The 72,089-nt window shown below is 43.1% G+C and overlaps 2 protein-coding genes and 1 pseudogene across 2 annotated transcripts; 1 reads left to right on the plus strand and 2 right to left on the minus strand.

Annotated features, from left to right (window-relative positions):
• Nucleotides 1-7,439: 7,439 nt before the first annotated feature.
• LOC121534786 lies at nt 7,440-43,785 on the minus strand. The gene is made up of 42 exons (XM_045214387.1): nt 43,659-43,785; nt 43,320-43,370; nt 41,225-41,391; nt 40,907-40,977; nt 40,301-40,466; nt 39,801-39,938; nt 39,150-39,327; nt 38,516-38,658; nt 34,223-34,326; nt 33,356-33,521; nt 32,856-33,029; nt 32,460-32,612; nt 31,665-31,809; nt 28,959-29,117; nt 26,657-26,775; nt 26,171-26,452; nt 25,776-25,931; nt 25,185-25,369; nt 24,770-24,952; nt 24,489-24,580; nt 24,026-24,195; nt 23,448-23,601; nt 22,878-22,957; nt 22,469-22,649; nt 22,179-22,334; nt 21,942-22,075; nt 21,485-21,643; nt 20,853-21,033; nt 20,491-20,702; nt 20,100-20,288; nt 19,418-19,560; nt 19,104-19,263; nt 15,381-15,464; nt 14,932-15,069; nt 12,026-12,142; nt 11,831-11,923; nt 11,447-11,670; nt 11,054-11,256; nt 9,820-10,068; nt 9,295-9,524; nt 8,824-8,988; nt 7,440-8,447 (listed from the first exon to the last, which is right to left on the minus strand). The coding sequence occupies exons 1-42, from the start codon at nt 43,720-43,722 to the stop codon at nt 7,440-7,442; spliced, it is 7,326 nt and encodes a 2,441-aa protein (XP_045070322.1). The 5' UTR covers nt 43,723-43,785.
• Nucleotides 43,786-46,492: 2,707 nt separating this feature from the next.
• LOC121534987 (Krueppel-like factor 9) lies at nt 46,493-54,856 on the plus strand. Its single transcript, XM_041841636.2, has 2 exons — nt 46,493-47,330; nt 51,571-54,856. Exons 1-2 carry the CDS (start codon nt 46,835-46,837, stop codon nt 51,822-51,824), a joined length of 750 nt encoding a protein of 249 aa, XP_041697570.1. The 5' UTR covers nt 46,493-46,834; the 3' UTR covers nt 51,825-54,856.
• Nucleotides 54,857-57,850: 2,994 nt separating this feature from the next.
• Nucleotides 57,851-64,610, minus strand: LOC121534787 (annotated as a pseudogene).
• Nucleotides 64,611-72,089: the final 7,479 nt, after the last annotated feature.

Raw genomic sequence — 72,089 nt, forward strand, 5'->3', positions numbered from 1 at the left:
AGAGGAATGAATAAAAAATTTAATAATAAATGAGGAAGAGGCCGTTTGGAACACTGAAATACTGAAATGTTTGTAAATTTGAAATGTACAGAAACAACAGTAGCCTACCTTTGTTGTTTTCAGTGCCATCAAAGCCTGTAGGTTATTTTCATCCATCGCCATGGAGACATGGGTATCTAGAAATGTCTGGGTGATGACCAATGACCAAGAACCTTCCATCTTAACTGGACTACCCCATTCCTATAAAATATTGGGTATATAACATTATAGACCGACAAATCAAACTTGATGGAAAATGGATGACGAGATAGTAGTTATTAACATAGCAGTGTAGGATTAAGTTGCCCCTAAGAGCTGATCTAAGTTTAGTTTCGCACTTTTCACCCAAGTAGTTCAGGTTACGACATAGGGAACGGAAGCTGATCCTACAACTGTGCTTAGGGGCAACCTGTACCCAGTACGAGACAGTGGCAAAGCTGTTGGTAGTGGAATATAATTTAATACTTTAATCAGAACGTGCTGGTACCTGTAATGCAGTGCAGTTGTTGTGGTACACCACTGCCCCCTTCAGGCGGTCCCCTGTCATCACCGTCGCCGAGCCTCTCACGGCACATTCACCCAGCTGTAGCTCCGCCTCTGTATCGTAGCCCTGTGAGTCTGCCCTACCACTACCGGTCACCACTATCCTACTCTGGCCCGGTATCCCCCCAAGGGCTGTGAGGTTGTGGTTGAGGTGTCCCTCTAGCCTCAACCCAGGCTTGGCCCTTGCAGTCAGCCTCAGGAAACCCCTCTGTTGCCCCTCCACACTGGCATCCAAAATGGCCATCCAGACATTGTGGTCATCTGTTCCCACGGAGCCGTTCAGGTGGACCTGGGAGGGAAGGCCGAGGCCCTGGGGAAAAGGTGGATGGGAGTGTGATTTTGTGACTTGACTGCATGGCTTTCTTCGGCCTTGGATATTCAGTAAGAGTGACTTACTTGCTGTCCCTGATCTGTATGTAGGAGTTGGCTGTGCAGCACAAACAGATCTGGGACCAAGCTAACTAGATTAAGCTACATACAGTAAGTTGGATATGAAGACCACAAACTTTCCACATTACGGTTTCACTGTTGAAATCATAGGCATGCAATGAGGATAAACTCTGTATAACGTAGTTGTATTTCAATGAAACAGAGGATAGCCTACCTGTAGCAACGGACAATCTGACTCCGCAGAGCCCACAACCACTGTGTCCTTCCATTAAGCCCCATGTCTCCATTAGCTCTGATATAACACAAGCCAGCTTTTAATAAACAGGGCCCCAGTCTGTCCAGGGCCCTCAGGGGCCGGGCCTCTATGCTGGTCTTCAGGGGGAGGCCCCTGGTCCGGAGCCCAGGGAAGGAGTGTGTCAGGGATCCAGAGAAGCGTGCTGCCGGACTGCAGGACTGGCCTAGCTCCAGGGTAAGATCATGGTTGTCCATCTTTAGAGTACAGTGAAGGGCCAGCTGGCAAGGGACCAATGAGAGGAGGCCCTGGAAGGCCAGGGATGCAGGGAGTCCTGTGCTCTGTGGAGATATGTACATAAATGGGCACGCGTGGCTCAAAAAATGAAGAAAAAAACGACAGCTATTCTTCAATCTCAAACCCTTCTAATTTAGTACAACTTTCAATTATTCTAACAAACGTAAGTTTTACAACACCAAACCTTTCTTCTATCCATCCTCTCAACTCAAACCCTCTCCCTTCACTTTCACTCCCCCTTTCCCCTCTCTCTCTATTCTCTCCTCCTCTCCCTCTCTCTCTGTCCCTCGACGGTCAACAAAGCGGAGGCCTCTGTCCAGCTGCATCCACAAAGCTCTGCCAATCACACACACACACACACACACACACACACACACACACACACACACACACACACACACACACACACACACACACACACACACACACACACACACACACACACACACACACACACACACACACACACACAGCTCTCAATTAGAGACAAGTAGCTCCCGCTGCTAGTACAAACACCACGGGGCACTGATCCAGACAGAATACATATGGTCTCACAAACCATCCTATGGGCTACGTCCCAAATTACACCCTATTCCCTATTTAGTACACTATTTTTAAAAACCAGTATTCCCTATATAGTGCAAAACGTTTGACCAGAGCCCATGAATAGGGTGCCATTTGGGACGCTTGCCATTTGGGACGCACTCTTGGTGTTCTATCACAGCAACACCCAGTTAAAAGTTAAAAATGAGCCCCCAGGTTTGCCTTTGATGAAGACTCCTTCTGAAGTTCTTCAAAGGACATGGGTGTGTTGATAATATATGTGCACCCCCCTATTATCATCAAAGCCATCTCTTTTTAAAATATTTTTATTTATTCATTTTTATTTTTTGGGGGGTAGATCAGCTTTAATATTGCAGATAGATTGTAACTTCCATCAATGTTTTTTTCTCTGGCAAATATATATATATATACAGTGGGGGAAAAAAGTATTTAGTCAGCCACCAATTGTGCAAGTTCTCCCACTTAAAAAGATGAGAGAGGCCTGTAATTTTCATCATAGGTACACGTCAACTATGACAGACAAAATGAGATTTTTTTTCTCCAGAAAATCACATTGTAGGATTTTTAATGAATTTATTTGCAAATTATGGTGGAAAATAAGTATTTGGTCAATAACAAAAGTTTCTCAATACTTTGTTATATACCCTTTGTTGGCAATGACACAGGTCAAACGTTTTCTGTAAGTCTTCACAAGGTTTTCACACACTGTTGCTGGTATTTTGGCCCATTCCTCCATGCAGATCTCCTCTAGAGCAGTGATGTTTTGGGGCTGTCGCTGGGCAACACGGACTTTCAACTCCCTCCAAAGATTTTCTATGGGGTTGAGATCTGGAGACTGGCTAGGCCACTCCAGGACCTTGAAATGCTTCTTACGAAGCCACTCCTTCGTTGCCCGGGCGGTGTGTTTGGGATCATTGTCATGCTGAAAGACCCAGCCACGTTTCATCTTCAATGCCCTTGCTGATGGAAGGAGGTTTTCACTCAAAATCTCACGATACATGGCCCCATTCATTCTTTCCTTTACACGGATCAGTCGTCCTGGTCCCTTTGCAGAAAAACAGCCCCAAAGCATGATGTTTCCACCCCCATGCTTCATAGTAGGTATGGTGTTCTTTGGATGCAACTCATCATTCTTTGTCCTCCAAACACGACGAGTTGAGTTTTTACCAAAAAAGTTATATTTTGGTTTCATCTGACCATATGACATTCTCCCAATCCTCTTCTGGATCATCCAAATGCACTCTAGCAAACTTCAGACGGGCCTGGACATGTACTGGCTTAAGCAGGGGGACATGTCTGGCACTGCAGGATTTGAGTCCCTGGCGGCGTAGTGTGTTACTGATGGTAGGCTTTGTTACTTTGGTCCCAGCTCTCTGCAGGTCATTCACTAGGTCCCCCCCGTGTGGTTCTGGGATTTTTGCTCACCGTTCTTGTGATCATTTTGACCCCACGGGGTGAGATCTTGCGTGGAGCCCCAGATCGAGGGAGATTATCAGTGGTCTTGTATGTCTTCCATTTCCTAATAATTGCTCCCACAGTTGATTTTTTAAACCAAGCTGCTTACCTATTGCAGATTCAGTCTTCCTAGCCTGGTGCAGGTCTACAATTTTGTTTCTGGTGTCCTTTGACAGCTCTTTGGTCTTGGCCATAGTGGAGTTTGGAGTGTGACTGTTTGAGGTTTTGGACAGGTGTCTTTTATACTGATAACAAGTTCAAACAGGTGCCATTAATACAGGTAACGAGTGGAGGACAGAGGAGCCTCTTAAAGAAGAAGTTACAGGTCTGTGAGAGCCAGAAATCTTGCTTGTTTGTAGGTGACCAAATACTTATTTTCCACCATAATTTGCAAATAAATTCATAAAAAATCCTACAATGTGATTTTCTGGATTTTTTTTTCTCAATTTGTCTGTCATAGTTGACGTGTACCTATGATGAAAATTACAGGCCTCTCTCATATTTTTAAGTTGGAGAACTTGCACAATTGGTGGCTGACTAAATACTATTTTTCCCCACTGTATACACACACGTATACATACATATACACATACATACATATAAATACATATACATACATATCCTTTAAAAATATATATTTCCCTTTATTACTTTCCAACCTCACCACCCCTTCCCTAATTGGAGTAAACTAGTGAACAACAACGCTAGGCCTCTACTTCCAGCTTATACATACTATATACATTTTATGGACACAGTCAATTTTACAAAATTATATTTTGTTTGTTTTTACTCCTGAACTTCCCTCTACCCTCAACCTCTCCGATCATTTTCATGATGTCCATCCAGTTTGCTTCTATATGCCATATCTTTCTAACTGTGCTCTTTCACAAAAGCTCTCAACCTATAACCTATATACTTATTATGGACACAGTATGCTTTACATTAGTTATCTTGTTGTTATTAGTTGTTGTTAGTTGTTATTAGTCCCATCCTTCAGCTCCATTCAACACCTCCCATATATCGCTTAACACCATCCATATTGGATTTCTATTTGCCATATATTTTTCAACTGTACTGTGATGTTTCACAAAAGTTCCGAACCCTTCTATTCTCATTGTTTCTACAGATTGTAAATTGAAAATAAATTTTTTTGCTATAAGTATTATTATATTATTGATCGACTGACTATGACTTTTCAGATCACCCAGTAGTGCTATCTGCAGGGTTAGCTCCAGGTAAATATTGCAATCCTTCAGCCATTCCTGGACCTGTGTCCAAAAACAAGCTACAAATGGACAGTACCAAAACAAATGATCTAATGATTCTGTATCTTCGCAGCAAAATCTGCAGAGCTGGGAAGATTGTATCCCCCATATAAATAACATTCTATTGGTAGCAAGAATTTTGTATAATAATGTAAATTGAAAAATTCTACATTTTGAATCCGGCGTCATTTTGCGTATCAGTTCATAAACACTATGCCATGGAATTGGTACGTCAAAATATCTTCCCAACTATTTTGCAATCTATATGGCACAGCTGGCAATCCTTTGGTCCTTAAATTAAACTGGTATACTTTTTTATTTATCACTATTTTCTTTAACCAATTATGTTCTTTAATGCAGGGCTGACAGACAAGTTCCTTACTTTATCCCCCTTCCACTTTCCTCTTCCATTTTTGCGGTAATGCTGCAATTATTTGTTTTTTTGGGTAGAGCAGACATTTACATATGTTTTTATTGGCTGCATGTGCGACATAACTCCACCAGTCCTACCGATGATATCATTTATAAAGATTATTCATTTTATAAACGTTTTTTTCAATTAGTATATTTGAGTTTAACCACAATATTTGTTGCATTATTTGTTCTGTCGTTTCTGGAGGATTAAATTGAAATTGCAACCAACTTTCTATGGCTTGTTTTAGAAATAGTGATATTTGGGAGATTATTTCCTTTTCAAATAACTGAAAGTGAGGGGTTGTAATCTGAATAAAGGGAAAAAGGCCATTCTTGAACATGGGGTGAGACAATCTTACTAATTTGCTAGAGAACCAGTTCGGATTTAAGTATAACCTTTGTATGACTGAAGCTTTTAGTGATAGGTCTAATGCTTTAATATTTAATCATTTCTGTCCTCCGAATTCATATTCATTATATAAATAGGCCCATTTAATTTTGTCTGGCTGGCTTGCCGTTCCAAATAAAATTGATTTTTCAATTAATTAAAAAAACTGTTCGCTAGGGGTAGGCATGACCATAAGCAAATAGGTAAACTGGGACAAAACCATCTCTTAGCTGGTGTTCCAGCTAGCAAAATCAAAGTGGTCATAACTCAGATGTGAGGCTGTACCGTAATGGTGATTAATAGCCTAGTCAATGTTATTGTAGGTGGTGGTTATAACCGTAATATTTGTAGTAGACAGAAAGAAAGACTTTGTTGATGCAGCAGGGTTGGGTTCAATTCCAGTCTATTCCAGAAGTGCACTGAAATTCCAATTCCAATTCTCTTCAATGCTTTTCAATTGGGAAAATGTGGAATTGGAATTTAGTTTACTTTCTGAATTGACTGGAATTTAAATGGAATTTAACCCAACTCTGCGGCAGGTAGCCTAGTGGTTAAGAACGTTGGGCCAGTAACCGAATGGTCGCTGGTTCAAATTCCAGAGCCGGCAAAGTGGAAGAAATCTGCTGTTCTGTCCTTGAGCAATGCAGTTAACACCCAATATCAACTGCTTCCCGGCAGGCGCTGATGATGTCGAATGAAGCCCCCTGCACCTCTCTGATTTAGAGGGTTTGGGTTTAATGCGGAAGACACATTTTGGTTGAATGCATTCAGTTGTGCAACTGACTAGGTATCCCCTTTCCCCAAAAGCTGGCCAAAGCAGAAACATACAGGCACTCACACTGGAACGTAGCCCAGCACTAACACATCAGATTCCACTGATTGGTAATCAGAATCATATTTGTTCGTACTCTCCCGGTCAGCGTGTTCTTTACCTGTAGTTCTGGGCAATAGTGGGTCACATTGACGGCCCAGTTAGCCTTATTCTCCCCAGAATCGGCCCTGATCCGGCACTGCCCCAGCTCCAGCTCCACCCCTACCCCAGGGCGTTCCCCAGTCGAGACACCCAGGACTAGGGCACTGCGAGGGGGGATGCCCAGGGCACGGAGCCCCGTCAGGGAGTGACGGATGGAGCTCCTGAAGCTGAGCTGGGGGAGGCAGGAGGATAAGGCCAGGCTGGCAGCCCCCTTCTCCTCTCCCCCGGTGTGGAGGTTTGTGTCCAGACGCGTGGTGCAGCCGGAGCGGACCAAGGAGCCATTCACTGAGAAGTACGGAGGGAGGAGAGTCTGTGGAGGAGAAACTAATAGTCAGCAAAAAATGTAGCCGATAGTCAAATTTGCAATAGGCTGTCTTATTTTGTGTGTTTTTGTGCTGAAATCAAATATTTATAAAAGATACAGATGAACTGACACAACATAAACAACATCACACACCTATTGACGTGGGATCTAAATGTGAGACAGCATTACCGTATGTGTCAGCGATATGCCATGCTGTAAAGGAAAGTGGAGGCTCATCTTTCTGGTGAAGATGACTCACTTCCTGCTTTCTGTCACTGGGAAACATGGTTGAGGTCACTTAAAAATGGCTTTATAAAATCAATTTGATTGATTTCCTGTTCCCGCCATGTTTCCACTGCTCTACTCATAGAAATATAATTACGTTGACTAGAATGGGCATGCCCATTCTAGTAATTATATTTCTGTCTCTACCTTAAGTAGGTTACAGCATTGACGGACAACCAGGGTCCATGTCCTTCTGTGTTCCCCTCTATGTAGACTAGTCCCGTGGGTCAACATGGAACACGTGTCACTCTCCAGCTCCACCTGTGCCTGAGTGGGCCCCGCAAACACGCTCAGGGTGGCGTCCCCTCTGGTATCCCAGCATGCTTTAGGGTGGCAAGGTCATGTTGGAAAATGGCCCTGAGGGCAGCGTTTGGGGCGTGGCCGAGGGGCTCCCAGGTCGCCGTGACGTCCAGGTTGGCCGAGTGGGCGTCCAAGGAGACGCGGGCGTTCCCGGAGAGGGAGGCACGTCGGACCTGGGCTGACCCGTGCAGGTCAACCCTTTCTGGGATGGAGGAGGTGGAGAGAGAGGCCCATTGGTGGTGGAGGGTCCAGCCCAGCTCAGCTCGGCTTTCCCTCAGTAGCAAGGATAACAGGCAGTGGAGAGAATCCTGGTTGTTTTCAAGACCCACAGTGCCCCTGAGGCCATCTTTCACAGCGCTTCCTATTATGGTCAGAGAGGTCCTGCTTGGTGCTAGTGCCCCTTCCCCTTCAGTGATCCGCACCCAGGCCACCCGCACCCCTCCCCCACACCGCGTCGACACCACCAGGCTGGATCTGACTGAGTCCCACACCCCGCTCACTTCCACCCAGAGGTGACACCACCGCTCTGCCCTAACGCGACCTCTAACCTCGGCCTTGTGTGTGACATGAGGAGTCCCATACTCAACCAGGCCATGCCATGCATAGAGCCCTGCCGCCTCCTGCCTCAGCCCCCCACTAACCTGCACCTTCCAGGGGCCAACCGCCAACCCGAACCCCAGGCCCCATCGCTTAGGCCCAGGCCGGAGCAGAAGCCTGAGGCTAGAGCGTGAGGGCAGCCCCAGGGAGAGCTGCAGTAGCCGGGAGGAGTGGGTGAGGTTAGCCATGAGCTCAGCCTGGCCCGTGGGGCTGTAGCAGCCTTTGGCCTGTGCGGTGATGCTAGGGTAGGCTAACGCTAGGCCGTAGCAGAGCCTGCTGCTGTGTGGTCTCTTGGAGCGAAAGGCGCTGCACTCCACGGGTCGACCGCGCGATGCTTCGGAGCAATGGGCAGAGAGGCGGTCATTAGCGGCACCATTGGTGGCGTACCCCGTGCAGCTCATCTGTGAAAACAGAGACCCCCGTCGACACAGTTTGTTTATTAAAGGGAGAGCAGTGGGAGAAGATGGAGGAATTTAACACAGACAGTATGGCACATGAGTTGGAGCGCACGGTTCCTATACTTCTTTGGAGTGAAAACAACTATAATATCAGAGACTCTTCACTATATAACTAGTATCAATTGAGCAAATGCATTTGCCTATTTAAAATCAAATTTGCATGGCTTATAAAAGTGCCTACTTCACTGCTGTAGAAACGCTGTTGGTATGGTACTGAGAGATTATAGAAATGGAATACAAGTATTGTGATATTTGAATCTGTTGCACTGTTGTAAATGTGTTTTTGAGTGAGTTTTCAATGTACAAATGTGTTGGTCACCTGTAATGATGTAGGTATCACTCCTTTGAGTTGCCTCAGGTTGTGCAATAGAGACACGTTCAGGTTGGCAGTGTTGTTCCCCTTGCCAGCTTCCACTACGATGTCCACCTTCTTCTGTTCTTCAACTTGAATGGCCAACCCTGCACTCACACCCTCTGTCTCCTCCTACAGTCAGAAGTAATACAAATACTTTTGGACATTAAATATTAAACTGAAAATACTGTAATACATAGAAGTAAATACTGAATTATGAATGTGATGTCTTTCATGGCTTGAAACCTGAAAATCAAATGAATTTATCTTAAAATTATAAAAGCCTTGGCTTGAAGATTCTTTGATGCATCTTCTTCGATAGCTTGATAAATTATCTCCAGGAATATGTCCAAAGTCAAATTCAATGCAGCATTCTTAACAACAATAGAGTAGAGAGAAAGAAGAGGAAGGATGAGGAAGAAGAGGATGAAGCTGCACCTGATAGTGCCCTGTAGCCTGGATGGAGCTGGGCATGCCTCTTTGGACCAGGGCCTTGCTTTGGTGCTGTACCCTGGTTTGGAGCTCCCATCGTGGGGAGGCCCGGCCAGTCCTGGCACTCTCAAACTCAGCCTTCAGGCCCTGAGCCCCGGCCTGTAGTTCTGCCAGCACTGAGAGCCTGCCCTCCTCCTGGGTCCAGCTCACCTGGGCACTGCTGTTACCTGGTATACCTAAAACATTGGTGACAGACAATGGTGCACAATTTATGTGAGCGGATTTTTGTCATTTACCAAGACTTGAAAGGGCATGTAAGACTTGATAAACAGGGTACGTGATACATTCATTGTGTATGGCTATGTCTTTTTACAACAGATTACGGTTTCATATTATCATATTAATTGAGGATATCTAAGGAGACAGAAAGTGTGGAAGTGAAAGGACCATAGAAGGAGGACATCTGAGGAGAGGGACTGGGGGAGTAGAGATTCAAAGTAACAACAATATGTGACAGATGGAGGGGGTCACCTGCAGTATGGAGCCAGGGGGAGGAGTGAGAGAGCTGGGCATTGACTCCACCCCTCCCCTGAATGCCCAATCGGCGGCTCACATTCACACACAGAGACTCCTCCCCTGCCCGAGCGCACAACCAATCACGGGCCCCGTCAGGCTCTTTTCCCAGCATGCCATCCTCTTCGTCCCAGGTGTCTCCTTGGTCCTGTTGATGACTCAGCTCCACACTGTACACAGCCTTACTCACTGTCACTCTCAGCTGCCCTGCAACACACACATACACTTCATAGCACTGAATAATACATTTGTGTGTGTGTCTGTGTGTGTGACATACAGTGCATTCGGAAAGTATTCAGACCCCTTGACTTTTTCCACATTTTGTTACATTACAGCCTTATTCTAAAAGATATTAAATAGTTTGGCAAATGTATAAAAAACTGAAATATCAGATTTACATAAGTATTCAGACTTTGTTGAAGCACCTTTGGAGTTTCTCCCATTCTTCTCTGCAGATCCTCTCAAGCTCTGTCAGGTTGGATGGGGAGCGTCGCTGCACAGCTATTTTCAGGTCTCTCCAGAGATGTTTAGGAAGAGTCTTGGTGGTTCCAAACTTCTTCCATTACAGAATGATGGAGGCCACTGTGTTCTTAGGAAACTTCAATGCTGCAGAGGTTTTTTGGTACCCTTCCCCAGATATGTGCCTCTTGGAGCTCGGATAATTCCTTCGATCTCATGGCTTGGTTTTTGCTCTGACATGCACTGTCAACTGTGGGACCTTATATAGACAGGTGTGTGCCTTTCCAAATCATGTCCAATCAATTGAATTTACCACAGGTGGACTTCAATCAAGTTGTAGAAACATCTCAAGGATGATCAATGGAAACAGGATGCACCTGAGCTCAATTTCGAGTCTCATAGCAAAGGGTCTGAATACTTATGTAAATAAGGTATTTCTGTTTTTTATTTCTAATACATTAGCAAACATTTCTAAAAACCTGTTTTGGCTTTGTCATTATGGGGTATAGTGTTTCAATTGATGAGGAAAAAAATGAATTTAATCAATTTTAGAATAAGGCTGTAATGTAACAAAATGTGGAAAAGGTAATGGGGTCTGAATACTTTCCGAATGCACTGTACACATGTTTCACCATTTATACAGCACTAACATGGAAAATACACTAACCTGGGTTCGCCTTGGCACTTCGAGACAAGACCAATCAATCACTTCTTATGTCTAATAGAGCCATACCTTCAGTGAGCCAGTCTGACTGACCCAGGGCTCCTTCCAGACTCAGGGAAGGAGGCAGAGCAGTGAGGCTGGGTAAGGAGTGCCTCAGGTCCCCTGTGACAGCCATCCGTAGCCCCGGGGAACCAGGGGAGTGCTCCAGTGAGCCAGCCACCTGGCCCTGCAGGACCTCTCCTCCCTGGTCATAGGAACCATGCATGGAGAGTCTGGAAGGAGACAGACAGGGAGAGATGAGAAGGTATGGAGGTACTTTGAACAGTTACAATTAGGATACAGAGTGAGAACGCATGTGGAGGGACACAGAGCAAAACTGTGGCTAAGACAGACAGACAGACAGACCTGTCCTAAGTCCACACTGTATGTAGCTACTTGATAGACTAGTGAGAATGCACTCACCTATCCGAGGAGATGTTGGCAGACATGTTGAGGTGCAGCGCAGTGGCTGTAGTAGGTAGTAGACTCTGGAGCAGGTCCATACGTAGACCCAGGGCTCTGGTGTCTCTCTGTAGGGAGTGGGAGAGCTGGGCCTCCAGCAGGGCTCTGTCCTTCCCATCAGCCCTCACACACAGAGAGCTGCTCACGCTGCCATCCACCATAGACGTGTCTGCAGTGAGCTGAGCCTGGAGAATACAAACATAAAGGGACAAATACCCATTTAAAAGAAACCAAAAGACACGCTGACCAAAAACAGAAAAGCTATATCTTTTATATTTATACTGTATACTTAATCAATTAAGAGATTCAATTGTCAACCTTTGAAAAAGCACATTAGCGACCCACCTCCAATGTTTTAAGGATCTTGGATTTGAAGGGATGACTGAGAGAGGAAAACAGACCAACTTTGTCTGATGAGCCATTCAGATGAACAGAAAACTGATGGAGAAAAAACACACATTATGTTACTGATTGATAAGTGATGTAATCATAAATAAGCAATATTTTTTATTTAAGTAGTGAATGAATAGTTACTCTTACCTGACACTCCTGCCGGTTGATCCCTACTTTCCCTCTCACTAGGTAATCAAACACACTGTTATTTTTAGGATTCCAGGACACGTCTCCTTCCAGTATGGCCGACGAAGGGAGCTTCAACTGAAACAGCAGAAAGTCATGGGTCCATCACAATAGTCTAAAGTGGCTTCCTCTCCTCGTCTCCCTTCCTTGGACAGGTGAAAGCCAATTCCCAGTGGACATCCATCATCTTACTATACTACTTGAGTAAAAGTCTAAAAGTATTTGGTTTTAAATATACGTAAATATCAAAAGTAAATGGAATTGCTAAAATGTACTTAAGTATCAAAAGTAAAAGTACAAGTATAAACCATTTCAAATTCCTAATATTAAGCAAACCAGACGGCACAATTTTTTTTTTTTTTATTGGCGGATAGCCAGGGGCACACTCCAACAGTCAGACATAATTTACAAACGAAGCATGTGTGTTTAGTGAGTCTGCCAGATCAGAGGCAGTAGGGATGACCAGGGATGTTCTCTTGATAAGTGTGTGAATTGGACCATTTTCCTATGGGAAACGTAGGAAAATGGTATGTATTTATGGTATTTTACGTATGGGTGGTCCCAGGGATCGAACCCACTACCCTGGCATTACAAGTGCCATGCTCTAACAATTGAGCTACAGAGGACCACTTTAAAATATTTTTAAATATTTATACTTAAGTACTTTACACCACTGCATTTTTATCATATCACTGCACAAGTGACGAGATGAAGAAGTATTTTCACACTATTGGGATGAAACACCACACTTCCTTTAAGGTAATGTCAACACAAACAGTGCCTTCGGAAAGTATTCAGACCCCTTCCCTTTTTCCACATTTTGTTACGTTACAGCCTTATTCTAAAATTGATTAAAATATTTTTTCCCTCATCAATCTACACATAATACCCCGTAATGACAAAGCGAAAATAAAATACAGAAATACCTTAAGTATTCAGACCCTTTGCTATTTGACTCGAAATTGAGCTCAGGTGCATCCTGTTTCCATTGATCATCCTTGAGATGTTTCTACAACTTAATTGGAGTCCACCTGTGGTAAATTCAATTGATTGGACATGATTTGGAAAGGCACACACCTGTCTATATAAGGTCCCACAGTTGACAGTGCATGTCAGAGCAAAAACCAAGCTATGAGGTCGAAGGAATTGTCCGTAGAGCTCCGAGACAGGATTGTGTCGAGGCACAGATCTGGGGAATCACTAAAAAAAATGTCTGCAGCATTGAAGGTCCCCAAGAACACAGTGGCCTCCATCATTCTTAAATGGAAGAAGTTTGGAACAACCAAGACTCTTCCTAGAGCTGGCCGACCGCCCAAACTGAGCAACCGGGGGAGAATGGCCTTGGTCAGGGAGGTCACCAAGAACCCGATGGTCACTCTGACAGAGCTCCAGAGTTCCTCTGTTGAGATGGGAGAACCTTCCAGAAGGACAACGATCTCTGCAGCACTCCACCAATCAGGCCTTTATGGTAGAGTGGCTAGACGGAAGCCCCTCCTCAGTAAAAGGCACATGACAGCCCGCTTGGAGTTTGCCAAAAGGCACCTAAAGGACTCTCAGACCATGAGAAACAAGATTCTCTGGTCTGATGAAACCAAGATTGAACTCTTTGGCCTAAATGCCAAGCGTCACGTCTGGAGGAAACCTGGCACCTTCCCTGCAGTGAAGCATGGTGGTAGCAGAATCATGCTGTTGGGATGTTTTTCAGCGGCAGGGACTGAGAGACTAGTCAGGATCGAGGGAAAGATTAATGGAGCAAAGTACAGAGAGATCCTTGATGAAAACCTGCTCCAGAGCGCTCAGGACCTCAGACTGGGGTGAAGGTTCTCCTTCCAACAGGACAACGACCCTAAGCACACAGCCAAGAAACGTCTGACCTCTGTGATTGCCAACAAGGGTTTTGCCACCAAGTATTAAGTCATGTTTTGCAGAGGGGTCAAATACTTATTTCCTTCATTAAAATGAAAATCAATTTATAACATTTTTGACATGCATTTTTCTGCATTTTTTTGTTGTTATTCTGTCTCTCACTGTTCAAATAAACCTACCATTAAAATTATAGACTGATCATTTCTTTGTCAGTGGGCAAACGTACAAAATCAGCAGGGGATCAAATACTTTTTTCCCACACTGTATGTATAAGCTGGAAGTAAAAGCCTAAGTATTGTTGTCCATTAGTTTACTCCAATTAGGGGAGGGTTGGTAGGGTTATATTTTTTTATATTTTCTTTACAAAAAAATATATGGGGGATTGGAAATGATGCAGACAATTACATTGATAGAAAACACAATCTATCTGGAATATTAAAGCTGATCTACCCCCTACAAAAAAAAGGGTGTGACATAGCCTATTGAAATCAAGTTGTTGTTTTGTTTTGTTTATAATTTGATTCAAATTATTAATTCTCTTTTTAGGGCTTATCAATAATTACTTTAATCTTGTTTATTGCCCATGTTTGGCATGTCCATGCTCAGCCATAATGCAATTTATAGTAGGCCTAGCCCCTATATCAGTGTGAATGCTATTGAAGCCATGCAATTACTTAGAACAATATGAACCGCAAATGGGTTCAAGTTAACTTATTATGAAATATAGGTCTACATTTTGTTATTTCGTTTCTGTAAGCCATTTAACAAACTATAACAGACTAATATTGGAATTGATTCCAAGGCAATACATAAAAGACCATAAATATACAACTTGAAGCAACTACATATTTCACAATGGAGCACGTTCTGATTGGCCAGTGAGGGGCCAAGCCTGGACACACCACACAACTTCTTTATTCATCAAAACCTAGCACCTTCGCGTCACGCCAGCATTATACTGTTTATATTATATAATGTCCCTCTTATAGAATCTGCCTTACCTGGAGTAGGTGGGTGAGGTTGGCTCGAACTTTGACCCTATGTTGCGGTGAATCTGAGGGGTTCAGCTGAATTTGTCCAAGGAACGTCAGTCTGTCCTTCATCCCGACCCGAACCCTCCCTCGCACCTCTCTCTGCGTCTGTAGAGAAATATGGCGGCCATAGGATTTTATAGAGAACTTCTTCACCCACAGGATCTCTATGGGTATGGTAGGCATACAATTGGACTCAAATACAGTGCTACCAACTCATTCTCCACATGTGCTCTGCTACAAGCCTGTTTTTTTTTTTTTCATTTTGTGGATTCATTTATTTAAGAAAAAAGTCTGCACACTTACATCAGACGGAAATTCAATTTAGTCATTTAATGTCCCATTGTTTTCATCAAAACAGACTGTATCAGAGCATTTGTGTTGATGTCTTGAAATGTGATGGGTATCAATCACCCTACCTGGTTGCTGAACATTGTGACACACATTTCAGAGTCTGGAGGGATGACATCATAGCTGAACGGGTGGGTCAGGGAGGAACACACCTGCAGAAGATTCAAATAGAAGACAACATCACTGAGAAAGATTGACTAATGACTGTTGTTACAACCGTTCCTATAGCAAATCAGGGCTTGTATTCAAAGAGTGTCTCAGAGTAGGAGTGCTGATCCAGGATCTGTTTTGCTTTTTAGATCATAATGAATAAGGGTCGTTCTTGAATTACGGTGGCATTTTGCGTCCCTTGCCTTTGCAACCATGAAAGACACTTTAAAATAACAAATAGTTACACATCATACATGTTTTTGTTTGTATTGATCTGTTTATCAATGACAATAATTAAAGTTGGTTATACTGCAACACTTTATATTTATGCATTGTTTAAAGTAGTTAGGGTAAGCAAATTGGCTTGTCCCAGTAGTGATGTGTAGAGTTATAGTGACATGTTTTGCAGATTTAGAGATATCTACAGACAGTCAGTCAATTATTGGCACCCTTGATAAAGATGAGCAAGAAAGTATAAATAATACAAATACTGAGCTACATTGCTACATTGTAGGGGTCAAGATTATTGGCACCCCTGTTTTCAATACCTTTCAATATTTTGCATCCACTGGTCCTGGGGCCCTTGTTAAGGTCAACGGCATTATGAACTTTACCCAGTACAAGGACATGTTAGCCCAAGACCTGGTTGCCACTGTCAGGAGGCTGAAACTAAGACGCAATTTAACTGACCACATAATCAACCTTTTGCAATGGCCATCTCAGTCTCCGGACTTGACCCCCATTGAAAACTTGTGGTTTGAATTAAAGACGGCAGACCTTAAACACAGACGAAGGATATCAAGGATCTGGAAAAATTCTGTGTGGAGGAATGGTCTAAGATCCCTCCCAATGTGTTCTCTCTCATAAAACATCTTAGAAAATGGCTCAGTGCCATTATCCTCTCAAGTTCAGGTATTGAAAGATGTTGAAAACAGGGGTGCCAATCATTTTGACCCCTATCTTTAAAAATATATATATTACTTGGTAAGCAAAATCTCTTTGTCTGAGCAATTGTATTAGTATAAAATAATGTATCTATATATATTTTTTTTGGCATACAATATAGCTCAGTATTTGTATTATTTATTTTATACAGTCTTTTCTTCTCATCTTTATCATGGGTACCAATCATTTCGTACCTGATTGTATTTATTATTTTGAATGCTAGAACGTATTGTATAAATCAGTAAAAACAAAGAAGGCTAAAATACCTATTTTTTTACTAGTATAATGTCTGTCCCTCAGTTTTATGTCATCGGTGTTACCGCCTTGAAAATCACTCATTACAATGATATACTGTACAAGGACCTTAAGCGTGGTCCTCTGTAGCTCAACTGGTAGAGCACGGCGCTTGTAACGCCAAGGTAGTGGGTTCGATCCCCGGGACCACCCATACACAAAAATGTATGCACGCATGACTGTAAGTCGCTTTGGATAAAAGCGTCTGCTAAATGGCATATTATTTTATTATTATTAAGCATTCCCTCCAGTGGAAAACTGTTATCGGAAGAGGGGTCTATGTTAAATAAAATTATTAGCTAATCACACCCTTATAGTATGTCTTCAATTTGAGGATTACATTGATAATTTGGTGTGTCTAAATCCAAAGTGACACTTTCGTGCTACTCAATTTAAATGAAGGGAAATAACATTGTGAGCAAAATTATTAATCACATCACTTTAGTAAATCATTTTTAAAGGGTTAACGACCCTAGATTTGACCCATCTGTAGCCTCCGTTTAAGAAAATTCTCAATAACCTAACATTTCTCATTGGTGTTACCATCGTTGGTGTTACTACTCCTACTGAAGGCACAATGTTATCATAATGGTCAAAATTATTAAAAGTAATTAAGCTGCCATATTAATTAATTTAGAATGGGAAGATGTACAGTGGGGGAAAAAAAGTATTTGGTCAGCCACAAATTGTGCAAGTTCTCCCACTTAAAAAGATGAGAGAGAGGCCTGTAATTTTCATCATAGGTACAAGTCAACTATGGCAGACAAAATGAGAAAAAAAAATCCAGAAAATCACATTGTAGGATTTTTTAATAATTTATTTGCAAATTATGGTGGAAAATAAGTATTTGGTCATCTACAAACAAGCAAGATTTCTGGCTCTCACAGACCTGTAACTTCTTCTTTAAGAGACTCCTCTGTCCTCCACTCGTTACCTGTATTAATGGCACCTGTTTGAACTTGTTATCAGTATAAAAGACACCTGTCCACAACCTCAAACAGTCACACTCCAAACTCCACTATGGCCAAGACCAAAGAGCTGTCAAAGGACACCAGAAACATAATTGTAGACCTGCACCAGGCTGGGAAGACTGAATCTGCAATAGGTAAGCAGCTTGGTTTGAAGAAATCAACTGTGGGAGCAATTATTAGGAAATGGAAGACATACATGACCACTGATAATCTCCCTCGATCTGGGGCTCCACACAAGATCTCACCCTGTGGGGTCAAAATGATCACAAGAACGGTGAGCAAAAATCCCAGAACCACACGGGGGGACCTAGTGAATGACCTGCAGAGAGCTGGGACCAAAGTAACAAAGCCTACCATCAGTAACACACTATGCCGCCAGGGACTCAAATCCTGCAGTACCAGACGTGTCCCCCTGCTTAAGCCAGTACATGTCCAGGCCCGTCTGAAGTTTGCTAGAGTACATTTGGATGATCCAGAAGAGGATTGGGAGAATGCCATATGGTCAGATGAAACCAAAATATAACTTTTTGGTAAAAACTCAACTCGTCGTGTTTGGAGGACAAAGAATGCTGAGTTGCATCCAAAGAACACCATACCTACTGTGAAGCATGGGGGTGGAAACATCATGCTTTGGGGCTGTTTTTCTGCAAAGGGACCAGGACGACTGATCCGTGTAAAGGAAAGAATGAATGGGGCCATGTATCGTGAGATTTTGAGTGAAAACCTCCTTCCATCAGCAAGGGCATTGAAGATGAAACGTGGCTGGGTCTTTCAGCATGACAATGATCCCAAACACACCGCCCGGGCAACGAAGGAGTGGCTTCATAAGAAGCATTTCAAGGTCCTGGAGTGGCCTCGCCAGTCTCCAGATCTCAACCCCATTGAAAATCTTTGGAGGGAGTTGAAAGTCCGTGTTGCCCAGCGACAGCCCCAAAACATCACTGCTCTAGAGGAGATGTGCATGGAGGAATGGGCCAAAATACCAGCAACAGTGTGTGAAAACCTTGTGAAGACTTACAGAAAACGTTTGACCTGTGTCATTGCCAACAAAGGGTATATAACAAAGTATTGAGAAACTTTTGTTATTGACCAAATACTTATTTTCCACCATAATTTGCAAATAAATTCATTAAAAATCCTACAATGTGATTTTCTGGAAAAAAAATTCTCATTTTGTCTGTCATAGTTGACGTGTACCTATGATGAAAATTACAGGCCTCTCTCATCTTTTTAAGTGGGAGAACTTGCACAATTGGTGGCTGACTAAATACTTTTTTTCCCCACTGTACCTAAATACATTTAAATAAATACAAATTCAAGAACGACCCATATGATTATATTGACATGAGTAGGACCTGATCCTAGATCAGCACTCCTACTATGAGACCTTTGTGAATATGGGCCCAGAAACAAGAGTGGTCCTGGGCTCACAAAAGGGCTGGGTTGCTGGTATCCCAGGGTGAGAGTATGAATGATGTCTCTGTTGCTATAGAGATGGGCTTTCGACTCCAGGATGTAAAGGCCCTTGTGGAGGTCGACAGTGAAAGTCTCCTGGAGAAGGAAGCTCTGGAGGAAGTTCTGGAACGGCTGTCTGTAGGTGGGATGGGAGGGGGCATTATAACTTTAGTTCTGTCAGGATTACAATTAAATGAACCATCATTCTTCATCCTCATCACCATTCTCATCATCATCATCAAGTTATATTCAATCACACTCAAAAAGAGCACCAGTAAGTGGATACATACCGAAGGAGTAGCAATGCTCTCTTCTGATAAATCTGTTTGTCCTTCCTGAGCTCCTCCACTCCTCCCTCTAACTCCAACTCCATAGATGGGCTTTTGGGCTCTGATAAGATCATCTTCATCCTCACCATCCTCTTACTCAAATTCTGCAATGAGTCATACACCATGGTGATATGCTATGTTAGATATGCAAAAAACTGTAGCTTAAAAAAAGATCACCAAAAAATATGAATGGTTGATAACTGTCAATTCTTGTATGATGCTAGCTAGCGTACTCCCTGTGATATGGTGTTCATTTTAGAACACCCTCAGCCTCAAGCCTCAACCCTCCTTCAGTGGAGGCTGGTGGGAGGAGCTATAGGAGGACGGGCTCATTGTAATGGCTGGAATGGAATTAATGGAACGGAGTCAAACATGTGGTTTCCATATGTTTGATGTGTTACATAACTTTCTTTTGATTCCATTCTAGCCATTACAATGAGCCTGTCCTCCTATAACTCCGCCCACCAGCCTCCTCTGCCCTCCTTAATCATCAACCATAAATCGTCTAACAAATCGTTACCAAAAATATGAATGGTTGATGACTGTCAACTCTTGCATGATGCTAGCTAGCTTACTCGCTTACTGTCTGTACGGTGTACATTTTAGGACATCCTCATCCTCACACTTCATCCTTTCCACCTACCTTGTCCAGGGTAGTGAGTCCTGCGGTGAGGCTGAGGTTGTGTTTGCCGTAGCTGGAGGCCAGCTGCAGGGTCCTGCCCTGCTTGGTGTTCTCCAGGGAGAGGTCTCCCCTCAGGGCAGGGCTCCACACAGAGCTGAGGGTGCAGGAGGCCTTCAGACCCTGTTTAGCCACCATACCCCAGCCAACTGCCTGGAACACAACAGAACCAGCACATAATCGCTCTTAGGGTATGGGTTCTACATGGAACCTTTTTCAACAAAAACGGGTAAATACAGGTATGGTCCAAACTTGATGACTGTGTCTAGAGATGTAGCCAGTCCAGTAAGGTATCCCTTGCATAGAAAGAAATGCCATTGTTGAATATGTCAAAGACTAGCAGGAAGCTTTGTACTTTGAGGTATGTGACAGCGGGTGTGTAGAGGTGCAGGCGGGCCTCTCTGTCCTTGCTTCTGTCTCTGTAATAACCCTCCAGCACGAGGTCACGGACGGTCAGCCACTTGCGGGCAGTGAGTTCAGAGGTCAACTGGTAGGTGTGGCGCTGGGGCTGACTCAGCTTGTGGGTCGTGTACACGTAGAGCCAGGGAGTGTCCATGTTGAACATACCTGGAGACAGCACACTCACAGTTACACGCACGTACGGCCACGCATAGACACACACAGGACATTCCGAAAATAAAAAATACTCCCCCCAAAGAATTTGTGGATTTCTGCATGGTATAGTACAGTAAATAAAGCCCTTCAATCTTTCATTACCTTCCCATTTTCTGAGCATGGCTTTGGAGGTGTCCTTCCAGTTTAGTCCAGCTACCAGGGGCATCTGGTCGTTGTAGTTCACTTTGAGGTGAGTGCTGCTCTCGGCCCCCCTCTGCCTCAGGTGAGAGTGCATGAGCTGGGTCTTGTAGTTCAGCCGCTTGTCTGGGACCTGCAGGCTGAACTGGAGGAAAGGTTGGGTGGCGTATTGTATAGTGGTGAATTCGATTTTTGTTTTGTTTTTGTTATTGCTGAATGTACATAAGAGACCTGCCCATGCCCAAGGATAAACCGCTCATAATCTCAATGTACAGACTACACACCAAAAACATGAGGCACTTATCACTCGACTACTCTAGTTGACAGAAACTCTCAATTGTCATTAATTGCGTTAAATTGTCCCTTGATGATTAATATTGGAGGTAAACAAATAGAGATAATAGATACGATAGAGATAGAAATAGAGATAACAGAAGCTGTGCTCTGATCTCCAGGGCGCAAACAATGCAGTATGTTACTTGCTGTATTCATTATGGTAAACCTGATGATTTTCCATGTCACAAGATGATATACCACAGTCATAGAAATATACGTACTAGATAGTAGATCAACAGAGATAAAGCTGTGGTGTGTACCTCCAAGGCATAGCTGGTGAGGTTGTGTCTGGACTGGTTCCTGAAGGACTGGCTGAGGAGGAGGCGGTGCTTGTTGTTGATCTCATCCCAGTGTTTCCCATAGCTCACATCCACACTGGACTTGGTGTGGCTGGGGCTCTCTTCGTGTCTCAGCTGGACCTGGAAGAATGGAGAGGGATAGGATGAGTGGTGAGAGGAAATGATTCTATTCTATTCCTAACCTTTGACAACTTCAGTAACTAGTGAGTACATGGAGCATGGAGATACACTTGCAATTGGCTCCAATGGCTTGGTCGGAGCATGATGTTTGCAATGCCAATAACAACAGATAGTGAATGAAAGAGCCTAAACATTGAGTCCTGCCCAACCAGGTACTGTAGGCCTATGTGGTGACAATTCAAACAAACCGTAAACATGGTATGATATTAAACATGTCCTTGTGGTTACCAATGGTTACCTTGTGGTTAATGGGGGCTGTGGTAGAGCAGTAGAACTCGTGTTCAGCCCTCATGCGGTACGTCTGGTTGGGCTCCCTCTCACTCCTCAGGCTCTGGGACGTGTGGCACTCCTGACGCAGGTGGCGGGCATCCTCTGTGGAAGGTCAAAGTTCAGCACACCCCAAAGTGACAGATAGTGGCTTCAGAGCGGAGCTCCACCGTGTGCCTTAGAGAGGCTGCATGGCAGTGTCACTCACCACGCAGGCCATATTTGAGCCTCAGTGCAGAGCTCCACAGTGGGCCCTTCTGCTCCATCAGCCCTAGGATCCTGCTGCCCACCACTCCAGGCAGTAGGAGCTCCGCCTCCACTGAGTACTGTCTCCGCCCATCATCCAGCCTCCTCTCCAAAACCACTGTGGATAACCAACCAATAATGATGGCATTACTATGCCTTTACAGTAACAAGCTTATAAAACACTCAATAGACAGTATTGGAGCACTGCAATGTATAGTTAGTTATTGGATCAATTATTCAATCATCTATAACCTGAGAAGGAGGCAGCTTCTCTGAACACATTCTTCAGAGTGGCAGACAGGCTGGTCTTTCTGCCCAGCCCGCGGGTGACGTTAGCAGAGAGGATCATGGGACGGCTTTCCGCACCCACTTTGGCCTCTAGATGATAACGCAGCCTCTGCTCTGAGAGGAGGGTCTGGGAGTCAATCAGTCCCTGTGGAAAGCAAATGCACCATGGGAAATTATGTTCAAGACTTCACGGATAAAACATTGATAGTGATAACTGCATTGTTTACATTGATATTGATAACTTGTTGGGTTTAGAGCTTGCAAGAAAGGCATTTCACTGTACTTGTGCACGTGAAATTAAAACTTGAACAAATTTAAATGGTTGATTCAGGACGCTCCACAAGACAACAAAATCTCCAAACCTCCTCCTTACCATGATGTAATACTGATGAACGTTGTCTATCAGAAGCTCAAGTTTACCGGTCCATATGTTCCTCACTTGGTCAAGTTGCCCTGACAAAACAACACCATTGGTGTCAAGTTTTGCAATAGCAAGTCAAATCAGTTTAATATCATTGTATCAAGTTCAGAACTGGGTTCAAATAGAATTGGAAATGTTTTGCATACTTTAATAGTTTGCTTGAGCCTACCAGATGCTGGTCGCTCAGCTGGTAGAGCACGGCGCTTGTAACGCCAAGGTAGTGAGTTCGATCCCCGGGACCACCCATAAACAAAAATGTATGCACGCATGACTGTAAGTCGCTTTGGATAAAAGCGTCTGCTAAATGGCATATTATATTATTATATTATAGATGGGCAGAGTTTGCACTTTTGGGACCATTCCATGGGTTCGACTGTGCCAAACAAGCACAGCTGAAGTATTTGAAATATTTCAAATACTACTTGAACCCAGGTCTGATCTAGTTCCCTATGGTCGACCTTGGAAGAGGACGAAATAGCAGCAAGTCAAGTCAGTTTAAATACGCTGAATCTAGTTCTCTACCCTGGATGGTGATGGTCTTAAGTGGGTGGGTCATCTTGAGGAGCAGCCTGTGGGGGCTGAGGGCCAGGTCCAGAGACATGTCCCTGGGGATGGAGGACTGGGGGGTGGCCAGGAGGAGGTGGAGGGAGGCCTCTCTGGGGAGCCAGGAGCCACTCTGAAACATAGAGGAACAACATGATCATTCATCACTTATATTAATTGCCATTCGGTTACAGATGCTATGTGTAGTAATAATGTGTTGTAATAATGTGTAGTAATAATGTGTAGTAATAATGTGTTGTAATAATGTGTTGTAATAATGTGTTAGAATAATGGGTAGTAATTGCAGTTCAAATAATGTTTTTCATTTGAGTATGCCAGATAGGCAGGGTTTCTACTTTTGGGACTACTCAATTTGTTCCATTGTGCCAGGCAAGCTCAATCAATAACAGATTGAAATCTCAAATTCTATTTGAACACAGGTCTGTGTAATTTTCATGGCACCAGTGCCAAAGGTTAACAAAAGTGTTATTAGATAACCTCTTGTAACAAAGCAATTAGCAGGACACTCAGCAGGAAATAGGTTGGATTGACAGTACCTGTGTCAATAGAGAGTATGCTGCCTCTAGCAGGTACTGGTGAAGGCCTCTGTCTAGCTTCAGCAGCCTGAGGCACAGGTGCACAGGGCCGGGAGGGGGGAAGGTAAGCCCCGTGGAGGATAAAGGGTAGGAGACATTGGAGCACAGCTGCCACCCCACCATCTTAGACCCTGGGAGAGAAATACGAAATGGCTGCTCATCCTCTTACTTCAATATACAAAATACTGGACAGCTTTTAGATATAATCTAGGCTAGCTTTGGAGATAAATACTGGTCTCAGATCAACTAATATAATTTAGTTATTTAATCAGAAAGGAACTTACTTTACATCTGCATACAGCATGACACTAGAATCTTCGCACAAATTGCCTACCAATTACACACAACTATTTCCAGTAAGGACTTGGACCTTTCCAGGCTTGACCTTAGATACAGCCCTTTAACTTTGCTGGGATGAACTCACAGGTCTTTGGAGTGCAGGTGGTCCTCTCCACACGACTCTTGGAGCCTCTCATCTCCTCTCGGTGGTCTCCGTTTACTTGGTACATTCTGGAGCTGTGGCAAGCAGGGAGACATTGAAAATAAATCAATCAATCATTGAATTGGAATTTCAATTGGCTGAATTAAATGTGCTTTTGGCCCCAACATAGTTAGTTAACCAACTAATACAACTAGAAAAGGTTAAATGAAAATGTGAAATAACAGTAGTGTTCTTTCAGCAAGAACACTAATGACAGCTCTCACCTGAGAGAGACTATATCCATGAGTTCTTCAGGTGTGTTGAGGGCCACTCTCAGGTCATGGCCCTCCTGAAGATGCACACTCCCATCCAGACTGCCGGAGGTCCTGAGCTCTGTGGCCCACTCCACCCCAGCCCGACCCAGACCCCCATCCACACCCATCCGGGCTGACAGGCCCACATAGGCACTGTGGGAAGAGAAAAAGACCATAGAGATATAACACTTTCTTTTGTTTTATTATATGGGAAAGAAACATGGGACATTCCCACAGTGTGCAAAAGTACAGCGATCTTAACAAAAATTACAGTATTATTTCAAATACTTAGTATGCCACTAAGTGGTGGCCGCTGATAGGTGAAACACTAACCATGGATAAGAAAATGAAGAGGCCGTCAGATCCAAAATGGATGCCGACTTACCTGGGCTTGATGTGACCTGCCAGGGAAAAGTGTGACCAGTCTCTGTAGTTGGCACTGCCCTTGAGGCGCAGGGAGAGGAGGGAGGTCATGTTGATGCCCAGTCTAATGGGTAAGCCTGACAGAGAGGGCAGGACCAACTCCTCTGTCATCAACACTGCCCTGTGGTGGAGCTGCACCTCCTGACCCTGATGGAGGTGGAGGTGGAGGTGGAGGTGGAGGTGGAGGTGGAGGTGGAGGTGGAGGTGGAGGAGGTGGAGGTGGAGGTGGAGGTGGAGGTGGAGGTGGAGGTGGAGGAGGTGGAGGTGGAGGTAGAGGAGGTGGAGAGAGAGCGAGAGAGAGAGAGAGAGAGAGAGAGAGAGAGAGAGAGAGAGAGAGAGACCCACATTAGCCCATACATTCTTTCTTGATACAATATTATGCTAAGATGAGCAAAACATGAAACGAATGTGTATGAGCATTGCTTAAAGGTAACAGACTTGAAAGATATTACACAGGATTTCATCAAACTACATTCCTCTGAGATGATCATATGCAGTTATATCCTGTATGAGTCACACAGCACCACTATCTCAGAGGTCAGAGGTCACATACCTTCAGCAGTCTGACAGCAACCCCAGCCATGCTGAGTGACAGCTCCTTTATCTGAGAGTAGAGGTCATCACAGGTCACCACGCTCAACTCGTTCCCAAACACTTTGACACCAAGCCAACAACGTGGTCTGGCCTCCTCCAGTCTCCCTCCTGAGAACTACAATAAAAACATCAATCATCATCCATGATCATTGAAAATATATTTACATCTACAATCGGAGTGAAGTGACCCATTATTTAGGCTAAACTATGAAACCATCAGATGTTGGCTATCTCCTAATGTAATTCTCTAAAGTATAACTCAAACATGCAAAAATAGAATTGGCACATAGGCTAGCTAGGCTTAGATAGGCTAATGAATGTAGCAATGGTAAAATATTGCTGTGAAAGTCTCACCATAGTCCTGGCCTGGTTGAGGTAACTGTAGATACTAGGTGAACAACCCTCCTTTCCACTCTGGCTTTCAGAGCTGTCTCTTTCCCCAGCTTTTCTCCTTCTCCTCTCCTTCATCTGTCCTTTATTTCCTTCCCCTGCTTTTCTTCTTCTTCTCTCCATCATCTGAGACTCCTTTCCATCCTCCTCTCCATCCTGAGTTGTAGGCTCCTCATCAGGAGAAGTTGATTGGTAGCCAAAAATGCGTTTCAGAAGAGGTTCAATGTTTTCCACACGTAGATTGACCTGTGGAGGAGAGCAGCCAATTAGATTTCCAGTTTTCTGTTTAATTTGAATCACATACAGTATCTGTTCCTCAGATATGTTGTTTTACGTCCCTCTCTCGGTAATTCAATGCTTCAGAGCATTGAGGAAAAGCAGAAAATGCTCTCAAAAACACATTCAGTTGCTCACAGAATGAAACCAATAAACGATGATCTAACTACTCACCTCAAGCAGATTGAAAGCTCTTCCGTGGATATAGACAGTCAGGTTAGCCATGGCAGAGCGCGGCACAAAGGACTTGGAAGAGAAAACCAAGACTCCCTCCATATTCGCAACTCCAAATCCTGAGACACACAAAAAACACATACTGTATTCTTCTGCTCTTCAAAGGACAACCAAGTGCAAAATGTAATCACTTCTGAAACAATTATCACTACAACAAGTAATTGAAGAAGGTTTTCCTAAAAAGACAAAGCTACCCTATCACAGGTAACTTGCCATACATTATAACATATGTATCAACATATTAACATATTAGCATATTCATCCAATGTTGTTAATGTTACTACACAGATACAGTGCCTTCAGAAAGTATTCATACCTCTTGACTTAATCCACATTTTGTTGTGTTACAGCCTGAATTCAAAATGGATGACATATTTTTTTTCCCTCACCCATCTACACACAATACCCCATAATGACAAAGTGAGATCATGTTTTTAGACATTTTTGCAAATGTATTGAAAATGAAATACAGAAATATCTAATTTGTATAAGTATTCACACCCCTGAGTCAATACATGTTAGAATTACCTTTGGCAGCGATTACAGCTGTGAGTCTTTCTGGGTAAGTCTCTAAGAGCTTTGCACACCTGGATTATACAGCATTTTCACATTATTCTTTCAAAAATTATTCAAGCTCTGTCAAGTTGGTTGTTGAGCATTGCTAGACAGCCATTTTCATGTCTTGCCATAGATTTGCAAGTCGATTTAAGTCAAAACTGTAACTAGGCCACTCAGGAACATTCAATGTCATCTTGGTAAGCAACTCCAGTGTATATTTGGCCTTGTGTCTTAGGTTATTGTCCTGCTGAAAAGTGAATTTGTCTCCCAGTGTCTGTTGGAAAGCAGACTGAACCAGGTTTTCCTCTAGGATTTTGCCTGTGCTTATAGCTGTATTCCATTTATTTTTATCCTAAAAAACGACCTAGTCCTTGCCCATGACAAGCACACCCATAACATGATACAGCCACCACCATGTTTGAAAATATGAAGATTGGTTCTCAGTGAAGTGTTGTATTGTATTTGCCCCAAACATAACGCTTTGGATTCAGGACATACAGTTAATTTGTTTGCCATATTTTTTGCAGTTTTACTTTAGTGCCTTCTTGCAAACAGGATGCATGTTTTGGAATATTATTGTTCTGTACAGGCTTCCTTCTTTTCACTCTGTCATTTAGGTTAATATTGTGGAGCAACTACAATGTTGTTGATCCATCTTCCATGTTCTCCTATCACAGCCATTAATCTCTGTAGCTGTTATTAAAGTCACCATTGGCCTCATGGTGAAATCCCTGAGCAGTTTCCTTCTTCTCCGACAACTGAGTTAGGAAGGACGCCTGTATCTTTGTAGTGACTGGGTGTATTGATACACCATCTAAAGTGTAATTAATAATTCACTATGGTCTAAGGGATATTCAATGCCTGCTACCAATAGGTGCCCTTCTTTGCATTGGAAAACCTCCCTGGTCATTGTGGTTGAATCTGAAATTCGCTGCTCAACTAAGGGACCTTACAGATAATTGTATGTGTGGAGTACAGAGATGAGGTAGTCATTCAAAAATCATGTTAAACACTATTATTGCACACAGCGAGTCCATGCAACTTATTATGTGACTTGTTAAGATTGATTTTACTCCTGAACGTATTTAGGCTTGCCATAACAAAGCTTTACATTTTTTATTAATTTGTAAATATTTCTAAAAACATAATTCCACTTTGACATTATGGGATATTGTGTGTAGGCCAGTGACACAAAATCTCAATTTAATCAATATTAAATTCAGGCTATAACACAACAAAATGAGGAAAAAGTCAAGGGTGTGAATACTTTCTGAAGGCACTGTATAAGAGGAACTTAATGTAAATTACCTGAGTCTGCAGTGTAGTCTGAATAAGAGGAACTTAATGTAAATTACCTGAGTCTGCCGTGTAGTCTGAATAAGAGGAACTTAATGTAAATTACCTGAGTCTGCCGTGTAGTCTGAATAAGAGGAACTTAATGTAAATTACCTGAGTCTGCCGTGTAGTCTGAATAAGAGGAACTTAATGTAAATTACCTGAGTCTGCAGTGTAGTCTGAATAAGAGGAACTTAATGTAAATTTCCTGAGTCTGCCGTGTAGTCTGAATAAGAGGAACTTAATGTAAATTACCTGAGTCTGCCGTGTAGTCTGAATAAGAGGAACTTAATGTAAATTACCTGAGTCTGCAGTGTAGTCTGAATAAGAGGAACTTAATGTAAATTACCTGAGTCTGCAGTGTAGTCTGAATAAGAGGAGTATTTCCAGGGTTCAGCCTCAAAGTCTTTGGTGATGATGTCATCAGGCAGTGCCTCCATCAGGGCCTGCTTCGTAGGGTCCTCAGTTCTCAGGACATGGGTCAGGTGACTCCACACAAAAGAGCCCACTGAGAATGAAATTCAGAGGGATCATCAATATATCACTCAGTATAGTAACATCTTACTTTTAGGATGTCATTTGGAATCTCTCAGAGTAGTCAACCTGTATGGCTGGTCCCAATTCACTCCCTGTCCCTGCTCTTTGGCCCTAAACCGATATTTGTAGATCTGAAGGGTCTGGATTGGTATAAGCGGTGTAGAGGTGGAGCTTTTACCATATTTCTTCCACCTTACAGATCTGCAAAAACTGAAGGGCCAAGGGAGAAGGGCACACTTTTAGAAAAAAATTGCTATCCAGTTCTTAATTTGAGCAGCATCCTGACAGAACAGGATCTGGCACCTCTCAGTTTTGGATTGTTTAGTTCCGGAACCCATTTGCCAGGATCCGGTACCTCTTATGGCATTAACAAATATTTTCACTGTTTGCAATGTAAAAATTCTAATAAAAGCAATCAGAGTTAATTCAAGTTGACTCCTCTCCTGGCGGCTCCCTAAAAAACGAAATGTGAAAACGTGCCTGATATTATAAGAATTGATTTGTGTTGAGCCGGCCAGGGTTTATGGTGTGCTCAACATTGTAGCACATATAGACCAACGAGTGGCCATTACTCTGGAGAGAGAGAAAAGCGCGCCTGTATCTCTCACATAACTAGAATGAGATTCACTTTCTATGATCGCTCTCCCTCTCTCTCTGCGCTGATAGACATGAGCGTTGCACTTCATCATTTATTTCCGTATAGAATCATAGCAGTGGGAAGGGTGCTGGAGGTGCCGCCCCGCCCATGATACATTTAAATACATTTGCCAAAGTTATAGAATTACTCATGTCTGTTCATAAATAAATGAAATAATTCCGAATACTACACCAGGGGGTTCTACTAAGCTATATGGAATTGTTTTTAGAAGGTCATACCAAGGATCATTTTGTTATTTGATTTTGAATTTTAAGACCCCTGAAGTATCAAAAAAATATATAAAATAATTATTTGATGAAAAATGTTATTTGGCCTTACATGCTACCCTGACCGCGTGCGCCATCACGCCATCAAATTGATTTTGTCCCCCCACACCAGACGCGATCAGGACACGCAGGTTGAAATATCAAAACAAACTGAACCAATTATATTAATTTCGGGACAGGTCGAAAAGCATTAAACATTTATGGCAATTTAGCTAGCTAGCTTGCTGTTGTTAGCTAATTTGTCCTGGGATATAAACATTGGGTTGTTATTTTACCTGAAATGCACAAGGTCCTCTACTCCGACAATTAATCCACAGATAAAACGGTAAAACATTTGTTTTCTAGTAATCTCTCCTCGGTCAGGCTTCTTCTTCTTTGGACTTTATGGTGCATTACCATATGGTGCATTACAACTGGACTGGATCGTAGACTTGTGGTCAGCATGTTAGTGCTATTAGCCCATACAAACGAATTGAATAACAGATTCACTACATGGACAACAGATAGTCCCCCCCCAATTTTTTGTTCTGAAGTGTCTGTCCTATATCTGAGAGAATCGTATTTTTTTTTAACATGTATTTAACCCCTTATTTTTGGCACTAAACAGTGTCAATGTATACTTCCATTCATTTTTTCAACTGGTACTAGGGTACGTTCAGACGAGTCTTGTGAGGCCTGTTCGGACGCAACAGACAGAAGTTGGCAAATCGGCTGTACTGACTTCAGACGAGTCCCAATATGCTTGTGGGGGTCGTAGAGCAAAACGGAGAACACCATTGTGTTTGTGAGAGTCTCATCTTTACTTAGAGTAGTTTTGTTGGCCAAACCGTTCGGACGCTACTTACAATTTTGAGTGAAGACCGATTTTCGGGATGTCTCATGGTCTGACAAAACTAGCTAGCTGCATTCGCTAGCTAATTAACCCTTATGAAAAAAGATTGCAGTCAGAATGCAGTATAACTGCTTCAGTATGCTGCAACTACTGCGTCCAAAATAACACAGCTTTTTTTACTGCAGTAATTTTGCAGTGTAACTGTCCAAAATATCACAGTTGACTGCAGTTACTGCACTTTTAATGCAGTTTCAAAACTGCAATCTTTTTTTGTAAGGGAAGTGAAAGTGAAAGTAATATATATATAGCTAGCTCTCCCTCTCTTCACCTTCATTTCTGAATAAATTAATTTGTTCAAAACTGTTCAACTATTTTCATTCTGTCTCTGAGTCAACTACTCAACACATTTTATGCACTGCAGTGCTAGCTAGCTGTAGCTTATACTTTCAGTACTAGATTAATTATCTGATCCTTTGATTGTGTGGACAACATGTCAGTTCATGCTGCAAGAGCTCTGATACCAGGGGACTTTGCATGAAATGTGTTTATAAAAGGCAACAATTTTCCCAGAACCTAGGCTACAAAAAATGTTCCCCATGTGTGCAACTTCTGCAAGCGCCTCTACACTACTGCTCTATGCTAGTACGCAAAAGCGATGATAATGCATGCAGTGCTTTATTATAAAGTTTTTTTTTTTTTAAAGGTGACCCTTTTTTTCTACGATTGTTCGGAGCAAATTGGGACAAGCTGACAGACTCAAACCTTGGCTGGAAGTCTCGTGGCTCAGAGTCGCCTTCACTGCTCGAAGCACTTCAGGGTCGGGGCAGTGCATGATCTGCTGGTATGCAGCGATCCTGACCTCCACCTCCTCCTGGGGGTCGCGGTAGAGTTGCAGCACAGACCCCCTCTGGAGAAGCAAAGAGCTGTCAGTCACAGACCCCTTGCCCCAACGTCACCTCAACATCACCACAACATCAGTGTGACTCCATTACCATGTGAAGAGATCCTTCTGTTTACAGTATGAACCACAGGAGGCTGCTGAGGGGAGGACGGCTCATAATAATGGCCGGAATGGAGCGAATGGAATGGCATCAAACACACAGAAAACATGTCTCATGTATTTGATACCATTCCACTTACTCCACTCCAGCCATTACCACGAGCCCATCCTCCCCAATTAAGGTGCCACCAACCTCCTGTGGTATGAATAGTATGCAGACTGAATTGTTTTAGTTCAACAGGATACTCAAGTCAAATGTATTAAAGTCAAATCATGTTTGAACTGTAACATCCCCTTGGACAATAAAGTATTGTCTTGTATCATATCGTATCCCTTCCGTGGGACTTCTGCTGCTTGAAATGATTAAATCAATCAAGGCTTTATTCCGTGAGAGACGGTTTCTCTGCTTATTCCAATTAACCACAAACCAGGCTCCAGAAAAAAAAGTTTCCTAATTCTAAACTTTGAACTGAGCAAAACAGTTATTTGTTCTAAGGTTCGGTTCATTCCAAGAGGTTATGCCTAGAAACTTGATAATTATCTGCCATCCAACTCACGTCAGCATTGCAGGGGATGCGTCTGAAAGCTTGTATGGCAGTGAGTCTCAGCTCCAGAGGTGTGGAGTGGCTCTGCATACAGAGGTTTAGCTGAGGGATGAGAGCTGAAGCAGCCAAGCCTGCATTTCCCACTGCTTTCAATGCATAGAGCAGCTGTAGGAGGAATCATCACTTTACATCATTATCATCATTCGTGTTGCTGCTATCTTAATCATCATCAGCAGCAGCCATTGAGATGCTCAGGTTCAGGAGTCAGGACAAGTATGAACCACGGAATACACAATGTAATATCACATTTTAAATACAGCACAATCATCAGATGGTGACAAAAACTCCAATACCAGCACACCATTATAATCTGTGTACATAGAGTTAGATCTAATTGTGTCTGGGTACCTCTGGTTTCTCCCCTCCACAGCCCTCTCCCAGGGTGTCTTTCAGGGCCTGTATGAAGCTCTGGACCTGGGGGATGAGACTGCAGGGAGACTCTCTCCTCTGACATAGCAGGTGGACCAGGGAAGAACCAGTCAACAGGGCCTTGGTCCGCACCTCAGGTGTCTTCAGCAATGCCTGAGAGAAAAGGAGGGAAAGAACAAGGGTTTTATACTATGGACCCATTGTATTCCTATGTTTATCTCTGATTATGTGTTTGATGGGTGACGCCAAAGAATGCGTTGTTGGATGTGACCTCAACAGTGTCGAGAAGTAAATGTATCGGTTGAGTTTCCTGCAACGATTTTGAATCATATGTAGACCTATATGCATCATTCTCAGCCACATAATTCAATTGAGATGTCTAATAAAATAGGTACAGTATACTGTATCTAAACCTCTGTTTATGTTCAACCCAAAGTCAATATCCCCATAGAACTTTCCATCAGACCTACAGTACGTACATTGACGGAGCCGATGATGTGTGGCGAGGGGTGAGGGATGAGGGCGATGGTGGTGAGAAAAGAGTGGGCCCTCTCCTGCTCTATCTCCTCATCCCGGATGAGGTCCGTTAAGAGGACGATGCATTCCTCTGAGCCACACGCTGGTAGGCCGTCCAAGAGAGGCTGCCTGCAACAATAGCATAGTCAACAGAGTAATTCACTGCTGGGAATGGACATCACCGATTCAGTCACATATTCTCACTTCAGAAAGGTTCTTATAAAACCAATGTATAAAAGCATTATAAATCATTATTAATCAAAAGCATAATTTAATTGATATACACCATATTAATTATTGTAAAGGATGTCTAGTTTCTTTGGGTGTGTTATAATGGAAGTGCTTTGTGACTAATGAACAAAAACCTGATCTCAGCTACAGAGAAGAATATGGCAGAGAGGACGCCATTTTGATTTTGCCTGTAGTTTTAATCAGCCTAGTGATGACTAGTAAGTTGTTTCAGGGAGGAGTTATAGATGTAAAGTTGGCTGCTATCCCACAGACAGACTGCTCTCTGTCCATACCTTGCCCCAGAGCTCTGTGTATTTTTCTCATTAGGGAAACCGTTAACAAGCGTTCCACTGCCTCTATTGCATTAAAATGCTGGTACAAGGCGTGACAGAGTCAGCCCAGTCAGTATATTTTAGAGTCGTATTCAGTAGGGAGGAAACGTTTTGAAACAGAATGAAAAAGGGTGGAACTTCCTGAACTTCCTGTCCAATAAGAACACAGATGTAAATCTTCCATGGCAAAGTATTTTGTTACAGTGTGCCCTACTTAACACAACCCAGGATACATTTAGGAGAGAACATTGGCTGAAGGGAACTGACCAGTCGTTGCGGCACTTGAAGGAGGCGTCGTGCCACAGTGTCTTGAGCTGAGGCAGGGACAGGGCTCTCAGTTGAAAGGCCAAGAGCAGGAACAGCTCCGACAGCTACATACAGGGAAGACGATACACACACAGTTTATTTCCATGAAATGTTTTTCCTGAATAATAATGTTTTTCCTGAAATGAAGGAATTGACTTTTTAAGGAGCATTATTTACATAAATGTAGCTGCCTAATACATGCCAAAACTCCCTCCTACATTTAACTTTCTTTGTACTAAATCTCAAGAAAATACAACATTTTGACACTGAATGACCTTACGAAAATGAACTTCCAATTAACATGCCTAACTTTAGAAAGCTGCAGCCAGGGTTATGATTTCATAAGAGCGGGACAGAGACAGACTCAAAACAGAAACAGACTCATTGATCTTATCAATCATTTGATAACCAAAAAGTAATAATAATTTGAAAGAGAGAGAGAGAGAGAGAGGGACTGACAGGATGCCAGGTTGGCCCCTTTTTAAAGGCCCCCCATTTAAACAACCCGTCATGACGATTGCCAGATTGGGTTTGACTTAGCTCCTGTGTAAGAGCTGAGGAAAAAGAGGGAAAGCTCCCAGGGAGAACCACAGCACACAAACACAAACAAGCCAACTTTGGTTTGGCAGGGAACACATTACTGAAGAAAAAACCTCTGCCCTTGGGAAGGGGTTAGGGTTTGAAACGTTGTATGAAGCCATCGCTCATAGGTTCCTTCCTGGGGAACCTATACATCTTTACTCAATGAAGACAAATAATGGTATAATAATGCATTATGATGTTGTTTTGTCCAACATGTCTCCGGATCTAAATATTGCCACAGTCATACCCTGGATCTAATTTTGTCCCATGGAATAAATATTGTGGATCTAAATGTTTTTCCTCATAATCCTGGACTATCGGACCACCATCTTATTATGTTTGAAATCGCAACAAATAATCTGCTCAAACCCCAACCAAGGATTATCAAAAGCAGCGTTATAAATTCTCGGACAGCCCATAGATTCCTAGATGCCCTAACAGACTCCCTTCACCTACCTAAGGACGTTGGAGTACAGAAATCAGTTAACCACCTAACCGAGGATCTAAATTTCACCTTGCATAATACCCTAGATGCAGTCGCACCTCTAAAAACTAAAAACATTTGTCACAAGAAATTAGCTCCCTGGTTTCCAGAAAAAAAACGTAAATTAGAACGTAAATGGCGCTCCACCAAACTGGAAGTCTTCCGACTAGCTTGGAAAGACAGTACTGTGCAATAGCAAAGAGAGCTCACTGCTGCTCGATCAGCCTATTTTTCCAACCTGATTGAGGAGAATACAAAAATAAATGTTTGATACTGTTGCAAAGCTAACTAAAAAGCAGCATTCCCCAAGTAAGGATGGCCTTCACTTCAGCAGTGATGAATTCATGAACTTCTTTGATGAAAAGATCATGATCATTAGAAAGCAAACTACAGACTCCTCTTTGAATCTGCGTATTTCCTCAAAACTCAGTTGTCCTGAGTATACACAGAACTGTCAGGACCTAGGATCAATGGCCACACTCAAGTTTTTTAATCCTGTATCTTTCGACACATTCACAAAAATAGTCATGGCCTCTAATCCTTCCAGCTGCCCACAATTCCGACTTAACTACTGAAAGAGCTACTTCATGGGCTTGGCCCTCCTATGTTGAACACAATAAACGGCTCCCTATCCTATGGATGTGTACCAAACTCACTAAAAGTGGCAGTAAGAAAGCCTCTGCTGAAAAAGCATAACCTTGACCCGGAAAATTTAAAAAACGATTGCCTATATCGATTCGTTACTCAATTTTTTGGGGTTAAAAGCGCAGCAACTCACTGCCTTCCTGAAGACAAACAATCTAGACGGAACGCTCCGGTCTGGTTTTAGACCCCATCATAGTATTGAGACTACATTCGTGAAGGTGGTAAATTACCTGTCCTCATGCTCCTAGACCTCAGTGCCGCTTTTGACACCACCGATCACCACATTCTTTTGGAGAGATTGGTTAACCCTAATTGGTCTACACAGACAAGTTCTTGCCTGGTTTAGATCTTATCTGTCGGAAATATATCAGTTTGTCTCTGTGGATGGTTTGTCCTCTGACAAATCAATTGTACTTTTCGGTGTTCCTCAAAGTTCTGTTTTAGGACCACTATTGTTTTCACTATATAATCTCAATCTTGGTGATGTCATTCAGAAACAATGTCAACTTTCACCGCTATTCGGACGACACACAGCTGTACATTTCAATGAAACATGGTGAAGCTCCAAAAGTGCCTACCCTGGAAGCCTGTGTTTCAGACATCAGACATAAGGAAGTGGATGGCGGCAAATGTTTTACTTTGAAACTTGGACAAAACAGAGATGCTAGTTCTAGGTCCCAAGAAACAAAGAGATCTGCTGTTTGATCTGACAATTAATCTGATGGTTGTACAGTCGTCTCAAATAAAACTGTGAAGGACCTCTGCGTTGCTCTGGACCCTGATCTCTCTTTTGACGAACATATCAAGAATATTTCAAGGGCAGCTACCTGGATAAAGCACTAAATAAACTTCAGTTATTGCTAAATACGGCTGCTAGAATCTTGACTAGAACCAATTCGATCATATTACTCCAGTGCTAGTCTCTCTACACTGGCTTCCTGTTAAGGCTAGGGCTGATTTCAAGGTTTTACTGCTAACCTACAAAGCATTACATGGACTTGCTCCTACCTATCTCTCCGATACTGTACCTACACGTACGCTACAGTCACAAGACGCAGGCCTCCTTATTGACCCTAGAATTTCTAAGCAAACAGCTAGAGGCAGGGCTTTCTCCTATAGAGCTCGAGTTTTATGGAATGGTCTGCCTATCCATGTGAGAGACGCAGACTCGGTCTCTATCTTTAAGTCTTTACTGAAGACTCATCTCTTCAGTAGGTCCTACGATTGATTGTAGTCTGGCCCAGGGGTGCGAAGGTGAACAGCAAGGCACTGGAGTGACGAACCCCCCTTGCTGTCTCTACCTGGCCGGCTCCCCTTTCTCCACTGGGATTCTCTGACCTCTGACCCTATTACGGGGGCTGAGTCACTGCTTTACTAGTGCTCTTCCATGCCGTCCCTAGGAGGGATGCGTCACGTCGTGCCAGGCTTTTTTCGCTATACGCGACTTGAGTGGGTTGAGTCACTGACGTGATCTTCCTATCTGGTTTTGCGCCCTCTCTGACTTGTGTGGTGGATCTTCGTGGGCTATCTCAGGGTAGTAAGTTAGTGGTCTGTTGATATCCCTTTAGTGGTGTGGGGCTGTGCTTTGGCAAAGTGGGTGGGATTATATCATGCCTGGTTGGCCCTGTCCGGGTGTGGCCACAGTGTCCCCCGACCCCCCCTGTCTCAGCCTCCAGTATCTATGCTGCAAAAGTCTATGTGCCGGGGGGCTAGGGTCAGTCTGTCCTATCTGGTGAAATTATCTTGTCTTATCTAGTGTCCTCCCTCTAATTCTCCCATCTCTCTCTCTCTCCCCTCCCGGAGGACCTGAGCCCTAGGACCATGCCTCAGGACTACCTGGCCTGACAACTCCTGGCTGTCCCTGTCCCCAATCGACCTGGTCGTGCTGCTGATCCAGTTTCTGCTGTTTTACCTGTGGCTATGGAACCCTGACCTGTTCACCAGACATGCTACCTTGTCGTGCTGCTGCTCCAGTTTCAACTGTTCTGCCTGTGGCTATGGAACCCCGACCCTCTCTCTCCCTCTCCCTCTCTCTCTCTCTCTCTCTCTCTCTCCCTCCCTCTCTCCCTCTCTATCGCACCTGCTGTCTCGACCTCTGAACGCTCGGCTATGAAAAGCCAACTGACATTTATTCCTGAGGTGCTGACCTGTTGCACCCTCTACAACCACTGTGATTATTGTTTGACCCTGCTGGTAATCTATGAATGTTTGAACCTTGAAGAACGATCTGGCCTTAATGGCCATGTACTCTTGGAATCTCCACCCGGGACAGCCAGAAGAGGACTGGCCACCCCTCAGAGCCTGGTACCTCTCTAGGTTTCTTCCTAAGTTCCTGCCTTTTCCAGGAAGTTTTTCCTAGCCACCGTGCTTCTACATCTGCATTGCTTGCTGTTTGGGGTTTTAGGCTGGGTTTCTGTATAAGCACTTTCTGACATCTGCTGATGTAAATTGATAAATGTGATTGATTGATTGATTGATTATAATGCATTGTAAGACTTGTCATAAGCGTGAATGACTCCCTTATGATGTCTTAGGGGTCCTACCTGTTGCTGGTCAGAGGTGAGACCACACAGCTTCCTCACGGTGTCCGTGGCCTCCTGGGGGGAGGACGTCCTGCCTCTGGCTTTCCCTTCAGCCCCCTCCTCCACAAACTGGAGGTCAGTCAGGACACCTAGACCCAACGTATCTGAGGGAGGAGAATATCATTCAAATGAATATCATATTGTTGAGAGAGTGGGGCCTAAGTGACCAAGTTACATTCATTTGAATAAAAGTTTGAGCTTTCAGCCTCTCAATTTGAATGACTGAGATAATTACATTCTCAAAGAATGATTGAGAATGTATTTAAAGTTTGCAACAGCCATAGTGGTCCTAGCAGTAGTAGTCATAGTAGTGTGATGAAAGTAACAGCAATATGAGTGCTTCCTAGCTAATAGTAGTGTAGTAGTAATAGTAGTAATAGTTTATTTTGGCATTATTAGCTTTTACACAGACAAACACTAGAACACATTGATGTCAGATGGGTAACAAAGTGACACAGTCATTCAGGTACACTACAGTATAGCCTATACTCACCCACTCCTGAGGAGGGTCTCAGAAGCATACTCACCCACTCCTGAGGAGGGTATCAGAAGCATACTCAGCCACTCCTGAGGAGGGTATCAGAAGCATACTCACCCACTCCTGAGGGTGTGCCCTTCTGGGCTCTGAGCAGCGTAAGGGTAGAGACGGTCTGGGTCTTCACCACTCCTGTTGACCCTGACAACGGTACCATGGAGATGATCTCTGTGCAGTTGACCTCCTCCATCACTGTAGTCCCATGCCGCTGGGTACACTGGAGTTTGGAGTCCACTGTCTGAAGTGGACATAAGAGATAGGAACCCTCCTTCGTAAAAGTGGAAGTGTTAACTGGCTAGAGGGTACACAAGAAACTGGTGGAAGGTATTTTGCTTATCTGGCTAAATGGTTTAGCCTGAGTCCCAGATCTGTATGTGCTGTCTACTCGATTGCTGTCACTGTCACGCCATGACAGCAATGGAGTTGGTAAGACAGCACAAAACGATCTGGGACTCAGGCTACCAATTTTTAGGTCCGTCTGAAACCGACTGACAATCTAACAGATCCTTTATGAACCAAACCTGCACTAGAAGGTTTCCATGGTGTTCTCTAAGTTACAAAAGTTGGCATCATTCCCTAGCACTTCTGGATTTCATTATGCACTGCCTGTACCAACATCAATGCAAGAGAAAGACATCAATGATTGGTTGTGACTATGGTAACAATAGACTATTCCATGTTGACGGGGGAGAGGATGGTAGAAGAGCTCACTGTGTCCTCTCTCAGACGGGTGGAATGGGACCAGAAGTATGCCAGTCTGTCCTGTTGACACTGCCTGAGGTTTCTCGTCTTCACCAGTAGAGGCCCTCTCCTCTCATACTTACTAGTGCATGTCCCGTACAGATCCGTCTGAAGAATTGACACAGGAAGGAAAAAAGGCAGAGGATTGTCCAATGTACAATATGATATGAAGACATAGGTGTCCAAACTTGGTTCTGGAGAGCTACAGGATGTGTAGGATTTTGTTCCAGCCCAGCTTTGACACACTTGATTAATGAATCATGGTATTCAATGCAGATCATAATTACTTAGGAGTTAATTGGGTTAGTGCTGGGCTGGAACAAAAGCCTGCAATCGCAGTAGCCGTGCAGAACAGACTTTGGACACCACTGCAATACGTCATCCACTTACTGCAAATACTAACCTAATGTTTCATGCATGGCCTATCCTGCTTTTACTCATATTGGGAGACGGATTAAATCCCCTCTCACCTCCTTCACTACTTCCTGCTTCTCGGTGGTGCGGGAGGTCTGGATCATGCTCAGTAGGGCTCTCTTGATGTTCAGCGTCCACAGCTGCTCCCCCTCCTGCGGACAGAGGGCCGTGACCTTTCCCCCCTGGAGGGAGAACTTGAGGCGACTCCTCTCTAGCGACTCCCTGGGAGAGTAACCAAAACACCAGATGAGACCCCCAGGACCCCAGGACCTCCAGACACATGATGGTGTTGTCGGAGCAGAGTATCACATTCTCAGGAAAAACAATCTGGAATGATCTGGGACTAGTGTGCTTGTATCATTTCTGCACTATTGTGCTATCAAATCATGCATTATTGTGGATGATATGTGCTTTTGTAACTCAAATCATCCATAATAATTCATAATTTGATAGCACAAACACTTAAGAAATGATAGATGTGCACATTGTAACATGCAGATTTAAATTTGGTCTAAGACGCAAAAGGTACGAAGAATAAGCAAAACACATCAAATCAGGGGGAAACCCGCACAGGAGCAAGGAAAAGAAAGAGCACAAACATGTACAAAAACACGCACAAGTTGCACAATGCAAGCAATATTCATGCAGTCATTTCAGATTACCTCAAACTCTTTAGGCGTTGCACAGAATGTTCCTTCTGGGGAGAAAGGCGCTTTATCTGTGGATTCCTAATCTACAGGGAGCATAGAAAAGAACATCACTAAAAGGTCCCATATCATATTAATTTCCAATTTTGTATTATATTCAGCGCTGGAAATGGGGAGGAACCAGGGGGAACTGGAGCTCCCAAAGTGAAATCATTTTTTGACAAAGCAATTTAAGGTGAATTCAAGGATTTTCAATTGGTAGGTTCGCAGAGTGACTTTTTCAACAACAACAAAAAATCACCATATTGGTGTGAATATTTCTGTATATCTGACCTGCATCATAAGGTGACACTTGGAAATTGCGTCAATATCCACCACACAGTCGAGAGCCAGTCCATTTCTGCCTGAGGTAGAGCCTTGTAGAGTAGTGGCTATCGTAGTGCTGTACCTGTACGTGTACCTCACCCCTCTCTGGTACGAGATGTCAGGGGATGAGGAAGCTGTAGCCAGCAAATAATATACAGTTGAAGTCGGAAGTTTATGTACACTTAGGTTGGCGTCATTAAAACTCGTTTTTCAACCACTCCACTCATTTCTTGTTAACAAACTATAGTTTTGGCAAGTTGGTTAGGACATCTACTTTGTGCATGACACAAGTCATTTTTCCAACAATTGTTTACAGACAGATTATTTCACTTATAATTCACTGTATCACAATTCCAGTGGGTCAGAAGTTTACATACACTAAGTTGACTGTGCCTTTAAACAGCTTGGAAAATTCCAGAAAATTATGTCATGGCTTTAGAAGCTTCTGATAGGCTAATTGACATCATTTGAGTCAATTGGAGGTGTACCTGTGGATGTATTTCAAGGCCTACCTTCAAACTCAGTGCCTCTTTGCTTCACATCATGGGAAAATCAAAAAAAATCAGCCAAGACCTCTGAAAAACAATTGTAGACCTCCACAAGTCTGGTTCATCCTTGGGAGCAATTTCCAAACGCCTGAAGTACCACGTTCATCTGTACAAACAATAGTACGCAAGTATAAACACCATGGGACCACGAAGCCGTCATATCCCTCAGGAAGGAGACACGTTCTGTCTCCTAGAGATGAACGTACTTTGGTGCAAAAAGTGCAAATCAATCCCAGAACAACAGCAAAGGACCTTGTGAAGATGCTGGAGGAAACAGGTACAAAAGTATCTATATCCACAGTAAAATGAGTCCTATATCGACATAACCTGAAAGGCCGCTCAGCAAGGAAGAAGCCACTGCTCCAAAACCACCATAAAAATGACAGACTACGGTTTGCAACTGCACATGGGGACAAAGATCGTACTTTTTGGAGAAATGTCCTCTGGTCTGATGAAACCGAAATAGAACTGTTTGGCCATAATGACCATCGTTATGTTTGGAGGAAAAAGGGGAAGGCTTGCAAGCCGAAGAACACCATCCTAACCGTGAAGTACTGGGGTGGCAGCATCTTGCTGTGGGGGTGCTTTGCTGCAGGAGGGACTGGTGCACTTCACAAAATAGATGGCATTATGAGGAAGGAAAATTATGTGGATATATTGAAGCAACATCTCAAGACATCAGTCAGGAAGTTAAAGCTTGGTCGCAAATGGGTCTTCCAAATGGACAATGATCACAAGCATACTTCCAAAGTTGTGGCAAAATGGCTTAAGGACAACAAAGTCAAGGTATTGGAGTGGCCATCACAAAGCCCTGACCTCAATCCTATAGAACATTTGTGGGTAGAACTGAAAAAGTGTGTGTGAGCAAGGAGGCCTAAAAAACCTGACTCAGTTACACCAGCTCTGTCAGGAGGAATGGGCCAAAATTCACCCAACTTATTGTTGGAAGCTTGTGGAAGGCTACCCGAAACGTTTGACAGAGAGAAGAAATAAAAGCTGAAATAAATCATTCTCTCTACTATTATTCTGACATTTCACATTCTTATAATAAAGTGGTCTACCTGACTGAATTAAGACATGGAATTTTTACTTGGATTAAATGTCAGGAATTGTGAAAAACTGAGTTTAAATGTATTTGGCTAAGGTGTATGTAAACTTCCGACTTCAACTGTACCTATTTGAATAACCATTATCTGGTAACGCTTTATAATATCTTTCATGTATAAGTCATTATAAATGCTTTATATTATAAAGGTATACATATCATTACATACTTATTTATTAATAGTTTAATAAGGCTTTTGATCTATTTTCTAATCATGGAAAACAGCTACTGAATGTCAACAGAGGTAGTTCTATAATTAAATTCACAAAATGTAATATGTTTCTGTGAATGCATAAATAAACCAAGGTAATGTTTATCAAGGGGCAAACATTGTGACTATATCATAAAATATAAATTTACTTTAGTTTAGAATAAGATAATGAAATATCACTACATTATTTGCTCTCACCAATGCATTCTGGATGGCAGAGTTGTTGATCCATCTGAAGGCAATCACCTACTACAGAAAAACAGAAAAATCCCAAAATCTACACACAAACCCTTTAGACAAGCTTGAAAACTCATTGAAAACCACAGATTCAACTTTTAATTCACTCCATTCCAATGTCTAATTTGCAAATACCGGTAGTCATAATGAATTAGCTCATGTTCTCCTCTTTCAAAAAGTATAAACAGTTACTGTCCATTATTCACTGAAAAGCACAGTCAGTCATCCCTGTCTGAAATGAGAACTAACTATATGAATAAGTCAAATCCCAAATCCAATCCCAAACCATAGAGAACTTACTGTGTAGCAGAATGAGAGCCGTGAAGATAAGAGAGAGTAGTAATCCAAGCTGGGACATGGCCATAGCAGTCTCAAGTCACTGCAGCAGCCCAGGATTCCAAGACTCCACATGTAAGTAGTTGGGCTGAAGAACAGTCACTGTTCTCACACAGCCAGTGAATGGCCATGCTTGTGCCTGTTCCTGCTGCCACAGTGACCCGCACTGCTCAAAGCATCCAATCAGGAAGGACCTCCCAGCCTGGAGCTACAAACATCCACTGAGCCAATCACTTGACACAACATTGGGCCCCCACTCAATACAAAGCCTCTCTATGGTATATAAACCCCCCTATGGCTAAAGAAGGGTTCCAGACAGAAAAGCACAACTCACTTTGGGATTTTAAAGTTGTATATCTGTTTTGTTGTTGTTGTGAGAATCAACAATGTTATGGCAACTTGGTTGTCAAAGTGTTGCAAATACGATACAGTAGATGTCTGCTCTGTGACCCAAGTCTTATAGCTAGGCATCTTTGTCCTCATAACCCACCAATTACATTGTAAGTAACCAAGGGTTACCCATGTTTATTATGGGGTTTATTATGATGGGGGTGCACATAATGGTCTATCTGATTAATCGTATTGCCTATACAGCATGATATTCACTAGTTCATTATTGGGGTCAGATTTGCTTTAGCCTCCAAGTGGGTAATTATTGTGTGTCAGGTGGATTCACAAACAGACAGCCAGAGAAAATGGGGGGGTGACTGTGTTATGTGAAGCTACAGTATATATGGAGGAGACCATGTCATTGGCTGAAGTAGAGGGACATCTAGTGTCCTTCTCTTGCCTCATCTCATAGGTAATAGACCTCAAATAGAATAGGGATATTTTCAAATTAATTGAAATAGGAAACGAAACCATTGGTTATTTTTACAGAATATAAATGATTATCTACTATGGAAGAAATTAAGAAAAAAAAGCATCATATATTTTTATAGTTGTTGAAATATCATACTTATTTTTTGTCTATGTATATGTACTGTATGTATACTGAACAAAAATATAAATGCAAGATCAAAAATCAAATCAAATCAAATCAAATTGTATTGGTCACATGCGCCGAATACAACAGGTGCAGACATTACAGTGAAATGCTTACTTACAGCCCTTAACCAAGATGCAACAATTTCAAAGATTTTACTGAGTTACAGTTCATAGAAGCAAATCAGTCAATTGAAATAAATTCATTAGGCCCTAATTTATGGATTTCATATGACTGGGCAATGGGCGCAACCATGGGTGGGCCTGGAAGGGGATAGGCCCACCCACTGGGGGAGCCAGGCACAGCCATTCAGAATTAGTTTTTCCACACAAAAGGGCTTTATTACAGACAGAAATACTCCCAAGCACACCTGTGTAATGATCATACTGTTTAATCAGCTTCTTGATATGCCACACCTGTGAGGTGGATGAATTATCTTGGCAAAGGAGAAATGCTCACTAACAGGGATGTAAACAAATGTGTGCACAAAATTTGAGAGAAATAAGCTTTTTGTGCATATGGAACATTTCTGGGATATTTTATTTCAGCTCATGAAACATGGGACCAACACTTTACATGTTGCATTTATATTTTTGTTCAGTATAGTTGACAAAGGAAAAATAGGGTGTAAGAAAAATCATAAAAGGTGATAGCCATTTACAGTAGGGCTACACCCAGGGGCGGATTGGCCATCTGGCAATTCTAGCAAATGCCAGATGGGCTGGACCATTTTTTGTTGGTGGGCTGGTCGAAATTGACACACAAAAATGTATTTAATGAAAAGGGTGACATGGCTGGCGGCCCATGGGCCTGTTAAGATTTTTTATTTTTTTTTGCACAATTTCTCTGTTATACTAATCTATAATGAGCCTTTGGCTGATCAGTGGGCAACGACGGCCAATATGGGCTGGCCTGGCTTTCTGATAGGCTGAGGCGAGGTCACGTAAACTCACGTTCAAAGTCAAACGCGGCATCAGCAAAGAGACCTGCTCCGACTTTGTCATCAGTTAGACAGCCAAGATCATGGATTGTAAATAATGGAAAGGGTGCATATAAACATAGAAAGAGCACATTCTACATTGTCACCTCACTCAAAATGTCCTATTTTACAACCAAGATATTTAAAATGGCTTTGAGATATGGAGTGGTGCAACGACCATTGCGAGGGCATAGGCCTCATTGGGTAGACTGCTACATTTTTTTAGGACATTCCATTTACTGATGGATGAATACATGGCTACTAGTAGTGGATATTATGTTTACAGTTAGCGACCTAGTTAATGTTTTCAGTTTCCACTTCCTCAGGTGTTGACCCCAAAATTAATTAGCCTATAATATTTGTTATAGTAATTAACACTTAGGGTATGTAGCTTAGTGGGTAAGAGCGTTGTGCCAGTAACCGAAAGGTTGCTGGTTCTAATCCCTGAGCCGACTAGGTGAAAAATCTGTTGATGTGCCCTTAAACAAGGCACTTAACCCTAATTGCTCATGTAAGTCGCTCTGGATAAGAGCGTCTGCTAAATGACTAAAACAAAACAAAAATCAAAAATTATTTAGGGGAATATGACAAGCACTAATTTGCAATATAGGCTAAGTCATTATGTTGGCTTTTATAATGTTTAAGGGGTGAGGGTGGGGAGTGAGTTGGCGGTGTGCCTAGTGATGTGGGCTGGTGTGGATAAAACAATGCCAGGGCCGAATTCTTGTCCCAGTCCGCCACTGGCTATGGCACCCAGATCAACTCAACCACCACTCCACGCTGTTTGTATCGGTCGTTTGCTTCAACCACGCCCGCAGTTCACGTCAGTCTGCAACGTCAGTTTGTGCGTGTTGCTCTGTACCGGGGGGCGTAGGTTTGACCGGCTTTTCAGAGGCAGACACAATGAACCGTCGGACGATGTAAAGTACGCATGTGGTCTGAAGGCACACGTTTTGGCAGTATATATTTTTTATTTTGTTGGATATAATTTGATGTTTTCGAGCACACATATCAACGAGACTTTGTGACGGTATAGGGATAGTTGGAAAAGGTCTGTTCAACGAGTTCTCCTGCTAAAACAAGGTCGAAATATCTGGCTAGTCCGATTCGAAAACGACTCCGAAAACAATACGGAATTTTTCAAGGTAAAGGACTTGCTAAAGTCGAAGGTAAATTATGTCGATGATTGAATATTCTGATTACTTCGCCGCAGAATGTCTGGTGTCGATATCTAGCGGTCCCGTCCTACACCGACCTACCCCGGTTGCAGCCGCAGCCCAGCCCCCTCCCCAGGCCCTTCTTCCTGGGGAGCCTGAATGGTCGAACGAGGACAGGGAGGTGCGCGAGACAATGAGACTCGATGGGACCAACATGATGAAGGTGGCTGGGATTCTCACGGACCTCCACAGCAAGTTCCGGCCGATGTCGGCCTACTCGGAAAGCAGCAACTCCTCGTGTGGGGAGAGCGGCTACACCACGTTGTCTGACTCAACTACCCCTACCATGACCCCCTCTGCTACTCCAATTCCTGGACAGTACAATGCCATTCAGCAACAGTGGGGAGGAGGGGCGCCTCGGTCCCCAGTAAAACGACACCAGTGCACTTTCGACGGCTGTGACAGAGTTTATGGGAAATCATCTCACCTGAAAGCCCATATCAGAACCCATACAGGTACAATTATGCCGCTAGCTCTAACTGTAAAACATGTTTTGGCCATGTAATCGGAACAAACATAACTGTTCATTATCCAAGTTGTTCCAGAACTTCAAATTTGGCCATACTCACTACACACTCCTCATTTTGTGTCACTCTCTCTACAATTTTCATATTGTTTTCCTGAAGAATGGTGTTTTTCTTCGCAGGAATACACTGTAAATTGGGTGGTTATCGTTTACCCGCGAGTTAGTACAATACTCCCCGAAAGGGGGAAATCTCCGCAACAGAGGGCTCATAACAAAGAAGTACACGAACAAAAGAATGGGGCTGGACGAAAAAGCATAGTAACTAGTGACGAACATGCTACATCTAGGCTGTATTTGCATACGACGAGCGAGTTCGAGATGGAAACGTAGCGTTTGGGGTGGCGTTTGCGCAGGGTCGGTGGTTCTTTTAGCTCGAGCTGCCAAATCTTTTAATCCCACCTCGCATCAATGTGGCCATTTGGTGAGAGTCAGGTCTTTGTAGAAAAACTCAGTTTTCTTTGTTGAAATCATCCATGTCTGTCAAAGTTGTATGTTTAGCGCTGTTACTTTGTGTACATGCATCAGGTGTCCGCACAGTCTTGAGGTTGAGGGTCAGTGAATAACAGGCGCATATGGATTAGAAGAGGAAACCGTCAGGGAACGCCTACAAAATCGAGTGAGGGAGAGTTGGGAAGGTATGTGCTATTCGGCATCCTTAGGACGTCCCTGACCTTAACCATTTTACATTTCAATGGGGGGGTCCCAATGATACCGCCTAGCAAAGACCGAGTTGGGAGTGTTGCAAAACGCATGTCCGCTTTGCGGTCTTGAATATAGCCCCTGCATCCCCTCGTTTGTTCTATGGCACGAAATAGGCTTAGATTTCACATTGGGGATATCCTCTTGTATAATAGTCAACATAAGAATTTACTATTTACAGTAGGTTATTAGCCTGGCTATTACCCATTTGGAGGAGACAGTCGTTTTGAAAAGCCTGCTCAAAGTGAAAACTTTCACACTTTTAATGTGGATAATACAAAGGTATTTGACAACTTTGTGTCAAGTTAATCACTTTCGAAACAAGGCAGCCTTTTGAAGGTTTCACATGTCTGAACCCAGTTAGAGCCTTTCCTAGAAGACGTGGAGGTGTTGAGGGAGGCCTCTTCTATGGCCGCCCACCATATGTTGGAGGTAGCCTGCCCTATGAGTGTCAATATCTATTGCAGTCTACATTTTGCATTCACTTTTCTACATTTCACTATTCACTACCCATGTGAACCATGACCAGGGTAGATTTAAGTTTTTCTTTTCAAAATAGGTTGATTTCCTTGCATTTAAAAAAGGCTGCTGATAATATTGTAAACTTTTTACCAAATTGATGGGTATATAGGGTTCTCCCAAGAATTTACCTTACTACCAACCGCTATATGTCTTTCTACCTTAATGGCTAGTGTTAGAGATTGGCACAAGCAGGGTAATGCTTGACCCCCAGTCTGACCTATGTGCCAGACTCAGTATTTTAATTTGAAAGTTTGGTGTAGACCTAGACTCTTTTTTACAGCTCTCTAACCAATTGTACTATTATGTGTGTTTTTCCGCGTTATTTGTAATTTATTTTGTACATAATGTTTCTGCCATCGTCTCTTATAACCAAAAAGAGCTTCTGGATATCAGGACAGCGATTACTCACCTCGTATTGGACGAAGATTTTTTCTTCAACGAGGCGGCCGCAAAGGATATCCTACAGACACCCGACAAGGCCCAAATCCCCGTCATTCGCATGAGGAAGAGACAGAGATATCGTGGACGTAGGTCGGGGTGCCTTGTAAGGATCCGACGGCGAGCGAGTAAACTGCCTCTCCCATCAATCCTATTAGCCAATCTTCAATCATTGGAGAACAAATTGGATGACCTAAGATTACGGTTATCCTACCAACGGGACATTAAAAACTGTAATATCTTATGTTTCACCGAGTCGTGGCTGAACGATGACATGGATAACATACAGCTAGCGGGCTATACACTACATCGGCAGGATAGAACGGCTGACTCCGGTAAGACAAGGGGTGGCGGTCTGTGTATATTTGTAAACAACAGCTGGTGCACAAAATCAAATACTAAGGAAGTCTCGAGGTTTTGCTCGCCTGAGGTAGAGTATCTTATGATAAGCTGTAGACCACACTATTTACCAAGAGAGTTTTCATCTATATTTTTCATAGCTGTCTATTTACCACCACAAACCAATGCTGGCATTAAGATTGCACTGAATGAGTTGTATAAGGCCATAAATCAACAGGAAAACGCTCATCCAGATGCAGCGCTCCTAGTGGCCGGGACTTTAATGCAGGGAAACTTAAATCCGTTCTACCTAATTTCTACCAGCATGTTAAATGTGCAACCAGAGGAAAAAAAACTCTAGACCACCTTTACTCCACACACAGAGACGCATACAAAGCTCTCCCTCGCCCTCCATTTGGCAAATCTGACCATAACTCTATCCTCCTGATTCCTGCTTATAAGCAAAAACTAAAGCAGGAAGCACCAGTGACTCGGTTAATAAAAAAAAGTGGTCAGATGACGCAGATGCTAAGCTACAGGACTGTTTTGCTAGCACAGACTGGAACATGTTCCGGGATTCTCCAGATAGCATTGAGGAGTACACCACATCAGTCACTGGCTTCATCAATAAGTGCATCGATGATGTCGTCCCCACAGTGACCGTACGTACATACCCCAACCAGAAGCCATGGATTACAGGAAACATCCGCACTGAGCTAAAGGGTAGAGCTGCCGCTTTCAAGGAGCGGGACTCTAACCCGGACGCTTATAAGAAATCCCGCTATGCCCTCCGACGAACCATCAAACAGGCAAAGAGTCAATACAGGACTAAGATTGAAACGTACTACACTGGCTCTGACGCTCGTCGGATGTGGCAGGGCTTGAAAACTATTACAGACTACAAAGGGAAGCACAGCTGCGAGCTGCCCAGTGACACAAGACTTCCAGACGAGCTAAACCACTTCTATGCTCGCTTCGAGGCAAGCAACACTGAAGCATGCATGAGAGCACCAGCTGTTCCGGATGACTATGTGATCACGCTCTCCGTAGCCGATGTAAGACTTTTAAGCAGGTCAACATTCACAAGGCCGCAGGGCCAGACGGATTACCAGGACGTTTACTCCGAGCATGTGCTGACCAACTGGCAAGTGTCTTCACTGACATTTTCAACATTTCCCTGACTGAGTCTGTAATTCCAACATGTTTCAAGCAGACCACCATAGTCCCCGTGCCCAAGGACTCTACGATAACCTGCCTAAATGACTACCGACCCGTAGCACTGACGTCTGTAGCCATGAAGTGCTTTGAAAGGCTGGTCATGGCTCACATCAACAGCATTATCCCAGAAACCCTAGACCCACTCCAATTTGCATACCGCCCCAACAGATCCACAGATGATGCAATCTCTATTGCACTCCACACTGACCTTGGCATGGGTCCTCAGATCCTCAAAAAATTATACAGCTGCACCATCGAGAGCATCCTGACTGGTTGCATCACCGCCTGGTATGGTAACTGCTTGGCCTCCGACCGCAAGGCACTACAGAGGGTAGTGCGTACGGCCCAGTACATCACTGGGGCCAAGCTTCCTGCCGTCCAGGACCTCTATACCAGGCGGTGTCAGAGGGAGGCCCTCAAAATTGTCAAAGACTCCAGCCACCCTAGTCATAGACTGTTCTCTCTGCTACCGCACGGCAAGCGGTACCGGAGTGCCAAGTCTAGGTCCAAAAGACTTCTCAACAGCTTCTACCCCCAAGCCATAAGACTCCTGAACAGCTAATCATGGCTATCCAGACTATTTGCACTGCCCCACCACCCCATCCTTTTACGCTGCTGCTACTCTGTTAATTATTTATGCATAGTCACTTTAACTCTACCCACATGTACATATTACTTCAACTACCTCAACTAGCCGGTGCCCCCGCACATTGACTCTGCACCGGTACCCCCCTGTATATATAGCCTCCCTACTGTTATTTTATTTTACTTCTGCTCTTTTTTTCTCAACACTTTTTTTGTTGTTGTTTTATTTTTACTTTTTTGTTAAGAATAAATGCACTGTTGGTTAAGGGCTGTAAATAAGCATTTCACTGTAATGTCTGCACCTGTTGTATTCGGCGCATGTGGCCAATAAAATTTGATTTGATTTGATTTCTGTCTCCCTTCACCAGGTGAACGACCCTTTCCCTGCACCTGGCCCGACTGCGAGAAGAAATTTGCCCGCTCTGACGAGCTGGCTCGCCACATGCGCACCCACACGGGTGAGAAGCGCTTCCTGTGCCCACTGTGCGACAAGCGCTTCATGCGAAGCGACCACCTCATCAAGCACGCCCGCCGCCACCCCGACTTCCAGCCATCCATGCTGTGCCGCAAAGGCTCGTCCTCCGGGGTCCAGGGGGTGTCCAGCCCCGCCATGGGCCAGTAGAGTGGAGGGGTCAGTGGGTTCACTCCCACATCTAGGGCTGGGGTAAGCAAGGGTCACAGGGAGTGGTCCTAACCAATCAAATCCACAAGCCAGGCCCCAGCCTGTCCACCACTCACCACAAACAGGACCTGGCTGGGGGTGCATTCACCACCACCCACCTCGACGGATGAAGACGACACTACTCTCAACGCTCAACACAACCTCAATTCTCTCCAACCCTTTCCCTGAAAAACACTCACACATGCAGGGAATTCTCATGGTCTTCAGTCCACAGTCTCAGCACACGCAGCAGCCAAATGTTTTCCTCCTCTCTCTGCTTATTTTAGAGAGATGGTGCGCCACGCTTTTTTACTGTGTCCGTTTCCTTTTTTGTTAGCGCCATTTAGTGATATTTAGCTAGAGGCGTAGCGAAGCAGAGGTCGACTAGACGCATAGCAGCTTTGCTGATCCCATATTCACCGATTTTAGAGGTTGCACATTCCATGTGTTTTTGTCGTATGCGTTTGTTTCTCTTTCGAATGAATTTAGTTGGCTTAGTTATGTTATGTTTTTGCAATATTGTATTTACTGCATTATTTAATTTGCGGGTCAACTTCACTTTCATAGTACTGATGATGAGTGGTTTAAAGCGCTAAAGACAAGCAGTTTGCAGGCCATCCTTATTGATTCTCAATCAACTTTTATTTTTACCATCCATGAAACGTTGACACATGATACACGTAGTATTATGTCACATACTGATGCAAATGTATATAAGCTTTAAGCTTCTATTGTAGAGAATATCCTTAAATACTATTAGAGGAAGTAATACTTGTGATGAATTGTAGTCCTTATATTAGGGGTGACAGAGTATATGCTTGGATAGAATAGCGCTGCTTGTGAGTGTGTGTAAGAGTGTGTGTGTGTGTGTGGGTCTCTATTTCTGTTTTGTTAGAGAAAGAGAATACACTTTCTACTGTTTCCACTGTCTGTCCAGCTAAATGGACACCCTTACTTTATTATCTCAGTGAACAACACTTCAGGAAACTCAGAAAGCCTTAAACAATTTCATACTTTTTTTAACCATGTTTACAGTTTGAATCATTTCTACAGGTTTACGCCGACTCGTCGACACATTACAAATACACATATGCAATATGACACTTTTTCTTACAGGTGTTTTGAACGCTACTTGGCTAATTTATGTGATAGGTATTCACTGTATTTATACGCTTCTACAATTGAACACTGTGGAATTTGATAGTGATACATGTTATTCTCATTATACTTATTATAGCCAATGGTTAGTAAGCCACATTTGTCCAAGTGCTTTAGGAAGTGTGATAAAGGATAGATTGGGGTTACTACATTTCTTTTCTTGTTTTTTCTTTGCTGGTCATTCATGTCCTCTCTTATCATAATGACTATGTATCTGGCTTGTTCCTATGTATCTTACTTGATCCTATGTATCTGGCTTTTCTCAGACACGATAACACTGTACTCGGTGCTCTCAGAGCCTTGTTAAAACTAATTTCTTCCACAGAAAGATTGAATTGCATGACTAAGGCACCTCCTCATAGAGTCCCTCCGATGTCTTCCTTCTCTCATGTCTCCACTAACAGACTGACTTTAAGTGATCATTTTTGCGGCATTATTTGATCACTGTTCATTCCATTGTAATGGGATGTATTCAACTTTTTAGTTGAAATGCTTTTGCCATTTGTACACATTTTCACAAGTTATTACAATCTGTTGACAACACTTGGTAACTATAACTTCAAAGGCACAATATTACTTAGTGAAAGTATTTGCTATGTTTTAAAATGAATTGCGGATGTCTCCATGGATCTCATAATTTCCCAAATGTATTTGTTTCATTTTCTGACATGGTGACTCTAAGCAAGTCTGCCTCGTCAAAATGATGATTATTTCACAAAGAGTAACAATAATTTACCTCACAAATTGTTTTGTGTAATATTTTGTCTTCCCTTGGAAAGTAGTTGGATCAAAAATGCTTCTAAAGCCAATCGAGCCTTAGGTTTGAACTTCTTCTGTTCTTCAACTGAAAACTACACTCCGGCAGGGAAAACGTCTCTTTTAGTCTGTCTTGTCTATATTCTTATGTATGCTGTGTGTACAGACTGTGCTTAACACTTTTTCCCCCATAGTATTTTACTTACCCCTGGGTGTTCAGTAGTGCTGCTCATCATCAGTTTGGACATACTGCGTTAGATATGTATCAATAACATTCATTTTGTAACCTACATAAGAACTTTATAACACACCCATAACCCATACAAAACACATTCATAAGCAGTACATGGACATTTCATAAATGCTTATGTCAACACTCGCAAGTTGATATTTCAGTTATGTCACTATTTGCCATTGTTAACATAAGCGTTTATGAAATACTCATTAACTGCTTACAAATGGGTAATGTATGGGTTATGAAGTCATAATGTAGGTACCCTTCAGATAGAGTTACCAATTAATCAATATAGATTTGACAAACCACAAAATCTGGCTTTGGGGGGACACAACCATATCTCAAACTATTTAATTCACCGCGCTGAACACGTTCTAGGGCAAACAATGCTTATTGTTTCCCACCGTACACTCATATTTTAAAAAAATGGCACCGCTGCATTGTGCGTACAAAACAATTTTTAAAAGACTTTTTAAGACACATTTTAATGTAATCATTGAAGAAACCCCTTATTCCAGCTTTGTTTTACGTCGCTAAGAGGAACTGTGGAAATCATTTAATACAGCTGCAAAATCCTCTCTGATATTTATATTCTCAGGTGTCTTTTAAGAATTGAGCGCAGGAACTTCCATATTTCCTGTGCAACACCCAGGTGTAAGCATGTGTTGTTTCTATTATTTTGCTGATTAATTTATTACGACTTATCATTTGTGTGGTTTAAATCTTTTTTCCATAGCTCATTATTTTGGTGATCTGGAACAATGCTAATAATTTGGTTCCATTGTTTGCTTGATACAAAACTGCCAGTGCTTTTTTAAATAATAAATACAAACTGTAAGTTGAATGTTTTGGTTGTGTGTGTCATGTTCTTCTTAATAGGTGACTGTTAACAGATACTATTAACTTAACTGTATTTAAGTGTTCAGTTATACTTGACATATCCACTTAATTGTCAATATTGTTAACGTTAAAGGGAAGGTTGTCTGAGATGGCATTCAAAGTAAGGAACATTTTATCAATCCCTTTTAAAGGGATAATTCACCCAAATTACATTGGGTTTCTTACCCTGTAAGCAGTCTATATACAAGGTATGATATGAAAGAAATCCATGCTTTGGTTTTGTTTACCTGGCCACTGCTAATTTATTTGCATCTGTAGCACAATCCAATTCAAGTCAATGGTACCTATATTAGCATTGTTTACTCTTTGTCCAAATCATCTATAAGTAGTGCTGAGCGATTAACCGAAATGTCGGTTATTTTTCGGTTTTTAAACAACTAATTCACTGACATTGGTTCAATTATGTGAATTCCATTTCTCTGTTTCTGTGAGCTCAACGCGCACATTGCACTGCAGTTTCTCTAGAGATACAGTGAGGGAAAAAAGTATTTGATCCCCTGCTGATTTTGTACGTTTGCCCACTGACTAAGAAATTCAGTCTATAATTTTAATGCTAGGTTTATTTGAACAGTGAGAGACAGAATAACAACAAAAAAATCCAGAAAAACACATGTCAACAATGTTAAATTGATTTGCATTTTAATGAGGGAAGTATTTGACCCCCTCTCAATCAGAAAGAGTTCTGGCTCCCAGGTGTCTTTTATACAGGTAACGAGCTGAGATTAGGAGCACACTCTTAAAGGGAGTGCTCCTAAACTCAGCTTGTTACCTATATAAAAGACACCTGTCCACAGAAGCAATCAATCAATCAGATTCCAAACTCTCCACCATGGCCAAGACCAAAGAGCTCTCCAAGGATGTCAGCGACAAGATTGTAGACCTACACAAGGCTGGAATGGGCTACAAGACCATCGCCAAGCAGCTTGGTGAGAAGGTGACAACAGTTGGTGCGATTATTCGCAAATGGAAGAAACACAAAAGGACTGTCAATCTCCCTCGGCCTGGGGCTCCATGCAAGATCTCACCTCATGGAGTTGCAATGATCATGAAAACGGTGAGGAATCGGCCCAGAACTACGCGGGAGGATATTGTCAATGATCTCAAGGCAGCTGGGACAATAGTCACCAAGAAAGCAATTGGTAACACACTACGCCGTGAAGGACTGAAATCCTGCAGCGCCCACAAGGTCCCCCTGCTCAAGAAAGCACATATACAGGCCCGTCTGAAGTTTACCAATGAACATCTGAACGATTCAGAGGAGAACTAGGTGAAAGTGTTGTGGTCAGATGAGACCAAAATCGAGCTCTTTGGCATCAACTCAACTCGCCGTGTTTGGAGGAGGAGGAATGCTGCCTATGACCCCAAGAATACCATCCCCACCGTCAAACATGGAGGTGGAAACATTATGCTTTGGGGGTGTTTTCTGCTAAGGGGACAGGACAACTTCACCGCATCAAAGGGACGATGGACGGGGCCATGTACCGTCAAATCGTGGGTGAGTACCTCCTTCCCTCAGCCAGGGCATTGAAAATGGGTCGTGGATGGGTATTCCAGCATGACAATGACCCAAAACACACGGCCAAGGCAACAAAGGAGTGGCTCAAGAAGAAGCACATTAAGGTCCTGAAGTGGCCTAGCCAGTCTCCAGACCTTAATCCCATAGAAAATCTGGAGGGAGCTGAAGGTTTGAGTTGCTAAACGTCAGGCTCGAAACCTTAATGACTTGGAGAAGATCTAAAAAGAGGAGTGGAACAAAATCCCTCCTGAGATGTGTGCAAACCTGGTGGCCAACTACAAGAAACGTCTGACCTCTGTGATTGCCAACAAGGGTTTTGCCACCAAGTACTAAGTCATGTTTTGCAGAGGGGTCAAATACTTATTTCCCTCATTAAAATGCAAATCAATTTATAACATTTTTGACATATGTTTTTCTGGATTTTGTTGTTGTTATTCTGTCTCTCACTGTTCAAATAAACCTACCATTAAAATTATAGACTGATCATGTCTTTGTCAGTGGGCAAACGTACAAAATCAACAGGGGATCAAATACTTTTTTCCCTCACTGTAGTAGGGAGTTGTAGTTTCCAACAGGCCAATGTTCTACATAGTTTAGCACAGCAAACGTGATAATTAACTACAATGACCATAATCCATTGCGCGGCTACATGTCCAGTCTGTGTTGAGGGGATACATAGAGAGCAGTTGCTTTGTATGGTATTGGTATTCAGCAGTCATAAAAGTTTGCCTTATTTACTTTGAAGAACTACTAAAATAGTGATTTTATCAGACAGTTTAAGCAGCAGCTCTATAGAGATGATGACTTGCAATTAAATAATAAAGTCATCAAATAAAACAAATGTAATATACACAACAACTTAAATATTTTATTAAGGTAATGTGAATAACTGATGGTTAAAAAGTAAAGTGATAAGCAGTCACCCTCATGAGACTTGTGGTCCTCTGTAGCTCAGCTGGTAGAGCACGGCGCTTGTAACGCCAAGGTAGTGGGTTCAATCCCCGGGACCACCCATACACAAAAATGTATGCACGCATGACTGTAAGTCGCTTTGGATAAAAGCGTCTGCTAAATGGCATATTATTATTATTATTTTATTAATTGTTTTATTCTGTGTTGTTACGGTATTCAACCCACATAATGCATAGAGCATTTGATGTTTAAAAAAAATAATCGAAATCATAATTGTTTTGTAATAATATAACCGAAACCGAACCAACCTCAAAAAGCAATAATCGCTCAGCACCATCTATACGTAACTTCACTGAGTTACACAATACATTTTGGGATGATTGTTTGAGTGACCTTAACCTTGTCCCCAAGCTCAAATTGCAGGGGCATAGAGCCTGGAAACAGTGTGGGACTGTTTGGAATTTAGGGGGTGACATGCTAATCAATTCAAATTCTGAGCAAATCACACAACTATGAGGCGTGGCTCTAAATCGAGGCGGGAGAGGATAATCACTAGTTAACACAACCACAAAGTCATAAACCCCGCCTATTTCTACAATTAATCTTCTTAAAATCAGATTTTAAACCTAACCCTAACCACACTGCTAACCTTATGCCTAACCCTAACCTTAAATAAAGACCAAAAATATAATTTTCTTAGCCAATTTTGACTTTGTGGTTGTGGAATCTGACTTTGTGGCTATGGAAGCTAGTGGAAACCGAGAGGGAGTGTAGTGGGTGGGGAAGAGGAGCAGCGGCTCCACAGAGAACGCCAGCAGGTCCCTTTGCTCAAACTGGGCCATCTACTCCTCTCTGAGTGCAAGGACAGTTGTTTTCAGACATGCCTGGTCTGAAAACAACCCCTTCCCCTAGCTTCGCAAGGCCCATTGAAAGATGATCTTGAACCATCACCATATTGTTTGCACCGTTTTGGTCGCTAGCTGGTCTCTTAAGGGAAAAATCCACTCATAAACAAACTTTTGGTATTTTTATCATTAGTTCACTGTTGATACAGTCACAAAATGCGTCATCATGATGATGTGCCAGGTGACACATTGCTTCTTGAAAGTCCAATATCTTGAAAAACTGCTCACATGCAACACATGGGACTGTAGCAACAGTGGACTAATGAAAAAAATGCCAAAAGATAGTTGTTGAGTGGAGTTTTCCTTTAAGGCCAGCAAACACAGGGTTTACACGGGCAAATGTCACTCAACAAGCATGTACTTGCTTAATAAGGCGCTTGCTGGAGAAAGAAAAAGAGTGAACACAGTTAAAAGAGCAAAAGTCTGTATGCAAATATACTTTGTCCAACCACTGGAACTCGCCTTGGGTGCTTATTGAACATGACAGGCAGGTATTTGTCCTCAGACAGCATCTTGCCCAGGGGCCGGGCCCCCAGGAGCCTCTTGCCCCCCTGCAGGGAGAGGGTGTAGCCCAGGATCCAGTAGGAGTAGTCAGGGTGTACCAGGGTACCAGCGCTCCGGCTGGGTGGAGGGGGTCATCTTGCCCCACATACAGTGCATTCGGAAAGTATTCAGACCCCTCTGAATGTCCTTGAGTGGCCCAGCCAGAGCCCGGACTTGAACCTGATCGAACATCTCTGGAGAGACCTGAAAATAGTTATGCAGCGACGCTCCCCATCCTACCTGACAGAGCTTGAGAGGATCTGCAGAGAGGAATGGGAGAAACTCCCCAAATACAGGTGTGCCAAGCTTGTAGCGTCATACCCAAGAAGGATTGAGGTTGTAATCGCTGCCAAAGGTGCTTTAACAAAGTACTGAGCAAAGGGTCTGAATACTTATGTAAATGTGATATGTAAGTTGTTTTTTTTTTCATAAATGTGCAACATTTTCTAAAAACCTGTTTTTGCTTTGTCATTATGGGGTATTGTGTGTAGATTGATGAGAAAAAAAGTATAATTTAATAAATTTTAGAAAAAGGCTGTAATGTAGCAGAATGTGGAAAAAGGGAAGGGGTCTGAATATTTTCTGAATGTAATGTAGCTGAGGGAGAGAGGGAGAAGGAGAGAGAAGCTTCAACCTTGTTCCATTCGTTTTATTAAGCATTCCTAGAAAAATAAGCCATTTTAGACTATTAAGCTGCACCTCAACGTCTGTCTGTCTGTCTGTCTGTGTTTTTATTTTTTTTATTTTATTTCACCTTTATTTAACCAGGTAAGCCAGTTGAGAACAGGTTCTCATTTACAACTGCGACCTGGCCAAGATAAAGCAAAGTAGTGCAATAAAAACAACACAGAGTTACATATGGGGTAAAGAAAAAAACATAGTCAGAAAATACAACAGAAAATATATATACAGTGTGTGCAAATGTAGCAAGTTATGGAGGTAAGGCAATAAATGGGCTATAGTGCAGAATAATTACAATAGTATTAACACTGGAATGCTAGATGTGCAAGAGATTATGTGCAAATAGAGATACTGGGGTGCAAAAGAGCAAATTAAATAACAATATAGGGATGAGGTAGTTGGGTGGGCTAATTTCAGATGGGCTGTGTACAGGTGCAGTGATCGGTAAGGTGCTCTGACAACTGATGCTTAAAGTTATTGGGGGAGATAAGAGTCTCCAGCTTCAGAGATTTTTGCAATTCGTTCCAGTCATTGGCAGCAGAGAACTGGAAGGAATGGCGGCCAAAGGAGGTGTTGGCTTTGGGAATGACCAGTGAGATATACCTGCTGGAGCGCAGACTACGGGTGGGTGCTGCTATGGTGACCAATGAGCTAAGATAGGGCGGGGATTTGCCTAGCAGTGATTTATAGATGGCCTGGAGCCAGTGGGTTTGACGACGAACATGTAGTGTGTGCAGCCAATCAGCCCTCACATCAGATCCCAATCCAGTCCCACTTGGTCCACGTTCTCCATGATGGTCACCAGTCTGCTGCGGAACCACTGCATGAACCTCACATCGTCCTCCAGTGCCAGCACATGCTGCAGTCCCTGTTTCAACACCTAGGGGGCGACATGCAACACAGGACGGCCACTGAGCCAGGGTTCGAATCTCTAAATACTTGATACATTAAAACAATTTACATTACACTATATTTACAAAAGTTAGTGGATTCGGCTATTTCAGCCACACCCATTGCTGACAGTGTATAACATCGAGCACACAGCCATGCAATCTCCATAGACAAACATTGACAGTAGAATGGCCTTACTGAAGAGGTCAGTGACTTTCAACGTGGCACCGTCATAGCATGCCACCTTTCCAACAAGTCAGTTCATCACATTTCTGCCCTGCTAGAGCTGCCCCGGTCAACTGTAAGTGCTGTTATTGTGAAGTGGAAGCGTCTAGGAGCAACAACGGCTCAGCCACGAAGTGGTAGGCCACACAAGCTCAAAGAACGGGACCGCCCAGTGCTGAAGCGCGTAGCGCACAACAATCGTCTGTCTTCGGTTGCAACACTTACTACCGAGTTCCAAACTGCCTCTGGAAGCAACATCAGCACAATAACTGTTTGTTGGGAGCTTCATGAAATGGGTTTCCATGGCTGAGCAGCCACACACAAGCCTAAGATCACCATGCACAATGCCAAGCGTCGGCTGGAGTGGTGGAAACGCGTTCTCTGGAGTGATTAATCACACTTCACCATCTGGCAGTCCGACAGACTAATCTGGGTTTGGCAGATGCCAGGAGAACGCTACCTGCCCCAATGCATAGTGCCAACTGTAAAGTTTGGTGAAGGAGGAATAATGGTCTGGGGCTGTTTTTCATGGTTTGGGCTAGGCCCCTTAGTTCCAGTAAAGGGAAATCTTAACGCTACAGCATACAATGACATTCTAGACGATTCTGTGCTTCCAACTTTGTGGCAACAGTTTGGGGAAGGACCTTTCCTGTTTCAGCATGACAATGCCCCCGTGCACAAAGCGAGGTCCATACAGAAATGGTTTGTCGAGATCGGTGTGGAAGAACTTGACTGACCTGCACAGAGCCCTGACCTCAACCCCATCGAACACCTTTGGGATGAATTGGAACGCCGACTGTGAGCCAGGCCTAATCGCCCAACATCAGTGGCTGAATGGAAGCAAGTTCCCCCAGCAATGTTCCAAAATTTTGTGGAAAGCCTTCCCAGAAGATTGGAGGCTGTTATAGCAGCAAAGGGGGGACCAACTCCATATTAATGCTCATGATTTTAGAATGAGATGTTTGACGAGCAGGTGTCCACATACTTTTGGTCATGTAGTTTATCTACTATCTTTCCATCTATCAAATAACAAATGAGTTGTAGTAAAGTAGTTTGAGCACTGTTACAGATCCTTAACACAATAAATCAATAAAAGTAGCAGCTATCAATGTTTATTAGGATTTTCATGCAATGTTTTTCATGTGTATAGAATCGATATGCATGTATAGACTAGATGTGCACTTGTTTCAAGATGTTGTAGTGACTGAGGAAGCAGCCGATCTCCCATTGAGTCAGGACACGCCCCGAATACGGGTCTTTGTACCCAGGCAACATGTCTATGCCCATCGCCTGCAGCTGGGAGGTGTTCAGGGCTCTGAACAAAAGAGAAGAAAATAAAAGATTAGTAAACATAATTCCAAATGTTCCAACCCAGCCCAGATGCTTAGGGCTAGATTTACTTCAAGTTTGCACCTGTGCAGCATTGGCACCTGTTCTTTATCAGACAAAATTTAGCACAAACGGTAGAACAAAAGATCAAAGGAAGATTAAGATATAGATGATACATCTAAGTTGAATGTTTGATGAATCCATGCTTCACTAATTGGAACAATAGTGGAGTGGAGTGAGGATTCAGTTTGGATAGCAGGCAATGTATTTTATCCCCTTCTGAAGTAACAGGTGCAGACGTTACGTAAAGTGCTTTTGGGTTGTTGTGTCATACTTACCATCCACCGCCTCTGTCAGTGTAATATTGATGCCTAGAACGGCGAGCGTGCTCAGCATTCGATCCCGCCAGTCAAAGCGACGCTTCAGATTAATCAGAAAGATCTAGAATGAAGGTGGGGAGAATAGGTCATGAAAATCAGACAGTTCCATCCTTTATCACCTTTCTCATGATTTGCATGAAATTAATAACAGTGGATGACTAAAGACACAATATACAGTAGATATATTCTAAGTGCATTCTCAGAACCTCATCAAATCAAATATTTTCCAGAGGTTTAGGTGTATGGTGCCTGTATTTGGACGGCTTCATGATCAACCTCTGAATGCTCGGCTATGAAAAGCCAACTGTAGGCTTTTACTCCTGAGGTACTGACCTGTTGCACCCTCTACAACCACTGTGATTATTATTTGACCCTGCTTGTCAGCTATGAACGTTTGAACATCATGAAGAACAATCTGGCCTTAATGGCCATGTACTCTTATAATCTCCACCTGGCACAGCCAGAAGAGAACTGGCCACCCCTCAGAGCCTAGTTCCTCTCTAGGTTTCTTCCTGCCTTTCTAGGGAGTTTTTCCTAGCCACTGTGCTTCTACATCTGCATTGCTTGCTGTTTGGGGTTTTAAGCTGGGTTTCTGTATAAGCACTTTGTGACATCTGCTGATGTAAAAATGGCTTTATAAATAAATGTGATTTGAATTTGATTTGATAATCGACTGAAGAAAAATACCTGTATCAGACTCTTATTATTAAATAAAAACAGATCATACTGTTAAGACATTTGCCATCTATGATTTCTGAAGGAATTCCTCAGTCTCTCATTAATGACCAGTTTGGGGATTCTCTAAAGGGAGGGGGCATGATGAAGGAGAGAAAGAGATTGCTAGTGAGCTATAACGGAGGAGTGAGCATTCTGACAAGAAATTATAGTGAGAGAAGTCTAACGGCTTCACAGAGACTGGTCTATAGGCGAGGGAAAAGCGTGAAAGAAAGTAGACGACAAGAGTAGAGGGATATATTAAAAGATAGTGAGGGGTGTGTGTGTGAGAGAGAGAATATCTCAAACTAACTCAGAACTCTCAGACCTACCTTGAACATTCATGGTATTCATGCATTGATGTCATTCCAAGAATTGTGCAGAAATATTTAGTAAGGATTCGTCTCAGTCATGCAGTGGCATGGCCACCTCCTCCTCCTGACACTGCTGTTGCTTCAAGGTCAGCGGTAGATACCCATAGTGCTCTCTGTTGCATATGTACATCTGCATGGAATCACAGGGTCATAATATAACATAATACATTAGACACATACACATTACATGTATTGCATGTTTGATTGAGTCTGCCTGGAGTGATAGATAGGCGGGGTTTGCAATTGTGGGACTATTGTATTGGGTCTATTGTGCCAGAAGGAAAGCTGAAAGAAAGCTGAAAGAAATGCTATTTATATCCAGATCTGACCCCCATTCAATACGCAGTAATGAAAGTTGCATTTAAACACAATTCATTATGACTCCATGTCTGACCTGCCCGCCGCGCAGAGAAGGCGAAGACCATGATGTCATCCAGGGGAACGGTGTAATCATGGTGTGGAGGGTGCAAGGCCAGCGCTCGGCCGGTGCTCCGCCTCAGGACCACCAGGAAGGTAGAGTGCACCATGGGAACATCGAAGCAGCCCACTATGACATTATCTGTGGCCTTTGAAATGAAAAAAACGTCAATAATATCCTCCCTGGTAGTTTGTATATTTCAAGTCTTCAAATACAATGGTGGGCACTGAGCACATATGAAAGCAATGTGATATAATACAATGAATCAAAAAGGAAACATTTAATTAGCATTAATTGTTTAAATTATCATGCGTTACAAATATTGTTGACGTCTATATCTAAAAAAAGACACACTCCCTAATTGAATTGAATATTAATGCCATAGATAGAAAACTGAATGCAAATCACACTGAAGTGGCAAACTAAACTAAAATGAAATTGGGAAAGGACAGAAGAGCCAGCCATACGGTCACATAACACTGAGGGAAAGTGCCAGGGGAGTGGTGGTGCGAAGCAAGATGGCAGAAGGCAAATCATCAAATGGCTCCATCTGTTTCCCTGCCCTCTAACAATACCCTTACTCAACATGACACTAACAGAGCCAGACAGCCAGAGAGCCAGACAAGACAGACAGACAGACAGACAAGTGCAATGCTTCAGATTGAATAAACATTCGAATGGCAACTAAACCATAAAGTTGTCTTCCGAGAAGGGGGCCAGTAGTGGGCCAGAAAAAGTAGAGAAGTTGGAGAAATGGTGACAATGGGTGAAATAAATGAAGATGAATGAAGGGTCTACCTGTGGGGTCATGCCACACCAGAAGTAGAGGACACTGAATGGGTGATACAATCCATAGGATACTCTATATAAACTCAGCAAAAAAATAAACGCCCCATATTCAGGACCTTGTCTTTCAAAGATAATTCGTAAAATTCTAAATAACTTCACAGATCTTAATTGTAAAGGGTTTAAACACTATTTCCCATGCTTGTTCAATGAACCATAAACAATTAATGAACATGCACCTGTGGAATGGTCCTTAAGACAATAACAGCTTACAGACGGTAGGCAATTAAGGTCACAGTTATGAAAACTTAGGACACTAAAGAGGCCTTTCTACTGACTCTGAAAAACACCAAAAGAAAGATGCCCAGGGTCCCTGCTCATCTGCGTGAACGTGCCTTAGGCATGCTGCAAGGAGGCATGAGGACTGCAGATGTGCCAGGGCAATAAATTGCAATGTCCATACTGTGAGACGCCTAAGACAGTGCTACAGGGAGACAGGACGGACAGCTGATCGTCCTCGCAGTGGCAGACCACGTGTAACAACACCTGCACAGGATCGGTACATCTGAACATCACACCTGCGGGACAGGTACAGGATGGCAACAACAACTGCCCGAGTTACACCAGGAACGCACAATCCCTCCATCAGTGCTCAGACTGTCCGCAATAGGCTGAGAGAGGCTGGACTGAGGGCTTGTAAGCCTGTTGTAAGGCAGGTCCTCACCAGACATCACCGGCAACAACGTCGCCTATGGGCACAAACCCACCGTCGCTGGACCAGACAGGACTGGCAAAAAGTGCTCTTCACTGACGAGTCGCGTTTTTGTCTCACCAGGGGTGATGGTCGGATTCACGTTTATCGTCGAAGGAATGAGCGTTACACCGAGGCCTGTACTCTGGAGCGAGATCGATTTGGAGGTGGAGGGTCCGTCATGGTCTGGGGCGGTGTGTCACAGCATCATCGGACTGAGCTTGCTGTCATTGCAGGCAATCTCAACGCTGTGGGTTACAGGGAAGACATTCTCCTCCCTCATGTGGTACCCTTCCTGCAGGCTCATCCTGACATGACCCTCCAGCATGACAATGCCACCAGCCATACTGCTCGTTCTGTGCGTGATTTCCTGCAAGACAGGAATGTCAGTGTTCTGCCATGGCCAGCAAAGAGCCCGGATCTCAATCCCATTGAGCACGTCTGGGACCTGTTGGATCGGAGGGTGAGGGCTGGGGCCATTCCCCCTAGAAATGTCCGGGAACTTGCAGGTGCCTTGGTGGAAGAGTGGGGTAACATCTCACAGCAAGAACTGGCAAATCTGGTGCAGTCCATGAGGAGGAGATGCACTGCAGTACTTAATGCAGCTGGTGGCCACACCAGACACTGACTGTTACTTTTGATTTTGACCCCTCCCCCCTTTGTTCAGGGACACATTTTTCAATTTCTGTTAGTCACGTCTGTGGAACTTGTTCAATTTATGACTCAGTTGTTGAATCTCGTTATGTTCATACAAATATTTACACATTTTAAGTTTGCTGAAAATGAATGCAGTTGACAGTGAGAGGATGTTTCTTTTTTTGCTGAGTTTATATACAGTGGCTTGTGAAAGTATTCACACCCCTTGGCATTTTTCCTGTTTTGTTGCCTTACAACCTGGAATTAAAATTGATTTTTGGGGGGTTTGTATCATTTGATTTACACAACATGCCTACCACTTTGAAGAGTAACATTCTTTTTTCTTGTGAAACAAACAAGAAATAAGACAAAAAAACAGAAAACTTGAGTGTGCATAACTATTCACCCCCCCAAAGTCAATACTTTGTAGAGCCACCTTTTGCAGCAATTACAGCTGCAAGTCTCTTAGGGTATGTCTCTATAAGCTTGGCACATCTAGCCACTGGGATTTTTTCCCATTCTTCATGGCAAAACTGCTCCAGCTCCTTCAAGTTGGATGGGTTCCGCTGGTGTACAGCAATCTTTAAGTCATACCATGCTGTAGCTCAGTTGGTAGAGCATGGCGCTTGCAACGCCAGGGTTGTGGGTTCAATTCCCACGGGGGGCCAGTATGAAAAATGAATGCACTCACTAACTGTAAGTCGCTCTGGATAAATGACAAAAATGTAAAAATGTAATACCACAGATTCTCAATTGGATTGAGGTCTGGGCTTTGACTAGGCCATTCCAAGACATTTAAATGTTTCCCCTTAAACATTTACATTTTAGTCATTTAGCAGACGCTCTTATCCAGAGCGACTTACAGTTAGTGAATACATGTTTTTTTTATACTGGCCCCCCGTGGGAAACGAACCCACAACCCTGGCGTTGCAAATGCCATGCTCTATCAACTGAGCTACATCCCTGCCGGCCATTCCCTCCCCTACCCTGGGCCAATTGTGCGCCGCCCATGAGTCTCCCGGTCGCGGCCGGCTGCGACAGAGCCTGGATTCGAACCAGGATCTCTAGTGGCACAGTTAGCACTGCGATGCAGTGCCTTAGACCACTGCGCCACTCAGGATTAAACCACTAGAGTGTTGCTTTAGCAGTATGCTTAGGGTCATTGTCCTGCTGGAAGGTGAACCTCTGTCCCAGTCTCAAATCTCTGGAAGACTGAAACAGGTTTCCCTCAAGAATTTCCCTGTATTTAGCGCCATCCATCATTCCTTCAATTCTGACCAGTTTCCCAGTCCCTGCCGATGAAAAACATCCCCACCGCATGATGCTGCCACCACCATGCTTCATTGTGGAGTTGGTGTTCTTGGGTTGATGAGAGGTGTTGGGTTTGCGCCAGATAGAGCCTTTTCCTTGATGGCCAAAAAGCTCAATTTTAGTCTCATTTGACCAGAGTACCTTCTTCCATATGTTTGGGGAGTCTCCCACATGCCTTTTAGCAAACACCAAACGTGTTTGCTTATTTTTTTCTTCAAGCAATGGCTTTATTCTGGACACTCTTCCGTAAAACCCAGCTCTGTGGAGTGTATGGCTTAAAGTGGTCCTATGGACAGATACTCCAATCTCCGCTGTGGAGCTTTGCAGCTCCTTCAGGGTTATCTTTGGTCTCTTTGTTGCCTCTCTGACTAATGCCCTCCTTGCCTGGTCCGTGAGTTTTGGTGGGCGGCCCTCTCTTGGCAGGTTTGTTGTGGTGCCATATTCTTACAATTTTTTAATAATGGATTTAATGGTGCTCCGTGGGATGTTCAAAATTTCAGATATTTTTTTATAACCCAACCCTGATCTGTACTTCTCCACAACTTTGTCCGTGACCTGTTTGGAGAGCTCCTTGCTCTTCATGGTGTCGCTTGCTTGCAGACTCTGGGGCCTTTCAGAACAGGTGTATATATACTGAGATCATGTGACACTTAGATTGCACACAGGTGGACTTTATCAACTAATTATGTGACTTCTGAAGGGAATTGGTTGCACCAGATCTTATTTAGGGGCTTCATAGCAAAGGGGGTGAATACATATGCATGTACCACTTTTCCGTTATTTATTTTGTATAATTGTTTGAAACAAGTTATCTTTTTCATTTCACTTCACCAATTTGGACTATTTTGTGTATGTCCATTACATGAAATCCAAATAAACATCCATTTAAATTACAGGTTGTAATGCAACAAAATAGGAAAAACGCCAAGGGGGATGAAATACTTTTGCAAGGCACTGTATATACAGTTGAAGTCGGAAGTTTACATACACTTAGGTTGGAGTCATTAAAACTCTTTTTTCAACCACTCTACAAATGTATTTTGAACAAACTATAGTTTTGGCAAGTCGGTTACGACATCTACTTTGTGCATGACACAAGTCATTTTTCCAACAATTGTTTACAGACAGATTATTTCACTTATAATTCACTGTATCACAATTCCAGTGGGTCAGAAGTTTACATACACTAAGTTGACTGTGCCTTTAAACATCTTGGAAAATTCCAGAATGGCTTTAGAAGCTTCTGATAGGCTAATTGACATCATTTGAGTCAATTGGAGGTGTACCTGTGGATGTATTTCAAGGCCTACCTTCAAACTCAGTGCCTCTTTGCTTCACATCAAGAGAAAATCAAAAGAAATCAGCCAAGACCTCAGAAAAAGAATTGTAGACCTCCACAAGTCTGGTTCATCCTTGGGAGCAATTTCCAAATGCCTGAAGGTACCACGTTCATCTGTACAAACAATAGTACGCAAGTATAAACACCATGGGACCACGCAGCCGTAATACCCCTCAGGAAGGAGACGCGTTCTATCTCCTAGAGATACTTTGGTGCGAAAAGTGCAAATCAATCCCAGAACAACAGCAAAGGACCTTGTGAAGACGTTGGAGGAAACAGGTACAGAAGTATCTATATCCACAGTAAAACAAGTCCTATATCGACATAACCTGAAAGGCCGCTCAGCAAGGAAGATGCCACTGCTCCAAAACCGCCATAAAAAAAGCCAGATTACGGTTTGCAACTGCACATGGGGACAAAGATTGTACTTTTTGGAGAAATGTCCTCTGGTCTGATGAAACAAAAATATAACTGTTTGGCCATAATGACCATCATTATGTTTGGAGGAAAAAGGGGGTGCTTGCAAGCTGAACAACACCATCCCAACCGTGAAGCATGGGGGTGGCAGCATCATGCTGTGGGGGTGCTTTGCTGCAGGAGGGACTGGTGCACTTCACAAAATAGATGGCATCATGAGGAAGGAAAATTATGTGGATATATTGAAGCAACATCTCAAGACATCAGTCAGGAAGTTAAAGCTTGGTCGCAAATGGGTCTTCCAAATGGACAATGACCCCAAGCATACTTCCAAAGTTGTGGCAAAATGGCTTAAGGACAACAAAGTCAAGGTATTGGAGTGGCCATCACAAAGCCCTGACCTCAATCCTATAGAAAAAGTGTGGGCAGAACTGAAAAAGTGTGTGCGAGCAAGGAGGCCTACAAACCTGACTCAGTTACACCAGCTCTGCCAGGAGGAATGGTCCAAAATTCACCCAATTTATCGTGGGAAGCTTGTGGAAGGCTACCTGAAATGTTTGACCCAAGTTAAACAATTTAAAGCCAATGCTACCAAATACTAATTGAGTGTATGTAAACTTCGGACCCACTGGGAATGTGATGAAATAAATAAAAGCTTAAATAAATCATTCTCTCTACTATTATTCTGACATTTCATATTCTTAAAATAATGTGGTAATCCTAATTGATCTAAAACAGGGAATTACTTGGATTAAATGTCAGGAATTATATTAAATGTATTTGGCTAAGGTGTATGTAAACTTCCGACTTCAACTGTATATCCTGATTGTCCTGAATGACTGTGTTTTCATGAATTTGATTATTTAATCTTGATGCCCATTCAAAAGGATATGGGACAGTATCCAGAAGTAAAGCGGAATTGGTCCTCACTTCCACAGCGCATATGGGTTCCAGCTCTACAGGGAAAAGTGGGTCTTCCGAGAAGACGACATGTAAATGTGATGTTATGGAGAAAATGGAAGCATGTATTTCATAGTGTGTGCTCACCTTGGTTCCTCCATGGGTCCCCACTCCACAGAGTGGTACTGGCTCTGCACCCCTCTGATCCACTCCTGTGGTATTGTCCACATTGTGGTCTGCTGCAGCCCTGAATATAAAGTGGCTAGAGCATCAGCCCACTACATCAACTGGCTGGATCAGATAGCTCAGTTTGTTGGAGCATGGTCTTTTTTCAGACCATGGTTGTAGGTTCAATTTCCACATGAGCTGTGGGCCAGTTTCCCATACACAGATTAAACCTAGTCCTAGACCTAGAATTAAGCATGTTCAACAGAGATTCTCTGCATCCGGGACAGCAGACTTATACATAGCATGTGATTTACTGTAAGTCTCTTTAGATAAAAGCTGACGTTACATCAGTATAGACTTCCTTATTCTCTCTTTCTCTCGCTCTCTGACTACTGGTTACAGTCATTCACAGTGCTGTGCCACTCCATATCATGTCTCACCCTCCCTGCTCTAAGACCACTGTTTACTCTTCTCACATCTTTGAATATTTCTGTGGAGGGGTTGAACTCAGGCCACTTAATCCACTGACAGCAACTGGTATTGAATAGGTTTTGCCCAATGAAAGTGCCCTCCATTCAGGGATTGATACATATTTTATTCATTTATTATGGTAAGATGCAGTGACCATTAGCCTATAGGGCTGGGTGATAAATAATCTATGAACTCCAGCTCAGTAATGTCAATGGAACTGAGGATTTTTTCAGTTCAAAACAAAAATTTACCAAGAAATTCGTATTGTGGTGTCATCCGGAACTGATGGGCACCAATGCGACAATATGTGACTGCTTTAGCCTACATCACTCCATACATTATCCATACTCTGGCTAACCATGGATGTGAGAGATCATTTTAAGGGTTTCAAAAAAGGGTTAAACTTGTAAAGTAAGAAACAATATGGAACAAAATGTTCAAATTCATGCGTTTTACCAGATGGCGATACAATCCATAGGATACTCTAACCTGTCAACGCAGCCCAAGAATAGGGAAGACTGTGCTCTGCATTGTGCTTCAGGATAGGCTACTGATCAAAACTTTGGGCATCAGCAACAAAAACTTGTGCAGGACAGGTTCAAAGCCACGGGAAGTAGGGGTGCTGAGGGTGCTGACTCTGAAAAATCTGAAATCAATTAATTCATTAATTTAAAAAATATGTATTTTAAAGAAGAAACTTTTTTTCACAAAGTAGTGCACTGGGCCTTTACCAGTCCTGTATTAGTGGTTCATATAGCCATCTGTAGCATGCCAAAAAATAAACAAATGATTTTAATCTACTTTTTGTTGTTGTTGACCTTGTAAGCCGTGTTGTAATAAAATAAAATAAAATAAAAAACGGAAATACCTTATTTATATAACTATTCAGACCCTTTGCTATGAGACTCAAAATTGAGCTCAGGTGCATCCTGTTTTTCTACAACTTGATTGGAGTCCACCTGTGGTAATTTCAATTGTTTGGACATGATTTGGAAAGGCACACATCTGTCTATATAAGGTCCCACAGTTGACAGTGCATGTCAGAGCAAAAACTAAGCCATGAGGTCGAAGCAATTGTCCATAGAGCTCTGAGACAGGATTGTGTCGAGGCACAGATCTGGGGCAGGGTACCAAAAAATGTCTACAGCATTGAAGGTGCCCAAGATCACAGTGGCCTCCATCATTCTTAAATGGAAGAAGTTTGGAACCACCAATACTCTTCCTAGAGCTGGCCGCCCGGCCAAACTGAGCAATCGGGGGAGAAGGGCCTTGGTCATGGAGGTGACTAAGAACCAGATGGTCACTCTGACAGAGCTCCAGAGTTCCTCTGTGGAGATGGGAGAACCTTCCAGAAGGACAACGATCTCTGCAGCACTTCACCAATCAGGCCTTTATGGTAGAGTGGCTAGACGGAAGCCACTCCTCAGTAAAAGGCACATGACAGCCCGCTTGGAGTTTGCCAAAAGCCACCTAAAGGACTCTCAGACCATGAGAAACAAGATTCTCTTGT

This window comes from Coregonus clupeaformis, unplaced genomic scaffold (assembly GCF_020615455.1).
Source record: "Coregonus clupeaformis isolate EN_2021a unplaced genomic scaffold, ASM2061545v1 scaf0247, whole genome shotgun sequence".
Classification (NCBI taxonomy): Eukaryota; Metazoa; Chordata; class Actinopteri; order Salmoniformes; family Salmonidae; genus Coregonus; species Coregonus clupeaformis.

What these genes read in the sequence shown, in the direction of transcription:
- LOC121534786 (XM_045214387.1), bottom strand. Translation starts at nt 43,722, where the DNA reads ATGGCCATGTCCCAGCTTGGATTACTACTCTCTCTTATCTTCACGGCT. An exon ending in GCAGGTCACATCAAGCCCAG is followed by an intron (nt 24,953 to 25,184) that starts GTAAGTCGGCAT and finishes CTCTTCCCACAG; the next exon opens with TGCCTATGTGGGCCTGTCAG. An exon ending in CACCTGCACTCCAAAGACCT is followed by an intron (nt 24,196 to 24,488) that starts GTGAGTTCATCC and finishes TTTCTCTCCCAG; the next exon opens with GGTCTAAGATGGTGGGGTGG.
- LOC121534987 (XM_041841636.2), top strand. Translation starts at nt 46,835, where the DNA reads ATGTCGATGATTGAATATTCTGATTACTTCGCCGCAGAATGTCTGGTG. An exon ending in CCATATCAGAACCCATACAG is followed by an intron (nt 47,331 to 51,570) that starts GTACAATTATGC and finishes TCCCTTCACCAG; the next exon opens with GTGAACGACCCTTTCCCTGC.